Source organism: Urtica dioica, chromosome 6, assembly GCF_054948205.1.
Source record: "Urtica dioica subsp. dioica isolate 48M chromosome 6, U.dioica_male_clone48M_v1_H2, whole genome shotgun sequence".
In the NCBI taxonomy this organism is placed as follows: Eukaryota; Viridiplantae; Streptophyta; class Magnoliopsida; order Rosales; family Urticaceae; genus Urtica; species Urtica dioica.
The window spans coordinates 7620219-7692307 of record NC_142761.1 but is presented as its reverse complement, the minus strand read 5'-3'; the positions used below and the strand labels follow the sequence as shown (position 1 = coordinate 7692307).

The 72089-nt window shown below is 38.3% G+C and overlaps 3 protein-coding genes and 2 long non-coding RNA genes across 5 annotated transcripts; 2 read left to right on the top strand and 3 right to left on the bottom strand.

Annotated features, from left to right (window-relative positions):
- Window positions 1-572: 572 nt before the first annotated feature.
- LOC149393228 (jacalin-related lectin 19-like) lies at window positions 573-1547 on the bottom strand. The gene is made up of 3 exons (XM_089617675.1): window positions 1417-1547; window positions 1081-1311; window positions 573-979 (listed from the first exon to the last, which is right to left on the bottom strand). The coding sequence occupies exons 1-3, from the start codon at window positions 1429-1431 to the stop codon at window positions 737-739; spliced, it is 489 nt and encodes a 162-aa protein (XP_089473801.1). The 5' UTR covers window positions 1432-1547; the 3' UTR covers window positions 573-736.
- A 21002-nt stretch (window positions 1548-22549) lies between these two features.
- On the top strand, window positions 22550-24862 carry LOC149393227 (uncharacterized). The gene has a single exon (XM_089617950.1). It carries the CDS (start codon window positions 22550-22552, stop codon window positions 24860-24862), a length of 2313 nt encoding a protein of 770 aa, XP_089474076.1.
- Window positions 24863-27572: 2710 nt separating this feature from the next.
- LOC149393226 (uncharacterized) lies at window positions 27573-28166 on the top strand. The gene has a single exon (XM_089617949.1). It carries the CDS (start codon window positions 27573-27575, stop codon window positions 28164-28166), a length of 594 nt encoding a protein of 197 aa, XP_089474075.1.
- An 18896-nt stretch (window positions 28167-47062) lies between these two features.
- Window positions 47063-48961, bottom strand: LOC149393225 (uncharacterized). Its single transcript, XR_016299873.1, has 3 exons — window positions 48654-48961; window positions 47815-47946; window positions 47063-47262 (listed from the first exon to the last, which is right to left on the bottom strand). It is a non-coding gene; the product is annotated as an uncharacterized LOC149393225 (long non-coding RNA).
- Window positions 48962-54390: 5429 nt separating this feature from the next.
- LOC149393224 (uncharacterized) lies at window positions 54391-56022 on the bottom strand. Its single transcript, XR_016299935.1, has 3 exons — window positions 55849-56022; window positions 55010-55141; window positions 54391-54474 (listed from the first exon to the last, which is right to left on the bottom strand). It is a non-coding gene; the product is annotated as an uncharacterized LOC149393224 (long non-coding RNA).
- Between the last annotated feature and the right edge of the window lie 16067 nt (window positions 56023-72089).

Below are 72089 nucleotides of genomic sequence, written 5' to 3'. Positions count from 1 at the left end.
TTTAAGTTATGTTTTAAAAAAAAAATTTACCTCAAATTTTCTTAAGTTTCAAAAAGTACGATTAGTAAGACGGTCCGAAAACTCGGGTCGTCACATATCTTATTTTTTAAAAAAATACGTATCTCCAATAAAGGCAATCAGATTGAATATCGTTTTTTTTTTTTTTATAGTTTTAAATGCAATATCACAGCTACGTGTTTTTGTAGAAAATTTAAAACAAATAAAAAAGCAATTTATTTATTTAAAAAAAAAAACAAACAATCTCTTTATTTAACAAACACAAAATTGATTTTCACAAATCACCAACATTTCAAAGTTGTGTTTATTAATTGTCCAATTGTCACATGTTGTATGGATAGTCCAAATTCGGGATGGTGTGAAATAGCAATGCTCTATCAATATTTAATAGTCCCAATGGCTATTCATTTAAAAATTAGAAAATTATGGCTAGTTTACAATAGCGGATAATGCTCAAGTGCCCATGTGGGAAGGATATTGTTTTATGTAGATGTGGGCCATAGTTTCTGAGACACCAAAACAGAAAACTTTTATTATTGCTCAAGCCTCGCGGCCACCACAGTGGGGGTGCCTCCCATATCGACGTCGAAAGTATGAGCATTCGAAGCCAAAGGATTATTAAAACGTATGAAACATAATGAAACACGGAGTGATCTCACGGAGAGATCTTATTTGTTCAATTATATATAATTCAAAGGCGTGGATGGATGGAGGACAATCAGAGGGGCGGGGAGATGTGAGCCCCAATGGTAGTTATATAGGTTTCGCCGGTTCCATAGAAGCCAGCAATGCGGCCATGTTTGATGGGAAGAGTAAAAGGCGTGCCTTGTTCTCTGCCGAACCCTTTGACTTGTCCTCTGTTGGTCGTGAATTTGAGTGACGTCACCACCTTCACACCCGCAAATGTGCCTAGGTACCCACTGATTTCAGTTATCTGTTCATCTGGGAAGTCCAGTACCATCTGAAACAATACATGTATAAGTTATAAGCAATTTTTTTTTTTTTAGGTAATAATATGTCTCCCCTAGTTCTAAGTGTGGATAGTAATTATATGGTATCAACCTCTTTTTTGTCACCCCCATCGCCTCCATGCTCTCCTCCGGTGGCCGGCTTGTAGTCTTTTATGTAGGTCACAGTAATGGCGTCGATACAACTACTAGACCTTATTGTAATTTTTGTTACACCATCGAAGCTATCTCCGTCGTCCCACTGCGTCCCACTTCTTGTTCCCCATGGTCCCACCGCAACGCTTGTCCCACTTCTTGTTCCCCATCGTCCCACCGCAACGCTTTTCTAGGACATGGAAAATATACAACTAAGAATATGTGACAGATAACCAGTAACAAAGTAGCGAAAAGAAAACGCACCACTTTATTCAATTAAATTATAATTGGGTACCTTAGTCACCTCCATTTCCGTAGCCCTCGTAGAGAATATTACGGGTAATGTAATCCCAACTCTCAACCTAGCTTTGAAATTGGTTGAACACCATGTTGGATAAGCAGACCTGTATTTATAGAGAACCGAACACAAAACACATTTTTTTTTTATTATATGAATACATAATTTTTTTTCACACGTGCTAAATCTAGTATTTCCAAGTAAAGTAGAAAAATATTACTATTATTATTATGAACACACATAATTTTTTTTTTCACGTCAGACAGAAATCAAAATAATGAACTATATATATGTTCAAAACTTCACGAAAGTTATTCCAACCATGCCTTTATATAAGCTATCAGGATAGGTATGTACAATTATAGGGTGATTACCTATTAAATTATTGTGTCATGTGGTGAAGATCTATCTATTAATATTGTATAACATATTGCTAAACAATTATATTGAAAAATGAACTTTAAATTTTGTCTCAGATCAAACTATGTCGTCCCTGTTTACATATGGGATTATACCAAAAATATAACCTGTGTTTATTACTTGATCTGTCCCCATTATATTTTTTGGACTACTAAAATAATAGCTGTTCTACCATTCGATCTTTCATTCCACAACACACCTACTTCACATACCCTATCTTAAATTTAGTTACAGCTGGGTTCCACAAACACAAGCATACAAATTGTAGTTCGGTACGTTCTTAATCTGTTTAACGTTCACGTATCACATGCATAAAACATGTGCAATACAACTCGCTCCATTTACAACCCTACAGCTAAAACTTCCAAAAAATGTAGATATAGATTCCAACATTACATTAATTTATAATGAATAAGCCTATTTTTTTCGCATTGAAATAAAGGTAATTAAGCTAAATAGCCTCTTGAAAATAAGCAATTTATTTTTAGCCCACATTTTGTTAATTAATGGTAAATAGCCATGTGGATTTATTTACATAAAAAATAGGACGAGACTACCCTTAGTTATTCCCGCCCAATTTGTATCAGTGTTATTAGGATAATCAGCTCAAAAATTTGGTCATTAATGATAGCGAAAATCGAAGAGGTAATTATAACCGTACGTATCATGCGTTCACACTTCACATGCAACCAATCTCATTTATTGTTTTTAAGAAAAAAAAAGGGCTTCTTCTTCCTCTTCCCGTCACTCTCTTTCTCTTTCTCTCTCTCTCAAAAATTTCATTTCATTTTTTTTCCTCAAAACTTCAATTGACCATATCTCTATCGTTTGAGCTCCGATTTGGGTGATTCCAAGTGTTATGAACTCGATCGTGTCGAAGAGAGGTTCAAGAAAACATCCATCATGCTTGCTAAAAATTTCGGTTCATTGTCGTGGGAGTTCGCCGGAAAAGACCTCCGCCCCAATGTTGAGTTTTCCGATCACCGGAGGGAGGTGGTGTTCACCGCCGGTATAAAATGAAGTTCATGACATGGGTAACAAAAGCCCTCATGAAATTCCTCCGATCGGTGGTCGGAGATGCTCCGTTTTGCTCGAGGTACGTTATGGAAATAAAAAGGGCTAGATCTATGTTGATGTGTTGTAATTTTGATGAAATTGACTTCGTCATGGTATTTAGAAGGTGAAAATGTGTAGGGTGGGACTAATGGCTGATTGTATGTTCTTGCTTGGTTAAGCTTTATCGTTGATTTTTTTTTCTCTCGTGCTCCCTGTTTGGTCTGACGGGTTTGGATGAATTGAAGCTGTTGAATTGATTTTTGTTGGTTAAAATTGAAGGCTGAATTTCAATCGCAGGCTCTGGTTATTCGGCAAAGTCTAGGGCGTTGTGTGTCGGTGCTGAGGAAGGCGGATTTAGTTCGATTTGTTTGAGAAGCGGTTAATATTAATATTTTTTCTCTCGTGCTCCCTGTTTGAATTTTCCGAGACGAGAAGAATCTGCGTCCAAAGGTCCCGATCGATATTATGGACTCCGCGAAGAACAGTTTTTTTTTTTTATTTTTTTTTTATTTTTTTTTTTTACAGTATGTTCGTGTAAATATGAAGCTTATTTACAGTATATTCATTATAAATACAAAGCATATTTACAGTGTATTCACTGTAAATACAAAGCATATTTACAATATAATCGTGTAAATAAACTAAAAAAAATTCTGAAAATATTTTGGACACGAAAATTCTGGAAATTATGAATATGGAAGACAAAATAATATCAATGAATGAAGAATATATTTACAGATTTTATCCATAATGAATTGCAACGAAAATAGAAACTAATTATCTAAAGTCAACGCTGAAAATTTCCAAATACATAACAATTAATGAGCTGAAAACTTTCAAAATTTGCTCAAAATTCAAATTTCAAATTTGAAAACTTCCCTATTCGGTTTCAATATTTAATTCGAAATTTAAAAAAAAAAACTGCCTAATTAAAATAGCGTAAGGGCAAAAATGTAAAACTAATTCAATTAATAAGCTGCCACGTAAGCAAGATGACTATTTACGGGAAATTAACGAATGGTTGGCTAAAACGAAATTGCTAGTGTTTTAGATGGCTACGCAGCCAATTATTTGTTGAAATAATGAATTCAAGATGGATTAGAGAAAATAATATATAAATGCTTTTCTTCAAGATTACTCAATTAATGTTGCTGAAAGGTACGTAATGGTATTTTTGTATAACTAACAGCCATAAAATTCAAAATAAATCTTAATTATTTTAAATATTTACCCAAAAATACGTTTTTTTAAGGAGGACATTATTACTCGATGATAAAAAAAAAACACATAAATACAAATATATATAAGAAGCTAAACATATATAAGAATCTATTATGCTATCACACAAATATATTCTAGAAAGTGTAATATAATTATACTTTCTATTCACTGATTGACAAAAATTATATTTGACTAACATATATGTTCCATTTCCATGATAATTTTTTTATTACAAACACAAGCATATATACAAATTAGTTCGGTACGTTCTTAATCGGTTTAAGATTCACGTATCACATGCATAAAACATGTGCAATACAACTCGCTCCATTTACAACCCTACAGCTAATACTTCCAAAAAATGTAGATATAGATTCCAACATTACATTAATTTATAATGAATAAGCCTAATTTTTTTTTTTTTGCATGAAATTATGAATTCAAGATGGATTAGAGAAAATAAAATATAAATGCTTTTCTTCAAGATTACTCAATTAATGTTGCTGAAAGGTACGTAGTGATATTTTTGTATAACTAACAGCCTTAAAATTCAAAAGAAATCTTAATTATTTTAAATATTTACCACAAAAATACGTTTTTGTAAGGAGGATATTATTACTCAATGATTAAAAAAAACATATATACAAATATACATAAGAAGCTAAACATATATAAGAATCTATTATGCTATCACACAAATACATTCTAAAAAGTGTAATATAATTATACTTTCTATTCACTGATTGACAAAAATTATATTTCACTAACATATATGTTCCATTTCCATTTAATGATAAATTTTTTTATTACAACGGTAGTTACACTTTGACTATGTTTATTTCTTGATAATTAATTGATTCCGAACACTCATAATGTCGTCCATATCATTTTAACCGATAATTTGGCATCATTTCATTAAGTTTATTATCAACTTCTAATTTGTACATTTCAAATTTTTTTTATTGCCTTGTCTAATTTGAAGCAATAAAAATAAAAATATTTTATACTATTGTCAGTGAAACTCATAAAGTATTTGTTACCATATATCATTTGCATGACTTTTAAATCAAATAAATTGTTATGGAGTAATTCAAAATCGTGCAGGTCCCTCGCTTAAGGAATTTGACCAATGAGGTCATCCAAGAGGGTGGTGGAACGTCCTCAATTACTTCTACGACGGCTTTAGAGACACAAGGTCTAGTCAATATTTCGATGGGGACATTCTCAAATCCTTCCTCGTCGATTTCGGATGCGAGGGGTTCCAAGGCGTCAGCCTCGGTGTTTGCCTCACGAGGGCCCTGCGCGCTTTTGAACTACGAGAGTGCCTAGAGGTTCATTTGCGTTTTTTCCAAGTACGCAATCATGTAGGGCTCTTTGCGGCGTTGTGGCATCTCACTTGGTTTAGAATTAGTTGCTAATCGTAGAGAATGCGCAAGTTTTCCACCCTTAACTTGCATGATAACTCCAGTCCCACGATCAGAGCTTTGTATTATGCATCATTTTTCGAGGCCTTGAATTCGAAGCGTAGTGCATACCTCAATTTTTCCCTATCGAGATTCGTGAGCACAACGTCGGCGCCAACCCCTTGAGCATTTGATGTACCATCCACGTGTAGTTCCTGGACTAGCCCCGTCGACCATTACCTCTCTTCTTCGACAACTCGTGGTTGTCGTCTTTCATCGGGTTCTCTCCCGTTTTATTCCATTCTTTAACTTTGTCCTCATTTTTTTGTGATGATCCGACTTTTCGGATCGTCTTACTCTACTTACTTTTTAAACTTTAGAAAACTTCACTACTACAAATGTTGGATTATACAACCCACTTTCTACAACGCTTAACATAATCGTTGTAGAAACTAGGGATTCTACAACGATTAACATAAGCGTTGTAGAAACTTAGTGTTTCTACAACGCTTATGACTAAGCGTTGTAGAATTCAGGTGTTTCTACAACGCTTTTGGATAAGAGTTGTAGAATCTAGGTTATTCTACAACGCTTATGTAAAGCGTTGTAGAAGAACTTAAATTTCAGATTTCCCACAACGTTAACACTATCCGTTGTAGAATCGTCGCTGCGGCACCATGTGATTTTCGCGGCGGCGAAACCTTTCTACAACGCAAGATAAAAGCATTGTAGAAGGATGGACCTCGCCGCGGCACGATTTAAACCTCGCCGCGGTGAAGCTTTCTACAATGCTTTTTTAAAGCGTTGTAGAATCCATTCGCCGTGGCGATAGTCATCTCTCGCCGCGGCGAAATATACTCCGCCGCGGCGAGAAGGATACCGTGGCCAAGCAGTTTTTTATGAAACTGCCTCGCCGCGGTGATGAAGGAATCCCGCCGCGGTGAGGTGATCCTACAACGGTTATAAAATCCGTTGTAGGATCCTCTCACCGCGGCGAAGACATATTCTCGCCGCGGCGAGGTTTTTAGGTTTTCACTATATAAACCCATTTTCAGTTTTTTTTCTCATTCTCCTCAAAATACAAACGCGAGACAACCATTTCGGCCGAGTCTGTCTTAATTTTCTCTTCCAAATTCCCTCGCCACGTCCTCGCCGCCCCGATTTCTCGCCGTCGCCTTGTCCTCGCCTCCATTCTCGCTCGCCACGTCCTCGCCGCCATTCTCGCTCGCCACGTCCTCGCCGCCCAACTCTCTCGCGCCTCTCTCTCTCTCGCCGCCTCTCACTCTCTCTTTAACATAGCAAGGTATGATTTTCTAAGTTTTTAAGGTGGTTATTGATTTAATTTCGTGTTGTTGATATGGATTTCGTGTTTTTGAATATGGATTTCATGTTATTTCCCCGAGTTGCATGTTGTGGCTATTGATTTAACAAAATTTGTGTTATTGATTTAAGGTGGTTATTGATTTAACAAAATTAGGGTTTTTATTTTATTTTATTATGAATGAATTTGATTTAGAATTTGTGTTAGTATGAATTTGAGTTACAATTTGTATTAGAATGAATTTGAGTTAGAATGGAATTGTTTATGAATTTGATATTGTTATGTTTAAATGAAGTTGGAATTGATATAGAATTTGTGATTGTTGTGACATTGTTAGTATTTAAAATGGTTATGTTGATTATAGATGTCGAGATTGAATTTTTTATGATTATGCTTTGTGAAGGTGAAAAATGGTTCGAACAAAAAATCCGGCGGGCGCCACGGCTCCGAGCACTTCCAAAGGTCCTAGTAAAAGTAAAGGTAAGCGAGCTCGTCAACCGTCCCCTGAAGCAGATTATAACACAAGTATCTTCACTAGCAAGGCCGCGGAGGATCGTTACGACAAAATCTCGTCGCGCAGTGTGATCCCTGAGCGGGGATTCAATGTGAGCTCTAACACCGATATAGGAGTGTCAATCAGCAACAGTATTCAAGGTCATGACTGGGTGAAGTATTGTGCCGTTCCCGAGTTCGAGGCGAACTTAAACTTCGTGTACGAATTCTACGCAAACTTACCAGATCACAATGGAGATGTTGTGACGGTCCGAGGTAGACCGGTCGATGTGAGCGTCGAAGCGATCAACGATTTGCTTGGGACCCCAGATGTGCCTTTCGAGAATGAAGGCTATCGGGAATGGTTGAGAACTTGCAGCCACGAGGAGATGGCGAGGTTGCTGTGCATTCCAGGAGAGGATTGGGTCCTTGAAAAAGGGAAAAGGGTACTCAAGCGTGACCAACTCACCAGGATTGCTAAAGCTTGGATTTACTTTGTTTGCGCTCACCTCTTTCCGATCAAGCACTTCACCACTCTTGACGAGGGTCGTATCCATGTGTTGTTCTGCATCATAAAAGGTTATTCTATCAACGTCGGTCGATTCATCTACAATTGGATGAAGAGTCTAGACTATACTAATGAACGACACGGTTGTGCTCTTTTTGTAACCATTTTTCATTTCTGCCTTTCTTTGGATTATTCACTCTCAACTCATTCAAATGAATATCCACAAATGGCGTGACCTCAGAAACGTTGTGTAGCACATGGAGACCGGCTTGCTCCCATTCTTTTCGGTTGACACTCGAATAGGTACCTATAAATAAAAACATACTTAAACAAGAACGCTCATAATTTAAAGTAACAAATAAAGTGTCAAAAACATACCTGTAGATAGAGCTTTTGAATCAAAATTGGTGTTTTTGGGTACCCGAATTTCATCTGCTTTAGCTAAATACTCAGAAAAAAACTCAACCCACTCTTCTGCTATGTAATTTTCAACTATGCTTCCTTCGGGCCTATTGTAGTTCTTCACGTAGCTTTTCAACACTTTCATGTAACGTTCGATTGGATACATCCACCGTAAAAATACGGGCCCGCATAATTTCACTTCACGTACCAAGTGGACGGTTAAATGAACCATGATGTCGAAAAACGAAGGTGGAAAAAACTTTTCGAGCAAGCAGAGAGTTTTCACCAATTCTGACTGCATTAAATCTAGGCGAGTAGGATCGATGACCTTCGAGCAAATTGAGTTAAAGAATACACATATCTTTGATATTGCGAATCTCACATCTTTTGGCACGATTCCTCGCAAAGCAAGAGGCAACATTTGTTGTAGTATTACATGACAGTCGTGAGTCTTCATTCCAATAAGTCTCAAATCTTTCAAAGACACGAACCTCTTATAGTTTGATGAATGACCATCGGGGACTTTAATAGAAGCAAACCAGGTACACAACTTCTTCTTCTCCTTTCGATCTAGAGTGTTTTGCCGGTGGCAATTTTGTTATTTTTTCCACCCCCTCTTGGGGATGCAAAATGCTTCTTATATTCATCTCTTTGAGATCCATTCGAGATTTTAATCCGTCTTTCGATTTATTTGGATCATCAAGAAGCGTACCGATAAACGATTCACACACATTTTTCTCGATGTGCATAACATCCAGGCAATGCCGAACGTAGTGTGACTTCCAATAAGGAAGGTCGTAGAAAATCGATTTCTTCTTCCAAGGATTCTCTTTGAAGGATTCTTTAGTACTAGCACTCCGCTTTCTTTTCCCAAACACTTCATTGACGTTTTTTAACCATCTCATAGACATCTTCACCAGACAAAATTCTAGGAGGCGGTCGTTCTTCTGTATTTCCATCAAATGCCTGTTTCAACCTTCTATATGAGTGATCTCTTGGTAAAAATCTTCTATGACCAAGAAAAACGGTCTTCTTACCATGCTTCAACCTGATGGAAGATGTGTCTTTCATGCAAATCGGACAACCAATCGAGCATTTCACAGAGTATCCTGACAAGTTTCCATAGGCAGGAAAGTCGTTAATAGTCCACATTAACATTGCCCTTAAGTTGAACGAATCTCCACAGTAAGCGTCTTTGACTTCTATCCCTTTCTCCCATAACATCTTCAAATCATCGACCAACGGTGCCAAATAAACATCGATATCATTTCCTGGTTGATTCGATCCTGAAATCAGAAGCGTTAACATCAAGAACTTTCTCTTCATACATAGCTTTGGAGGGAGACTGTAGTTCACGAGTATAACCGGCCAAACACTGTATTTACAGCTCATCATGCTGAACGGGTTCATACCATCAGACGCTAGACCAAGGCGCAAATTTCGAGTATTAACACTGAAATCCTTATATTCTAAATCAAAGGATTTCCATTGTGAAGCATTAGCAGGATGTCTCAACATACCATCATCGATACGCTTTTCGGAGTGTCAAACCATGTTCTTCGCGTGTTTGACACTATTAAACAATCGACGGAAGCGCGGCATTTGAGGAATGTACCATAATGACTGAAATATATTTAAAGAAAATCAATAATTAATAATGAATATGAGCTACATGTATTTCTTAATCATATAATGAAAATGTACGTACCTTGACTGGAACTCCTTTAACCCCATTACATGGAATTTTACCCTTCTTCCACCTTGACTCTTTGCATGTCGGACATTCATTCAGATCTTCATACTCATGTCTATATAAAACACAATCATTTGGGCACGCATGAAATTTCTCGTACTTCATGCCTAATGTGCCCAAAGTCTTCTTCGCTTCATACATACTTAAAGGAACTTTATTATCTTCCGGAAAGGCTTCTTTTAGTGTTTCCAACAATAGAGTAAAACTAGTGTTTATCCAACCGCCCGACGCCTTTAAATGAAATAATGTAACTAGAAACGACAACTTCGAAAAGCTTGTACACCCTTCATATAATGGTGTCTCCGCATCATTCATCATGGACTCAAACAATTCCGGTCGCTCAACAAAATCATCCTCCAAATCGTTCATCATTCCGCACATATCATCAATATCATCTTCAACATCATTGTTATCCTCGTTTACCGTAGAACGAAAAACCTCACCATGGTAGTACCATCTTTGATACGAGGTCATTATTCCATATACAAACAAATGGGTCCGAACGACATCAATCGAAAAATGTCTATGATTTCCACATTGAATACAAGGACAACGCATAGATTTCACATCTACCATGTTCTCTCTAGCAAAATCACAAAACTCATCTACACCTTTACGATATATCTCGTTTAATCTATTCTCCCACATCCACTTTCTCATCTTCATAGAAAACCCTAATTATATAAAAAAAATAACTCATTCTAATTAGTAAACTATCAAGAGAACAATATTTGGAGCAAATTAAAGAAGAACTTACTAGATTTGGATGTGTAGATGAAACTTGTAAATGAGAACGCATTAGAATGAGTCGAAAAGGTGCTGGAAATCTTTTTTGAGAGGTTATGAGAGTTCTAAGTGAAAAAAAGAGAAATGAGAATATATATCATCAGCTTCGTGTTTTTCGCCGCGGCGAGGACTTTCTACAATGGTTATCATAGCATTGTAGAAACAACTCGCCGCGGCGGAAAATACACGTCGCCGCGGCGACTTCCAACCAGTAAATTCCCGCTGCGGCGATGTACAAACGTCGCCGCGGCTATGTATATTCTCCGCGGCAGGAAATACATTTCGCCGCGGCAGATAACTCACCGAGAGGATGCTTATTTGAGATTATGTTCTCGCCGCGGCACTGTACACACGTCGCCGCGGCGGGGTATATTCGCCGCGGCGGGAAATACATTTTGCCGCGGAGCCAAACTTACCGAGAGGATGCATATTTGAAATTCTGTTCTCCCCGCGGCTAGGAATATTTCTCGCCGCGGCATATCTTTTCTGGGTTTGACTCGCCGCGGCGTGGTATACACGTCGCCGCGGCGAGACTTCTACAACGGTTATTAGAAGCGTTGTAGAAACAACTCGCCGCGGCGAGAATTACACGTCGCCACGGCGATGACGTTTAGGTTTTAGGATTCTGTACTCGCCGCGGCTAGGAATGTTTCTCGCCGCGGCGTAACTTTTCTGGGTTTGTCTCTCCGCGGCGTGGTATACACGTCGCCGTGGCGAGACTTCTACAACGGTTATTATAAGCGTTGTAGAAACAACTCGCCGCGGCGGAAAGTACACTTCGCCGCGGTGAGGGTTCTACAACGCTTATAACAAGCGTTGTAGAAGCCTTTTAAAACCAAAAATTTTCATTTTTTTTAAACCTCCCGCCTATTTTTCAGACTTAAGCGTTTTTTTTCCATCTTTTTCATTCATTCATTCTTCTTCTACTTCTCCATTCTTCTTCTTCGCTCCCCGCCCCTCTCTCTCACCTTCTCTTTATCGCCGTCCTTCTCTCTCCGCCCCTCTCTCTCTCTTCTCACCGTCCCTCTCTCTCCGGCCCTTACCCTCTCTTCTCGCCGTTCCTCTCTCTCCGGCCCTCACCCTCTCTTTTCCCCGCCCATCTCTCTCCGGTCCTCACCCTCACTCCTCATAGCCTCCGCCTTGACCCCGCCTCGCCTCCACCTCGCCCCTGCCCCGCCTCCACATTGCCCAGCCCCGCCTTCACCTCGCCCCTGCCCCGCCTCCACCTCGCCCCCGCCCCGCTCCACCTCGCCTCTCGCTCGCCACGTCCTCGCCTCCACCGGGTATGTTATTTCCCAACTTGTTTTGGATTTAATTTGATTTATGTTATTATTTAGTTAGAATTTGGTATTTATTTGAAGTTAGGAAGAATTTGTATTGGATTTTAGTATATTGGATTTGAATTCGTTGTATTTGAGTTTGATATTGATTTGAAGTTGTATTTGAGTTGGAATCGGATTGGATTTGAGTTAGAAATTGAGATTATGTTTTGAATTTTATATATTAGATTCCATGTCGTCCACTACTACTACTTCTAGCGGTAGTGGTAAAAGAAAAATTAGAAGACAACTAGCGCTTAACTCCGATGAACAAGGAAAACGAAGAAACACTCTTATGGGTCGGGTTAATAAGGCTAAAACACTTGGTAAAAAAATCCCGGTACAATTTGATGATAAAGGGCAACCAATGGGTAAAGAGGGTTATGAATTGTCGAGTTACTTTGGCGTGTTAGCAAGAGAACACATTCCACTTTCGATGCGTGATTGGAGATGTAAAGACAACGCCCAAATTAAAGAACGGATTTGGAACGAAATGCAAGAAGGATTTACGATTCTTATCGAACAAAAACACGATTGCCTTATGAGAGTCGGAGAAGCGGCAATGTTATTTCGTCATGAGATATACAAGGATATACTCAAAGACATAATCAACGAACCAATCGCCTTAAAGAGACCGGCTTGTATTTTGAAATTCTATACAAGTATCACCGAAGAAGATTGGATAGCATTTGTTGAGTATAGACGAACCGAAATGTTCAAACAAACATCGGAACATGGGAAATCAAATATCGGAAAAAGTGTGTACAAATCTCGAACGGGCCGAAATGGATATCGAAAGCTTGATCAAGAAAAGGTTAGATTCATTTTTTTCTTTTAGTTATTCCAAATGTTGCAATTATTTTTTAATTTATTATACAATTACTTCTTACTAGCATGACGAAAATGGGGGAATGGCCTACGAAAGAGGAACTTTGGATTGACTCGCGAATGAAAGACGTAGATAACTACAAGGATGAGAAAGACAAATTGATGGGAGAAAAAATCATAAGTTCTTTACCTTTGTTATAACAATTAACCTTGTAATTTTATTTTCAAATAATTTTATGTGTAGAAAACGTTATCACAATAAGCATCGCAAGGGACATGGTTGCCGGAATCGGGAAAGAGCGTTTTGCAAGAAGCTTTGGGAACGTCGCGAGTTTGCGGTCAATCCAAACACACGTCGCGTTTTAAGTACTTTGTTCCTCCAACGCCCAACGAAGAAGTAATGAAGATGCGTCATCGGGAAATGAGCGAGTTAAAGTCTTTGGTGATGAAGGCCTTCGGTTGAAATGGTAGCATTAATGTCGGAGATGCTAATGTCGAGTTGCCTAGTGTCGAGCGTGTGGAAGAGAATCTCAACGCGAAGGTTGTTGATGATAAAGAGATGGCAAATGTTGAAGAAACACGTCAATGAAGCGGTCTCTTAGGTATGTTTAATTTTTTTTTATCTATTTATTAATAAAGATAAATGTTTTGGTATTAAGTTTTTGATAATATTCTTGATTCGCTTAGAACACGACGATGTTGATGATCGTCCGAAGATCGATCCTATCATTGTTGATGATCGTCCGAAGATCGATCCTATTGTTGTGGAAAAACCGAATAGTGTTCGTGCTAGTTGCTCATTGAATCCAACCACCCCGGTGACACTGACTTCGGATGAAAGCGTCGAGTGTCTTCTTTTCATGGATGATGTTGTGAAAGGAGGCATGATTCATGTTGCAAATGGGCAAGCATACGTAAATGGGAGCGTCGTTCACTCTTTACCTTTGGAGGAAGGAAATGTACGTGTGACCGTTTTGGGGGTTTTGATTAAAAAAGCAAAATTGCCAATTCCCACCGAAGAAGCTCAAACCATTGAAGATGCAATAGGAGAATTTGTCTCGTGGCCGAAGAGATTGATCGAAATGGACACGGGAATAGAGAGTCGCGGTCCTGTTGTCAAACAACTCTCAAAGCTCGGTTTTGAGAGTGAACCTAGCATCGATAATGCTAAGAAGATTCCGTACAAGGTGATTAATCCAAAGTTTCGATTGCTCGCTCAACATGCCAACAAAGTAATGTTACCGGAAGGGGATGTGATTATGGTCAATGTTAGTCCAAGTCTCGCGGCTATCCCGATTCCGGTGTCATTTGAAGATGTTTCCGACTTTTTGCAATACTTGGAAATTGGCGCGGGGAGCATAACGGTCTATATGGAGTAAGTGTTTTATTTATATGCGTTTTTAATATAAATATTCAATATTTAGTGTTTTGATCAATCAAATACTTGTTTGTCATAGCTATCTACGCTCGAGGATAGAAAAGGCGAAGAAGAGTCGAGACTATTGTTTTATAAATCCGGGCTTAAGTTCGTACATCGAAAACAACGACGAGGACGCTTATTTGTCAAAACGAGTCAAGGACGTTGGAAACATGATACGAAAATGCAAATTTGGTGAACTAGCTTTGATGCCGTACAATAAAGGTGCGCATTGGATGCTTGTTGTCCTCGACCCTTGGAGAGATAGTGCTATGTTCTTCGACCCGTTAAGAAATAAAATTCCAATCGATTTAACTCGATTGATAAAAAGGTAATATTTTGAGTTTTTAAACTATTTTTATTATAAATCATTGTAGAGGTTTTTTCTCTTATGATTTCCGTGTTATAGGGTTTTTGTGGATTTCAAGCTCGAACACCAAAACGCCCATAATAACGGACAGTCAACGTACATCAAGGCTTGGAACGCTCCGAGACAAACCGGAAACACAGAATGCGGGTATTTTGTTATTTCTTATATGCGCGATATAGTCGTAGGAGGTGTAGGAAAATTAGAAAGTAAGAAAAACTATACATAAGAGGATTTAGAGAGAGTTAGGGAAGAATGGGTAACTTATGTACAAACATTTATGAATTGTGATGATTAGTTAGTTTTTATATTCAATTTTGGATTGGTTTTAGATGTAAATATTTCTTTTGAATGTTTTGAAGGTGTATATATTATTTTTTGGATTGAAGGTTATTTTCAGGTGCCATATTTTTTAGAACAGGTTTTAGTACGTGTAAAAAATTATTTCCAGGTTCAAAATGAAGCCTTCGCCGCGGCGACTTAGACATTTCGCCGCGGCGTATAACGTTTGCCGCGACGAAAAATAAGAGTCGCCGTGGCAAAAAAGATACCGAGAGCACATTATTCATACATCAAAACCTCGCCGCAGCGATGTTTTGGTTTCGCCGCGGCGATATACACCACGCCGCGGCTAAGCTAAAACGTCGCCGCGGTGGGTTTTTAAAAAAATAATCAGAAAGCTTCTACAACGGATGTGTATCCGTTGTAGAATCCCCTCGCCGCGACGCAGAACCTACATCGCCGCGGCGAGAATCTCGCCGCCGCTAAATATAATGTCCGCTGCGGCCCAATGATTCTATAATGGGTAAACAATCCGTTGTAGAATGGTGTCGCCGCGGCGCATAACGTACTTCGCCACGGCAAACAACTCGCCGCGGCGAAGTATAATGTCCGCCGCGGCGACATGATTCTACAACGGGTTGACTATCCGTTGTAGAATATCTCGCCGCGGAGAGAATTATACGTCGCCGCGGCGACGTGTTTGAAAATATTTAAAAACTTAAAAAGAGGCTATAAACGATATATATATTCCTTGCTACTACTATGAGTGAAATCAAAGAGAGCTATTACAATACACAAATAGATAGACGAGTTTATCAAAGATTCAATATTCATATAAGAAGAAAATCAAATTGCTTGTATACACACAAATAAACACTTACAATAAAAAGGCAAAAAAAAAAAAAAAAACCCGAATAAACAAGGTTGAATCCAAAACTCTTTCTCTCTACAAGTGGGAACAAAACAAGAAACATGTATATGTACGCTCGAAATAAATTTTATTTTTATTTTTTACCGAAGAAGAATCACATGTTGGGGAAAATCCCAGAGAAGTTGGGCAATCTATCGACGTGCTTGAGTGCGCGCTCGGCGATTTGGCGGGTGCGATAATCCCCGTTCTGGAACGCGTCGACTAGGGCGGTGCTGACGTTTTGGTCTCCGGAGACGTCGTACGCAATCTCCTCGGTCCGAAGCAGCCTCTCGACGGCCCACACGGCTCGCCTACACAGATTGTCGGTACAATGGATTCAAACCGTTGTAGAATCTTCTACAACGCTTAAATATCCGTTGTAGAAGCTTAGTTTCTACAACGGATCATTAAGCGTTGTAGAAAGCTGTTGGATTCTACAACGGATTTTTAAGCGTTGTAGAAGCTTCTACAACGCAGGATTCTACAACCCTTGATAAGCGTTGTAGAATCATTCTACAACTGTTTTTAAGCGTTGTAGAATCCTAGTTTTGTAGTAGTGCTTGGATGATTTTTTTTAAAACACATCCTATAAAGACGAACCAAAATTTTAAAGATCTTAAAAAGAAACAAAAACATTTAAGAAAAATACAAAAAGATTGCATTTCAAACTTAACCAAAATTGAAAATACGAATTTAAGACCAAACATAGCAGCAAAAATACTAAACATAATCCATAATCTAAATCTCAACTAAATTAGAAAACTCTTTGAAACTTCATAATTATGAAATAATTGAATATAAAAACTTTAAAACTTATTTCTTAAAGACTTGTAGCGGAAGACTTAGTTTGTAAATGAAAATCATAACTCAACCATCCCGCTATCGACGTTGCTAGTCCACCCTGCTCAGTTCTTCATAGGTTGTTTACCTACAACACAGACGTATTTTTGTTTTTCGAAGAAATGAGCTTACGCTGAGCGAGAATAATATAAAGCTCACAAAATAAAAACAGTAGTGCAATTCATGAACCAGTTATTAATATTCTAAAACTAATCGGTAACTTGATCTTTCTTTTCTTGATTCTATCAACTCTTAGTTCGGGGTGCCCCTAGGGTAGTCGTATCTATTTCAGTGCGCACTTTAGGAATGAAGATATGGGTTGCCAGGTCCTACACTTTGGTCTATCTAATGAACGTATTTGGGCCTCAACCTGAAATTTTTTCCCATTTGAGCCTCGACCCGCAAAACTTCTCCTTAAAATATCTCGAGGCTGTATGACTCTCTTGCTTATCTTTATCTTTTCACTTTGAGAATTAGGTTACATACAAATATGACATGTACATAAAACTTTCATACATATGCTCATACAAAAACTTGACTAAAGGATAAAACACGTATTCTCAAATCTACTTTAATTTAACATCACATAGCTTACAAAGCATAAATAACAAATTACTAGAATCAATCACGCAATCAAATAAAGAAACACACACTCAAACATATAAAGCTATAAACAAACAATATAATGAATTACACAATCATCATATTTAATTTTGAACTAATCTGTGTTGTAGTGAGATTACTCTCACCTTTATAAAACGAGAGTAAACCTCGTTGGTCGAAGACGGAATTGGAAATTCTACTTGACTCGAAACCTAATCGGGATAAAAGACTATCAGGGATCAGCTAAGAAAAGGATTCAAGACATGATTTAGGTTCTGAAAATATTCAGAAACGACATTGAACGTGAAATTACTAAAATACCCTTGGCTATTAGGGTTTTAGTAAAAAAAACTAAAAGTCTGGAAAACCTTTTGTAAAAAAATCCAGTAAATATAAAACATTATTTTGATCTATTTTTGTAAAGAAATCATGGCCAAAAACATTATTTAACTCTTTACTAAAAAATAAAACAAGTATGATAGGATTGGACTTTAAAAATTTGGGCCAAAATTGGTCTGCGCATCATTTTCAAAATAGTTGAAACGTAAAATTTGTTTATTGAAACCAAAAATAAATTGTACGTTACAAAAGAATATTCTTAATACGAAACAGTGGAAAAACTTTTCGAATAAAAATAATTAACAAAAATGTCATAGTAAGCCTTTCAAAATCGGTTTTGAAGTTAGGCCAAAAACTGTGAACCTGGTCCGCGCAGTGATTAATGAATAATCAGAAAATATTTTTTATTTTGTAAAAATATTATTCGATCAAAAATTTAAATAGAAAACCTGTAAATCTGATTTTTCTATAAACAAACGACGAAACAAAATTATTTTTTAAGCCACGGTAAGCGTATTAAAATTTATTTTGATTGAATCCGAACCAAAATCATTCTTTTGATCTATAAATTCTTTTACAAATAAAACCACAAGAAATAAAATAAATTAAATTGAGAAGGAACACGAATTACATACCTAATTTCTCAGACAGTTGTAAGATAATTAGTTTTTAACAATCATAGGGCGCAAAAACAAAGAGAGAGAGAAAATCTATTTATTTGGTGGTTAGGGTTTTATGTTGAAAAAAGAAAAAAAAATATGAAGAAGGAGAGAGGCTGAGAGCATAGACGTTTTTTTTTTTTTTTTCTAACCCTAATCTGCTAGTTATTTATAAGAGTAAAATTTGAACGTAACTTTTTTTTTTCCCTTTTATTTCAACGCTAAACAAAACAAAGAATTAATATAATATATTATTTTGGCTTGCCAAACAATATATATATATATATATATATATATATATATATATATGCACGCTTAATTTGATATATATGTATATAATTAATGTATATATATATATCTTTAAATAAAAAAATTTCATATAATAACTAGCAAATTTAGTACGTATCCTTATATATATATATATATATATATATATATATATATATATATATATATATATATATGGTACTATCAGTAGAATAAAAATCTCTTACGTTATTAAGAATATAATATATATATATATATATATATATATATATATATATATATATATATATAATTATTAAACATGTGCTTTAAACTTTGAGGTTTTAATCGATCCTTTGAAACTTCAAATTTTTTTACAAGCCTAATTCTTGGGATTTCACACGTATTGGAGATTTACTGTCTACCACAAACTTAACATACCCAATCTTTACGAGATACAATTTGGTACCGCATGCATAATGTGAAACCCCAAATTTTTTTAAGCTATTAAAAAATAGTGAAGTCTTGTCATAATTTTTTTTATCCATTTTTTTTAGGGTCCAGTGGCTATTTAGCCATATGAAACGTTAGAAATTTTGAAATAGTTAACGTTTCGTTAATTTTTTGTAAATAGCCACTTAAATCTATTTACTCTATCAAAATAACCAAAAACCCAGAGTGAATTTCTAGTAAATATGACTATTTACGAAATATTTACAAAAGTTTTTGGCTATTTACGAAAAATTTACAAAACGTTGGCTAAAACGCAAACGCTTATGTTTATGTGGCTTATATCGCTAAATTTTTGTTTTTTTTTTTATGATGTTTGGTATTTATGTAGTCCATATATACATGTGTGAGTGAAGTTTACTGAAATAAATGTTTTACTTGAAGTACTTATACTTTTATATATATATATACACACACACACACGTTTACTGTGAAAGTCTTACTTTCAGCCTTTAGTCTTTAGTTATATAGATATTTTTATAAAGTTAATATATAAAATATGTTATTAGGGTATTATAAGTATATACGGAAAGTCAAGTTGTTCTTTTTTTAAAACAGTGTCAATATAGGTATATGTAGATAGTTATAATCTGTTAAAAAAAAAAAGGGGAGAAGTGATCACGAGTGAAAAAGTTGCGTGTTTAGAAGGAAACCAATATATTCGATGTTCACAAATCCTACTTTGTACGCAAGTTTATTTAAAAAAAAAATAATAATAATAATAGGGCTTTGTTTTATTAGGGTTTTTTTTTAGGTATAAATAGCTTTCATCCTCCGTTTTTTTTTTTTTGAATACTCTGCTCTCTCTCTCTTTTTTCCTCTCTATCCTTCTCTTCTCTCACAAATATAAACCCTAGCCACCAAATACTCTTAGATCTATCCTTTGTTAGAAATCATGAAAACGTAAAGTGTTTTATAAGCATAACAGAAAAAACACAAAACATATCCAGAATCCATAAATTCAAAATAAAATAGCAAACCATTAAATGTAAAAGAACTTACAGTTTTGGAGAGACGACATTTTGAGCGGAAGCGTAAATATTGATCTTCAATCGATTTTCCTTAGACAAAATGATGGAGACCTTAGCGTTTTCCTTACACTTTAATTATGGCTTAGTGGGTAGTTATATTTTCGGAATAAATGGAAGTGGTAACTACCCCAACATGAGGAAAGGTTTATTTATAATAATTCTAAGGTAACCGTTGGGACCAATATATTTAAAAAATGGCAGTTATAATTTTTCCATCAAAAATTACTTGTGCCTTCTCATTATTAGTCATATCCTTTCATTAGTGTTATTTAATGAAAATAACATAGGCCACATAATTTATGCTTGCAGGGGGACCTATTTCATGGAAGAGTGCTAAGCAGTCGATAACAGCATCTTCCACTATGCAAGCAGAATTTGTAGCATGTTATCATGCTACTGGTCAAGCGGTTTGGTTGAAGAACTTTATTCCAGGACTTCAAATCATAGACACTATTTCAAGGCCATTAACCTTATTTTGAGATAACGAGGCTGCGGTTTTCTTCTCTAAGAACAACAAATCAAGTGGTGCATCCAAGTGGATCGACATTAAATATCTAGTTGTTAGAGACAAAGTCAAAGATGGTACTGTTGCATTACAACAATAAAATTATAATACATCAACCAAACCCATGCCGGCAACATGCTCTTTGTAAAGAGTGGGTGGTAGCGCCTTAGTCAGAGAATCAGCTAACATTGCTCTTGTATTTATATGTTGTATTGCAACAGTAACATCTTTGACTTTGTCTCTAACAACTAGATATTTAATGTCGATCCACTTGGATGCACCACTTGATTTGTTGTTCTTAGAGAAGAAAACCGCAGCCTCGTTATCACAAAATAAGGTTAATGGCCTTGAAATAGTGTCTATGATTTGAAGTCCTGGAATAAAGTTATTCAACCAAACCGCTTGACCAGTAGCATGATAACATGCTACAAATTCTGCTTGCATAGTGGAAGATGCTGTTATCGACTGCTTAGCACTCTTCCATGAAATAGGTCCCCCTGCAAGCATAAATATGTAACCTGATGTGGATTTCTTACTGTCGATACATCCAGAAAAATCTGAATCAGAATAACCAATAACTTCAAGGTTATTTGACCTTTTGTAAGTAAGCATATAATCTTTTGTCCCTTGCAGATAGCGTAAGACTTTCTTGGCAGCTTTCCAATGTTCCATCCCTGGATTAGTTTGATATCGGCCTAGCATGCCAACTGCAAATGCAATATCAGGTCGTGTACAAACTTGTGCATACATTAGACTCCCTACTACCGAAGCATAAGGAATTTGTTGCATTTGAGCACGTTCTAATTCATTTTTAGGACATTGAAATTTACTAAATTTGTCACCCTTTACAATAGGAGCGACACTAGGGGAGCATTTATGCATGTTATATCTTTTAAGCATTTTTTCAATATATGCTCTTTGGGATAAACCCAAGATCCCACGAGACCGATCACGGAAAATTTCAATGCCTATAACATAAGAGGCTTCACCGAGATCTTTCATTTCAAATTTAGTTGAAAGAAAACGTTTTGTCTCATACAACATGTCCAAATCATTGCATGCTAATAAAATATCATCCACGTACAAAACTAGGAATATAAATTTACTCCCACTAATCTTGAGGTATATGCATTGATCTATAGTGTTTTCTTTAAATCCAAATTCGGTTATGACTGTGGATACCAGAATAAATCCTTGTAATTTGGGCTATTTCTCAAAGGCCCGATTTACATCCTGGGCCCCGATTGGTGAATAAAATCCAACCAAGCCCAGCCCGCTCGGATTAGGATTACACCTATAAACCAGCTCGCAGCATCTGCCTCCTCAGCTCCGAAGAAGCAGTCTCCGAGCTGACCACCCCGCGAGTCCGGAAGAAGCGGTCTCCGAGCTGACCACCCCGCGAGTTCGGAAGAAGCGGTCGCCGAGCTGATCACCCCGCGAAGGAATAGGCCAAACCACTCCGCATACAGCACCCCAGAACGCTTCAGACCGACCACGTGTCCACCAGATCGACGGAAGAGGAGCGACGATCTCATCTATAAATAAAGGAAACAGCGGATCTCGCAGGGGACATTGATTTTCATCTTTCTGTACCTTCAATATTCTGTATTCCCAAAATATATTCTGTAGTTCTATGTACGATCGTGATCAATTATAATAAAAGTTATTTCCTCAATTTGTTTCTATTATTATCTAAGTCGTTCTTCGTTATTACTCCGAAATTCAATTCCATTTACGACGAATTCTTGAGATCCACACCATATAAATAAGTCGATATATTCAATATAATAGACATAATATCGTGATTGTTGAGGAACGGATTTCGACATCAACAATTTGGCGCCGTCTGTGGGAAGACTCGAAATCAAGAATTCTAACCTCGAAGAATTGAGTTAATCTCAAATCACGAAGTATGGCTAACGAAAATGAACAAAATGAGATGAATCGAGAGGTTACCTCCGAGATCAAATCTCTTTTGGAAACTCTGGTCGCTGGATCGACCGAGAATAGAGAATTCCAGCAATCTACCCGGACTGCCTTGGAATCGCTGGCTGCCGAACAGGCCGCGCTCAGAGCCGCGTACGCAGCCGATAAGGCTGCAGCTGAAATCGCGAACTCATCAGTTCGACCTGTCGGCCTGGAGACAGGGGATCGAGCTCTCCCGACGGTGACTAGTTTGGATTTCTCTAGGATCCCGGTCACCCCGTCAAGGATAGGATCATCCTACCCAGTGTTTCAGCCAGGGATGTATTCACATCCCGGAGTGATCACCCCGGGTTCCTTGCCGAGCTCCAGCAGGATTCCTCCTCCCCCGGGGGGATCGCCACCTCAGCCCGCACTTCGTCCACTTAGCGCTGAAGAAAGGGAAATCCCATTAGCCCGATTCCCCGCTTCATCTGATTCCCCCGCGAGCTCAGACAAAGCTCCAGCGCAAAACCAGCCAGTCACTAGTACTGCTGCTGCCGTCGCTTTCGTGACCCCAGGAGGATCCGAGCTCGTGACCAACAGGCCCGAGCTGACCGAAATGGAGTTGTTTCGCAAAATGGTAGACGACAAATTTCGCGCTGTTCACTCAAAGATGCATTCTGCCACTAGCTCGGCCCCTGAAATCGACCGTCTAGTAGCCGAAACAGGACGAACCCCCTTTTCAAAAGAGATTAGTAGGGTCAAGATTGGAGATGCGGGAAAGGTCCGACTCCCTAAGTATTCCGGTACGACCAATCCTAAGTCTCACATGACAGCCTTCCGAATTGCCATGGGTCGAGCTCATCTTTATGAACACGAACTCGAGGCAGGATATTGTCAACCGTTTGCCGAAAACCTAACCGGGGCCGCCCTAGATTGGTTCTCCAGGCTCGAGGAAGGCTCGATCAGCAGCTTTCAAAAACTCTCTACCGAATTCCTTAAGCATTACTCTATGCTGGTTGAAGACGAGGCCACCATGGCAGACCTGTGGAATACCCAGCAAACTAATTCCGAGTCCCTCAAAGGCTACATGACTCGCTTCAAAAGCATCATGGCAAAAATCCCGAACATCGATAACGATTCGGCTTTGACCGCTCTAAAAAATGGACTGTGGCATGATTCTCGTTTCCGAGAAGAGATGATAGTCAACAGGCCACCTACCATTGAAGATGCGATTCACCGCGCATCGAACTTCGCAAGAGCCGAAGAAGAAAGGAGTTTCCTGGCTAAGAAACATGGTATCAAGAAAAGTACACCGGGAAGTCTAATCCCCGGGAACTCGCAAGGGGTAGGACCCAACAGGAAAGGGAATACAATCCCAAAAAAAGCGGAGGCCCCACCAGGCTTCGCGTTCAATGTGAACGATGGGAATCGCAGCGAAGCCACTAATAAAAAATGGACTAGAGACCCTAATGCTTACTGCGAATTCCACAAAAGCAATGGCCACAGTACACTCAATTGCGAAACAATGAGAAAAGTCTTAGCAGAAAAATTCGCTAAAGGGGAGCTGAAAGGAATTGACTTGGGACCCCCTCCCAAGAAGAAGACTTTCAACTCACAACCCCGAGGAAACCCTTCTCCCGGAAAAAGGGGAAGAAATGATGAGCAGGATACTCAACCCGAGCCACAAACAAAACCTAGAATCGATTGCATTATTGGAGGTTCGAAGTTCTGTAGGGAATCGATAAACTCCATAAAGGCTCATCAGCGTCAGCTAAAGAACACCTCTACTAGTCTTCCCACGGAAGGTGAAGACGAAGTGTTAATCTCCTTCAAAGGAAGTGAGGTAAAGGGGTTGGTCGCGCCACATGACGATGCCCTGGTTGTCGAACTAGATGTATCAAACTGCATTGTGTCTCGGATCCTGATCGATGGAGGAAGCTCAGTGGACGCGATCTTCAGAAATACTCTGAACAGGATGAACATCGACGAAATCGACATTGAGAGAGAACCAACAGATCTGACCGGTTTTAACGGACTGGTAACGCCCTCTATAGGAGTAATCAAACTCCTTGTCCAAGCAGCCGGAATTAATAAGCTCGTCGAGTTTGTGGTTCTCGACTGTCCATCACCCTTCAATATGATACTTGGGAGGCCGTGGATTCACGGTATGAAAGCCGTCCCGTCCACATACCACCAATGTGTTCGCTTTCCCACTCCAAATGGGATCGCGGAAATCCGTGGAAGCCAAGAAGCATCTCGAATGTGTTACATGAGCAACCACAAAATAAAGAAAGAATTGTTGAACGGTGCCCCATAGCAATTAACGACTGTCGGAACCACTGTTTCCACCCTGCAAGACACAAAGGGAGGGGAGGAACATGTGGAAGAACAAGATTCCCCTCGTCCCGAGTTAACAACACAAGTACAGCTCGATGGATCTAACCCAGATCACCATGTTGGGATCGGATCCGAGCTCAAAGGAAAAATAAGAAGGGATATAATAGCCTTCCTAAAAAGAAATAAAAATACATTCGCATGGTCCACCGAGGACATGCCAGGCATAAGCATCGACGTGGTGTCTCACCAACTCAACGTTGACCCTAGCTTCAAACCCATCAAACAAAAACGGCGAAAACTTGGCCCCGACAGGTCCAAAGTGATCAATGACGAAGTGGAGCGACTACTGAAAGCCGGATCAATCCGAGAAGTAAAATACCCGGATTGGTTAGCAAACACCGTAGTAGTAAAAAAGAAAAATGGTAAGTGGAGAGTGTGCATCGATTTCACTGACCTCAATAAAGCTTGTCCCAAGGACAGCTTCCCTTTACCACACATTGATCAGTTGGTCGAGGCCACAGCTGGGCACAAAATGCTCTCCTTCATGGACGCGTTCTCAGGATACAACCAAATCCTTATGCATCCGGACGATCAGGAAAAAACGGCATTCATCACAGACAGAGGGACTTATTGCTACAAAGTAATGCCCTTTGGCCTAAAAAATGCCGGGGCCACGTATCAACGACTCGTAAACGAAATGTTCTCCGAGAAAATCGGCAAGAATATGGAAGTATACATCGATGATATGTTAGTTAAATCACTCCGAGAGGATGATCACGTCGAACATTTGGAGGAATGTTTCAAGGTATTAAATAAATATCAAATGAAACTGAACCCCGAGAAATGCTCATTTGGAGTATCTTCCGGAAAATTCCTATGATATTTGGTCACGCAACGAGGAATCGAGGCGAATCCTGATCAAATCCGCGCATTGCGCGAAATGCCGTCCCCCCGAAATAAGAGAGAGGTACAAAAACTCACAGGCCGTATAGCTGCCCTTAATCGCTTCATCTCTCGGTCGACGGATAAATGTTTACCCTTTTACCAGCTCCTGAAATCAAACAAGGAGTCAAAATGGAACGACGAATGCGAGAAAGCATTCCGTGAGCTGAAAGAATACTTGGCCAAACCCCCAATCCTCACGAAGCCCGCAATCGGAGAACCACTCTATCTCTACGTGGCTGTGTCGCACGCTGCCATAAGTGGCGTTCTGGTTCGAGAGGATCGAGGAGACCAGAAACCAGTATTTTACATTAGCAAATCCCTCGTCGACGCCGAGACAAGGTACCCTGCTATGGAAAAGCTCGCACTAGCTATCGTCACTTCAGCCCGGAAATTAAGACCGTATTTTCAATCACACACGATCGTTGTAATGACAACCCAGCCGCTGCGAACCTTCCTCCACAGTCCAAATCAATCCGGAAGGTTGACTAAATGGGCAGTAGAGTTAAGCGAATACGACATCGAATTCCGAGCAAGGACGTGTGCAAAATCACAAGTTCTTGCTGATTTCCTTGTGGAGTTTCCGAGAAATGTAACCGAGACCAACCTCGACGAGGATGTTTGGACCTTGAACGTAGATGGCGCCTCATCGAAACAAGGATCTGGCGTGGGGATACGTCTGGTGTCACCCCATGGCGAGGTAATCGAACAATCATTCCGACTCGACTTTGTCGCGTCAAACAACGAAGCTGAGTACGAGGCTCTAATCGCAGGGTATGCAACTAGCTAAAGCCTGCGGGACAAAAAAAGTAAGCGCATATTGCGACTCCCAACTCGTTGCTAACCAATTTAGTGGAGAGTTCGAAACAAGAGACGAACGTATGGAAGCTTACGTGAAGGTAGTACGGGACCTCGCAAAGAACTTCGAAGCCTTCGAACTCACAAGGATCCCGAGAGGAGATAATACATCCCCCGACGCCTTAGCAGCTCTTGCCTCAACATCAGACCCCGGACTCACTAGAGTCATTCCGGTTGAATCAATCAAACAACCTTCTATAGCCATTAGCATTAACACAATAATGGCAATAGAAGTGGGGGATTGGAGGGACGACATCCTGAAATACATCAAAGAGGGAAACGCGCCCGACGACAAGTCAAAAGGGCGAAAATTAAAACAAATTTGCGCTAGATTTTGCATCATCAACGATGTTCTTTTTAAAAGGAGCTTCGCTGGACCATATCTAAGGTGTATCTCCAAGGGCGAATCAGCCCGCATTATCTCCGAAATCCACGAAGGGGATTGTGGGAACCACGCCGGCGGAAGAGCCTTGGCCATAAAAATCAAAAGGCAAGGATACTATTGGCCAACGATGGTGGAGGACTGCGAAGAACACTCCCGACTTTGTGATAAGTGCCAAAGGCACGCCCCAAACATAAAACAACCCGCCGAGGCGCTGTCTTCAATCTCGTCCCCATACCCATTCATGAAATGGTCAATGGACATCGTCGGACCAATGCTTGCCGCCCCCGGTGGATTAAAGTTTTTATTAGTCCTCACCGACTATTTCTCCAAGTGGATGGAGGCCAAAGCCCTATCCCTAATCAAGGATATCGACGTCCAGACCTTCGTATAGAAGGACATCATATGCCGACACGGGGTCCCACAAGAGATCGTCACCGACAATGGCGCCCAATTCATATAAAAAAGGTTTAGACAATTCTGCTCATACCACGGAATAGAACTGAGAATGTCTACACCTAGATATCCACAAGGCAATGGCCATGCCGAGGCCGCCAATAAAACTATCGTAAACTCTCTAAAGAAAAGACTCGACGCTAAGAAAGGTCGATGGGCTGACGAGCTTCCGGGAGCCCTTTGGGCCTATCGATCCAGCCCTCGGCGCCCTACCGGAGAAACCCCATTCTCTCTAGTGCACGGTGTCGAATCAGTCATTCCTGTAGAACACGAAATCCAAACCATAAGGACGATGTGTGCACGCGAGAATGAAGACGCCAACAACTTGGCACTCTCCGATTCCCTCGACTTCATCGAGGAAAAAAGAGATCGAGCTATGGTCAGAATGTTGCAATACCAACAGAGCATCGCCAGGCACTACAATAAAAACCTACGCTTCCGCCACTTCATAGTAGGAGATCTCGTTCTCAGGAAAACATTCCAGAACACAGCAGAGCCTAACGCCGGAAAATTGGGAGCAAATTGGGAAGGACCCTACCGCATTACGAAAATAGTCCACCCAGGAGTTTACGAATTAGAGACTCTGAATGGAACACCCATTCTAAGGTCTTGGAACATCATAAACCTAAAAAAATACTACGTCTAAACCACGTAGAACCCCGAATCGAACTACGTCACGGCTTGATCCCATTCATTGGGTACGTAGGCAACCTTGACTCCAAGGCTCAGCCCCATCCAAAGTTTTAAACACGAGGTCTGTAACGCGACAGACAACGAGTAACGGACTCTTGACTCCGCTTGGTACCCCATCACCACCAACCGAGTCATCAACCTTCACAGGATCAAGGACGGACCCTTGATATCCTCACAGCATCGAGGCTCTCAGTATGATTGGGTAACACTAAGATGGGATCCCTTTGAAATACTGAAAATTAAGATGGGATAAAATAAAACGCAAACACATCCCATAGGCATCGAGGCCATCAAAGCGTCTGAATACCTCACTAAAGGACCATTCACACGCTCTTGAAAACCAATACATAAAACAATACTTCACAAATCGAGAGTATGATCAGAACACGTCTAAGTCCGATGAACATCGAGCAGCGGGCCGAGATAAAGGCATCACTCCTCGGAGATTCAGACACACATTAAGCACAATCGGGACGCGAGTTTTTACAACGTGTCACCAGAAAAAGAAAAGGAAACAACTACGGACCAAAACAGTTTCTTTGAAAAGCAAACCCGAACCATTCTCGGCATAGGATTGATTATCCAGTGTGTAATCTGCTCTATAACAAAACCATAAGGACCAAGCTAAAAACGCTTAGCAGTTCCCACGCAACCTATAATCAACAAAATAGTTCACCAAGAAATGCGAATAAGGACTGATCAAGTTGATACAATAAATCATCCGCCAAATGTTGTTAGAAGGCTTAGCAAAATCCTGTAAACGACTAGGCAGCAAACTGATCAATCAGCTCGGCATTATATTGAGCGAACTGAAAGCTCGCCTGTGACGAACTCAATTAATACATACGTACGGAGAAGAATTCCTCATGTGTAACGAATGGATCCAAACTATCCTACATAAGAGCAGTCGAAATAAAAAGACTTAGCAAAAATCGAGGAATCACAAATGCACGGAAGCCAAATAAAAACTCCGACCCCGGAGTCAAACAAGAGTACGAGCTCGATGAAAGCGACCCCATGGCCAAAATCATCAGAGCAAATAATTATTACAAAGAAAAAGGCATAATAGTCTTGCCCAAAAACAGACGGGCTCATAATTATTCAAAAGAAAATAAAACAACTGGAATGAACTGTGAAAATCATTAGGCTCCGGACTCGGGAACATCTTGGACGACCTCGGTCCCCTCAGGTATTCCCGCCATAGCCAAACCAGCGTTCGAGCCATACTGATCGATGTCCATCGCCACCGAAACATCTTCAGAGCCGCCATCGGGGGATATCCGCTCCGAGTATGGAGTGAAAATCACATCCTCCGCGCCTGCGAGGTCGGGGAGAGGATCAGCGGACAGATCCGCGGTGAACTTGGCAATATCGTCCTTCGCCTCCTGAAGAACTTCGGTGGCATCATCGAGCTCGCCAGCCACCACGTCCTCCAGCACCCCGGCCGCAGCACGGCACTGATCAAGCCTCCGCACGATCACAGCGTTCTTTTCACGAGCTGCGAGGTGAGCCTGGTATTTAGAGATAATGCTCCGATACTTCGCAGATGCGGCCTTCCTACCAGACCGAGTAGCCTGAGTCTTGATCATCTTGGCACTCTTCTGCATCTGAGCGATAAGAGCGTTAGCCCGCTTGAAGTCAGCAGCAGCTCGATTGGCAAAGGTACTCAAATCCTTGTTGCTCGACTCCAGCGCGGTGACCCGATCCCGGTGCTCCTCGATCTCCGATTGAGCAACGCTGAGCTGCCGCTCCTTTTCTGACAACTCTGAACGAGCTGCCTGGGCCTCGATGCCAAGGTCACGGAGCATCTTTTGGTCAAGTCGAGCATGCTTCAGCTCGTCCTCCTTCTTCGCCAGCTCGCCTTTGAGCCCGGTCACCTCTCCCTCCAAGGCTTTCACCTCGGCGTTACGCTCCCTCGAAGCCTCCAAAGACCGTTCCAGTTCGCGAATCCTTCTCTCCGCCACTCGGATCTTGTGCTCATAAGCATAAACCCCCTTGTTGATCTCTGCTTGATACTTTATTAAGACAAACACCAGACGAGATCAGCAACGATAAAAAGAAAAATATATATATATATATATATATATATATATATATATATATATATATTGGATAATATACAAACAACTCAATAAGAGTTAGTACCTTCGTGGCCACCATAGACATCCCCCTATAGATGTTGGCACCCCTCAGAGCCCTTACTTTGTGTTGTCAATGGTGCCCACAAGAAGAGTAATAGTGTCTATTTATGTACATTTGATGTCATATAGTCTTACGAAGACTCTTGCTTGTAATTGCTTATTCATTAATAAAGTTGAAACGTTCATTCATTCTTTCTTTGTTTGAAGCTTTATGATAAAACCTTAGTCTTTTAGTCCATAAACAAACTTAACAACTTACGAAGAGACAAATGTAGATTTGCATGAACAAACTCTTCGTAGTTTGCTTAAAACGATATATTCGCAATCTTAGGGTCAAAGGACTATTGACCTCAGTATGATTGTTAGAAGAATCTATGATGTCTGGTTATGAGGCATTGAGAGTTGGGGACTCTATAGTTCTTCTAGGTATCAATAGAATGTACTGAATTGACCAGTGCACTTCTAGAGACAATATAAGAACAAACCATTTAACCTCTTATGTCTCGAAGTCACTATGTATGAATTGCATCATGCTTACCTTAATCCTGAAATGAGACATGCCATTTCACACCTTAGTATTCTCATTTGAGAAAGTCAGAGTTCGGACTCACTATGTCATTCCGAACAGGGCCTATTGGTGAAATACTAAGTTGTGAGTATGTCATGAGTAACTTTGTGAAGTTCTCATAGATATGGAATTCATGTACAAGATTGCTGAAATGCAATGTATGTCACCTCATGCTTTGTTCCTTGGAGTGTGAATAAATGAACTGGCCAGTGTCCAAATTGAGTCCTGACTCTTTTGGATGAAACAATGTGACTTGTTAGCTCCTCGTCAATACATTGTTTCTAACTTATTCACAAGCGACAAAGGAGTTGAGGAAATAACAGCTAGAAGGGTAAAATGGTAATTTAGTAAATCCCGACTAGCTGATGACATTCATGAAGGGTAAACATAGATAATATTCAGTGGATCCGCTCATTATAATTAGGTGAATTCTTGAGTAGAAAATAAATTCATTTGAACCGAGAGATTTTCAGTGTCAGCTCTTTAGTGGAGTCAGTTGGCATTAAGCTAAACTTGGAAAAGGTTTGTGAACTTTTGAGTCCAAGTGTTTAGCTCAAGCTTTGTTCATTTGGGTCCATGAGGTCACTGTCACGAATCACATCGATAGGAATAGTTAAACTGGAAGCTAAGTCAAAACAAGAACGAAAATAGTTAAAAGGGTATTTTTGTCTTTTGAGACAAAGGATGAAATGAATGTCAATAAATTTTTTGACAAGTTCATTTGATGACTTAATATCACTCGGCCAAGACTTGATCATTGGGCCTTGTGAATTAATTTCATTTCATAAGAATTTTATTGAAAATTCTAAATGGGCTTTTTCTTATGTTGTCATGAACAAGTGAAGAAAATTCTAGAAGCCTTTTCTAGAAGCCATAGGCGCCCAACACTACCCAAAGAGAAAGGGAAATTATTTTGTGCATAAATGTATTTAGATACTTGCCAAAAGAAAAAGAGGAAACAAATTTGCATATTAGATGCACTAGGGAATCGGCCAAGAGAGTAATAGGCAAGCCAAGGAACAAAAAAGGAAACAAATCCTAGCCTTCTAGAAGGCTGCCTTGGGCGCCCAAAGGAATGAGAAATAAGGGTTATTTTGCTCATGAATATGTGATATTCTATAGAAGAGGAAACTACCTTATTGAAGGTAAGACATCTCCTATAAATAGGAGCCTCATTCTTCTCATTTCATTCATTCAACATAAGTTAGAGATTGAGAGACTCTCTCTCTAGACATTGTTGGCCGAACTCCTCTCTCTCTCTCTTTCTAGTTTATTTTCGATTTTTCTTGTTTTTGCACCTAGGTCATCACTCGACCTAGTGTTTAGCTCTGCGACTTCGAGACTCGTTCTTAAGTCGTAGTGTTTAAAAGTGCCCACTCACTGATTCCTTCTTTTCGAGTGATTTAGTGATAGAAACTTTCGTGGTTGCTCGAGGTGCCGAGGAAAGAAAGAGAGACGTGCTGCGAGGGGAGACGAGCGTTGCAAACTTTCCACAAGCTTCTTCAAAGTTCAAGCTTCAAGAAAGGTTAGTAAACTTCTAGCTCATATTGGTTTTTAATTACATGTACTTGCACTTGTCTAGGTTAGTAAAAACTGTTTTACTTGTAAAAGAAAATTTTTAAAATTTCGCCGCTTACCGAAGCGTTAATTATTTTCTAAAACCCTAGATCGATTCCAACAAATGGTATCAGAGCTATGGTCAAACATTAGCATGTACATGTTTTTAAAATTATGAGCTTGAAAATCGTTTTCGAAAGTTTACTAATTTTGTGACAAGTTAGAATTGTAATCTTAGATATTTTTTAATTTAATGCTCTTGTCTTTAAATTAAAAAGCATGTTGATTTTCTATGAGTTTGGGATGTTTTTAAAACACATTAGAATCAGTTCTAAAAGTTTTTAATTTTTTATATTGAAAAACGTGTTTTAAAGGTTTGAGAAATTTCGGTAAATTTTGTGACTAGTTACTTTGTCTTTCTAGTTTCTTTTATTTACCGTATTCGTTTTATGCTTGTTGTTATTTCTTTTATTCTATGTTATTACCCTGCTAATAAAACACAAATTAAAGCTTTAAACAACATTTTAAAACGTTCCGTTACACTTGATTCTTTTTCGCACCTAAAAAGGACCAAAGTTTTAATTTATTTCTTTTTCTTCGAGCTGGAGTAAACCCGCATTAAAAGTGGCATAACTCTCTTCTCAGAAATCTAAATTTAATGATTCTTGAATCAAATTAAAGCTATGTCTGTCCTCTGTCCAATGCCACCGGTTTCGGCTCAAAAGGACATCGGAGCCGCCAGATATGGTGATTTTACTCCGAGGTGTGCGGCTGTCTGAAACTCCAGTTTTTTAGAAATCCGGATTTTCAAACCCCACTACCATGAGTTATAGAACTCTAATGAGAAAATTTTCTTGAGCAAAAATGTTTTTCATATGATTATAAACATGATGTGTAAGATTAAAATGTTTTGATTTTTGAAAGTTTAATTGAAATTGAATTTTTACAAAACTAGTTTGAATTTTGAAAAACCGTTTTCACTTTCAAACTTGAAAATATTTTGTCATCCAAATCAAATAAATTTTCAAAATGTTTTCAAAACTATATCTATATCACATATGTTCAAAATCTATATGCTCTTGAAAATTTGAGTGGGAGGTCTCCTTGTAGACAAGCCGAAAAATAAAAAGATGTGTAATCTCAAACTTTCAAGTGTTCGAGTGAGTTGAAGTTCACACTTCCCTCACGCACTTTCCCGAAATAGAAAATAGGAAAAGATCGAGTATGTACCTTGTGCTTTTATGCACTAATACTGCTCTGAACATGTCGATCTAGGATTCTCTTCTACTTGTCCGCTCTGTCGCTCTCTAACTAGGAAATTTGTTTCCGAACTTATAAGAGTCGATGAACCAACTCCAAAAACTAAGTGGGAGGGTTATATTCGTTGTTTGTAACCCGCGATCCCCAACACTAGTGAAAGATGCAATAACGTGGGACTAAGAGCCGCTCTTGCGACCCTCACTTAAATGTGAGTACTCCAAGGCGTTATTGCTTCGATCATTGCTCAATGAGCTACGTCCGAGAGTGATGCAATGATGACAAGGCCTCCCCTTGGGGGATTGTTTTTCAAAGCTGATCTTTTGGACTAAGTGGTTGGTTGCACACTTAGGCTCAATCCCTAGTATCCTCCCTTGAGGCTCTGCGAAAGGATGTGAGTGATCAAACCAATTTAAAAGGTGGCTAGTCAAAATAGATGTATTGACATCTTGGCTTAGCATTAATGATGTGTCATTTACTTATAAATGGAGATTTTTTGCGGCCTTCTCTTGAGGGAGTAAATTATCGTTTAGTTTATAACACCTTTGGATTTTATAAAAGTCTTAATAAAACTTAAATCCTAAACCAAAGACTAATCATAAACTTGTTTCAACTTACATAGGCAATATGTCTCTCAACCATCTCTCAATCTTTCTTTCCTCGAATAAACTCGAAAACGAAAACTACGTAGATTCGAAACGTAACCTCGACATAATACCTACCGTTACCAAGCACAAATGGGTACTCACCACCCCGTGTCCTCCTCTGACGAATGATGATTCGACTCAAGAGGACAATGACGCCTTAGCGGCCTGGCTTCGATCCGATGAGATTGTGAGGTGCTATATCTTGGCATCTATGAACAATATGCTGAAAGAGCAACATCGTGACATCGAGACTGCCGCCGAAATGCTCTACAATCTCCTTGAGATGTTTGGAGGGCAAGGACGTCAAACAAGGCTACAAGCAGTCCGACAGTTTATGAACTGTCGCATGAAGGCTAGGACTCCTGTTAGGGACCATATGATGCTGATCATTAGTTACCTAAATGAAATGGAAATCCTAGGATCTGAGATTGATGGGAAGAATATCATAGATATGATCTTAGAAACTCTCCCCGCATCTCTTGATACCTCCAAGCTGAACTACTCCATTAAAAAGCTAAAGTACACTGTTACCGAGCTTATGGAGGAACTTCACACTGCTGTAGGTTTCACTAAGAAAAAGAGGAATCAAGGAGAGGCACATGCTACTGAGCAAAAAGCCTCCGCCTCTGGAACTGTGAAGAGACCTTACAAGGCCGATAAAAAGAACTGTCCCGCCTATCTCAAAGCAAAGGAACATAGTATTGTACTAGTTACCGAAGCATGCTTAGTAGCTGATAATGTATCAACGTGGATTCTTGACTCCGCTGCTACTAACCATATTTGCTGTTCCTTGAATGGTTTCAAGAAAACCAAAAGCTTAGAGGAAGGCGAGTTCTGTTTCAAATGGGGTGATGGGAGCCTGGTGTCTGCAAAGGCTGTGGGATCCGTGACGCTGTCTTTTGAAGACCGCACTTTAAACTTGAATAATGTTTATTTTGTTCCTACCTTTGGGAAGAACTTAATATCCGTTGCTCGTCTTCGTGAGCAAGATTATTGTTTAAAGTTCATTAAGAATGGAATTCGTATTTCGTTTCCTGATAATTCTTTTGTCACTGATGCATGTATGAAGAATGCTCGTTTCTACATCTATCCCACTCAACCTTCTCTTTTAGACACCGAAATAGATAACGATCTAATTAGGGAGCCAAAGAGGATCAAACTTTCTGAATCCTCCGATCTAACAAAATCAACATACCTCTGGCACTTAAGACTTGGTCATATCAGTCTAGAAAGGATTAAGAGACTTGTGAGGGATGGTCCACTCCAAGCCTCTGCAATAGGTTCACTACCTACTTGTGAATCCTGCATAGAAGGAAAAATGACTAAGCGACCTTTCTCTGATAAAGGTCGAAGAGCCACTGAGTTGCTGGAACTAATACATTCTGATGTATGTGGTCCGCACAACCAACAGGCACGTGGAGGATACGAATACTTCGTTACCTTCACTGATGATTACTCAAGATATGGGTTTGTCTATTTGCTTAAACACAAATCCGAGACCTTTAACGTATTTAAGGTCTTTAGGGCTTTAGTGGAAAAGCAAACTGGCAAAGTGATCAAAACCCTTCGATCCGATCGAGGTGGTGAGTATATGTCTGGAGAGTTCGATGACTTTCTTAAAGAAGAAGGTATCGCTTCTCAGCTTACCGCACCTGGCACACCTCAACAAAACGGAGTGTCAGAGAGAAGAAACCGAACTCTTATGGAGATGGTTAGATCGATGATGAGTTACTCATCACTCCCGCTTTCTTTTTGGGGATATGCCCTCGAAACAGCCGCTTATATTCTGAACCAAGTTCCGTCCAAAACGGTTCCTGGTACTCCTTATGAAAGATGGACTGGCCGTAAAGTGAATCTTGGCCGCATCGAAATTTGGGGTTGCCCTGCACACGTGCTGAGGCAAAAGACTAGCAAGTTGGCTAGTAGGTCAGAATTGTGCCTGTTTGTAGGATATCCGAAGGAAACCAAAGGTTTTACTTTCTATAGTCCCGAGGACGATAAGACTTTCGTTAGCACGAATGCTCGTTTCCTTGAGGAGGACTTTATGAAGGATGCAAAACCTAGAAGCAAAATTGTGCTTGAAGAAAAGTTGGGTGAGGAAGCTTCTACCTCATCTGTAAGAACTGTTCTTACCCCAACTGAAACACAACCTAACTCATCAGAATCTCGTCAAGTAGTACTTAGACGTAGTGGGAGGGCTACTCAAAAGCCTGACAAGTACATGTCTTATGGAGACTCTCTTGTAGCCGTCTCCGACATGGATGACCCTGTTTCCTATAGCCAAGCGATGGCTTGTTCTGAATCAAACCTTTGGCTTGACGCCATGAAAGTTGAAATGCACTCGATGTATGTCAACAAAGTCTGGAAACTTGTAGACCTTCCTGAAGGGATTAAACCCGTAGGGTGTAAGTGGATATACAAGAAGAAAAGGGGTCCTGATGGGAACGTCGAGACGTTCAAAGCACGACTTGTGGCGAAGGGTTATACCCAACAAGAAGGGATTGACTATGAAGAAACCTTCTCGCCAGTCGCAATGCTTAAATCCATCCGCATACTCCTATCCATAGCTGCAGCTCTCGACTATGAGATCTGGCAAATGGATGTCAAGACAGCCTTTCTGAATGGCAATCTTGACGAGCGCATTTACATGGCTCAACCAGACGGTTTCGTGGATAAAGGTCAAGAGACCAAGGTTTGTGAGTTGCTTAAATCCATTTATGGACTAAAGCAAGCATCTAGGTCATGGAATATTAGATTCGATGAACCTGTAAAAAGCGTTGGCTTTGAACAGTCGATAGATGAGCCTTGTGTTTACAAATTAATACACGAAAGTAAAGTTGTGTTTCTGGTACTATATGTCGATGATATACTACTCATTGGTAATGACGTGGGTAAGTTATCTGAGGTTAAGGTCTGGCTGGCAAAGCAATTCGATATGAAGGATCTAGGAGAAGCCGCATACATTCTGGGAATCCAAATCTTTCGAGATAGGAAAAACCGGACCATGTCGCTCTCTCAAGCATCTTATATTGATAAGGTGATGGATCGCTTCTCGATGCAAGACTGCAAGAGGGGTCAAACACCCTTTAGGCATGGAGTTTCACTCTCTAAGGACCAGTCTCCCAAGACTGCACAAGAGATTGAAGACATGAGGAAGATTCCTTACGCCTCTGCCGTAGGAAGCCTCATGTATGCCATGCTTTGCACTAGACCTGACATCTGTTTCGCCGTTGGCGTAGTTAGTCGTTTCCAATCCAACCCTAGACCCGAGCACTGGATTGATGTTAAGCATGTTCTTAAGTATCTTCGAAGAACTAGGAACTTGATGCTTACATACTCAGGTACTGACCTGACTATGACGGGATATACCGACTCCGAGTTTCAAGCGGATAAGGATTCCAGGAAATCCACTTCGGGATCTGTGTTCATCCTTAATGGTGGAGCTGTTGTGTGGAGAAGTATTAAGCAATCTTGCATTGCTGACTCCACAATGGAAGCAGAATATGTGGCTGCAAAGAGTCTGTATGGCTTAGAAAATTCCTTAAGTATTTGGAATTTGTTCCAAACGTCGACGAGCCCATGACCCTTTATTGTGATAATAGTGGGGCTGTCGCTAACTCAAAGGAACCTAGAAGCCATAAGCGCTCTAAACATATTGAGAGGAAATACCATTTGATTCGAGAGATCGCGCAACGCGGAGACGTGGAGGTGAAGTAGATCTCTGGAAGATCCATTCACCAAGGCCCTAGCGAACATGGTCTTCGACCAACTTCGAGAGTGATTAGGCATGTAGGACTACTAATTGTTAGAAGAATCTATGATGTCTGGTTATGAGGCATTGAGAGTTGGGGACTCTATAGTTCTTCTAGGTATCTTCCGAAGGTACTGAATTGACCAGTGCACTTCTAGAGACAATATAAGAACAAACCATTTAACCTCTTATGTCTCGAAGTCACTATGTATGAATTGCATCATGCTTACCTTAATCCTGAAATGAGACATGCCATTTCACACCTTAGTATTCTCATTTGAGAAAGTCAGAGTTCGGACTCACTATGTCATTCCGAACAGGGCCTATTGGTGAAATACTAAGTTGTGAGTATGTCATGAGTAACTTTGTGAAGTTCTCATAGATATGGAATTCATGTACAAGATTGCTGAAATGCAATGTATGTCACCTCATGCTTTGTTCCTTGGAGTGTGAATAAATGAACTGGCCAGTGTCCAAATTGAGTCCTGACTCTTTTGGATGAAACAATGTGACTTGTTAGCTCCTCGTCAATACATTGTTTCTAACTTATTCACAAGCGACAAAGGAGTTGAGGAAATAACAGCTAGAAGGGTAAAATGGTAATTTAGTAAATCCCGACTAGCTGATGACATTCATGAAGGGTAAACATAGATAATATTCAGTGGATCCGCTCATTATAATTAGGTGAATTCTTGAGTAGAAAATAAATTCATTTGAACCGAGAGATTTTCAGTGTCAGCTCTTTAGTGGAGTCAGTTGGCATTAAGCTAAACTTGGAAAAGGTTTGTGAACTTTTGAGTCCAAGTGTTTAGCTCAAGCTTTGTTCATTTGGGTCCATGAGGTCACTGTCACGAATCACATCGATAGGAATAGTTAAACTGGAAGCTAAGTCAAAACAAGAACGAAAATAGTTAAAAGGGTATTTTTGTCTTTTGAGACAAAGGATGAAATGAATGTCAATAAATTTTTTGACAAGTTCATTTGATGACTTAATATCACTCGGCCAAGACTTGATCATTGGGCCTTGTGAATTAATTTCATTTCATAAGAATTTTATTGAAAATTCTAAATGGGCTTTTTCTTATGTTGTCATGAACAAGTGAAGAAAATTCTAGAAGCCTTTTCTAGAAGCCATAGGCGCCCAACACTACCCAAAGAGAAAGGGAAATTATTTTGTGCATAAATGTATTTAGATACTTGCCAAAAGAAAAAGAGGAAACAAATTTGCATATTAGATGCACTAGGGAATCGGCCAAGAGAGTAATAGGCAAGCCAAGGAACAAAAAAGGAAACAAATCCTAGCCTTCTAGAAGGCTGCCTTGGGCGCCCAAAGGAATGAGAAATAAGGGTTATTTTGCTCATGAATATGTGATAATCTATAGAAGAGGAAACTACCTTATTGAAGGTAAGACATCTCCTATAAATAGGAGCCTCATTCTTCTCATTTCATTCATTCAACATAAGTTAGAGATTGAGAGACTCTCTCTCTAGACATTGTTGGCCGAACTCCTCTCTCTCTCTCTTTCTAGTTTATTTTCGATTTTTCTTGTTTTGGCACCTAGGTCATCACTCGACCTAGTGTTTAGCTCTGCGACTTCGAGACTCGTTCTTAAGTCGTAGTGTTTAAAAGTGCCCACTCACTGATTCCTTCTTTTCGAGTGATTTAGTGATAGAAACTTTCGTGGTTGCTCGAGGTGCCGAGGAAAGAAAGAGAGACGTGCTGCGAGGGGAGACGAGCGTTGCAAACTTTCCACAAGCTTCTTCAAAGTTCAAGCTTCAAGAAAGGTTAGTAAACTTCTAGCTCATATTGGTTTTTAATTACATGTACTTGCACTTGTCTAGGTTAGTAAAAACTGTTTTACTTGTAAAAGAAAATTTTTAAAATTCCGCCGCTTACCGAAGCGTTAATTATTTTCTAAAACCCTAGATCGATTCCAACACTTTGCCCAAAGGCGCAGTAGGGTACCTGATCTGCCTCATCAGGAAGGCTGACGAACTGCCGTCTTCGTAGATGGGGTGGTTACGCTCAAAGTGAATCACCACGTTGTTCGGCTTCGAGTCCGATTTAGGCACCTCGTCAGGGGACGTGGGACCCGAAGAAGTCAGCTCGCCGGGACCAATCACCGCGCCCCTCTCCTTTGGAGCAGCACTCTTTGGGAGCGAGCTACCTTCAGTATCCACCATCCCGTCACTTTTGGCGGACCCAATCGGAGCAACTGATCCTGGCAGTTCGACAGTTGCCTCACCACCACTTCCCACGTAGCCGACCTTCTCCTTCTTTTTCTTTTTGGCAGCCCGTTTCTACTCCTTCTCCACCTCGGCGGCCGAAATGAAAACGCCCTCCTTCGAAGACTTCTTTCCTTTGCCCTTCTTGGCCACGACCTCGACCTCGGGAGTCGGCTTAACCACCCCGGCTTTTCTCTTCACAGCACTCACAGGCGATCGCAACGCCACCTCGGGATCAGCCTGGACGGGTTGAGGACTCTTCTCAGCGCGTCCCTCAACTCCAACACCATCAGGCGGGCCAGGCGAGCTCGCCCCACAAGTATCTTCCTTCTCCGCTGTTCGCTCTGGAGCGGTCGAACCGTCGAGGATTTGGGGTACCTCGCCTTTCTGTGCATCCTTCTTGGCTTGACGAAGTCTCTTCTTCTCAGCCACATAGTCAACTTCGGCATCCATGTCACCCCGCTTACAATCCTCGCCTATGGTTAAAAATTTTTAAATAAAAAAAAAAAAAAAACATTCCAATACAACACCTTCTGCAAGTCCAATAAAATAATAGGTTATACTCACCAGGAACACCTCGATCAATCTCAGGACGAGCCCAATAACCCGACTCGACGAAACGATCTGAGTTGAAGTGTTTCCAGTCCAAACTTCCAGTTCGCAACACCTCGAGCTTTCCCAGGAACTCCGCGTCAACCTTGGGCGCCGTGATTTTCGCTATAAAAAATATATATATATAAAAAATCACAAAAATCAATTCTTGACATATCATAAAAAGACCAAGTAGCGAATGACAAATCCTAATTCTATACCCGGAGAAGAAGCCCACTCGAGGCATAACCTTTGATGAAACGAGCCGACCGAGTGCTCATTTATCTCAAAGAAAAATCTTCTCCGACCCCAATGAGTGTCTTTCTCAGGTAACCCCTCTAAAACACCTCGACCCGCAGCATTAGCAAGATAAAATGTAACCGGGGTAAGTTTGGAGTTACGTTTGATATGACCTAAACGAACCAGGTCGGCCACCGTGAGCTCGACCTCGTTCTCCTTGGCTAAGGTAATCAACCCAGATATTTTCCTAAGGAAATTGGGGCACATTTGGGGAATGGATATCTTTAGGGCTTCTAGATATTCTAAAAGCAAAGGGTCCACAGGAAATCTCAGCCCGCAATCCCTGAAAAAGATTTCATATACGCAACAATAGCCCGCAGAGGTATCTGATGCTGTAAACTCGGGACTAGGAAGGGCTAAGGCCACGTTCTGAGGAATATCAAATTCATCGAAAAAGTCGACAAGTTCGTCCTCAGAAACCGTGGTGGGACCTCTGAGGTCCTTAGAAATCTCATCAAGCTTTTCTGGAGTGTTTTGGGTAGACATTTAAGAAAACCTTTTTTGTAACCCGGTCAGAAGTAAGAAAAAAAAAAACCAGTGAGATGAACGCCTAGAGAGATAAGCTCTGACGAGAAAAATAAAGAGAGTAAAAAAAAAAAAAAAGACGAAAGATACCTGATTTTGAATCTTCGAGGGATTAAAAACGAGTAAATCGATTAGAATGCGAAAAGCCCTATTTATTAATAGCGATGGGATGGCAGCGTCGTTTCAAATTCCACTCAAGTAGGAATCATAACTGATTCGGCCTAGAAAGGAGAAATTCAGTTTGACACCTGTCATTATGGACATCATGACTACTACACGTGGACATGCAAGTTCGGGATTCAGTTCGAAAATTCGGGCTCAAAAATTTAAAGCACACTTAATATTCGCATAAATTAACTATGCTTTGGGGGACTTATTGTGGATACCAGAATAAATCCTTGTAATTTGGGCTATTTCTCAAAGGCCCGATTTACATCCTGGGCCCCGATTGGTGAATAAAATCCAACCAAGCCCAGCCCGCTCGGATTAGGATTACACCTACAAACCAGCTCGCAGCATCTGCCTCCTCAGCTCCGAAGAAGCAGTCTCCGAGCTGACCACCCCGCGAGTCCGGAAGAAGCGGTCTCCGAGCTGACCACCCCGCGAGTCCGGAAGAAGCGGTCGCCGAGCTGATCACCCCACGAAGGAATAGGCCAAACCACTCCGCATACAGCACCGCAGAACGCTTCAGACCGACCACGTGTCCACCAGATCGACGGAAGAGGAGCGACGATCTCATCTATAAATAAAGGAAACAGCGGATCTCGCAGGGGACATTGATTTTCATCTTTCTGTACCTTCAATATTCTGTATTCCCAAAATATATTCTGTAGTTCTATGTACGATCGTGATCAATTATAATAAAAGTTATTTCCTCAATTTGTTTCTATTATTATCTAAGTCGTTCTTCGTTATTACTCCGAAATTCAATTCCATTTACGACGAATTCTTGAGATCCACACCATATAAATAAGTCGATATATTCAATATAATAGATATAATATCGTGATTGTTGAGGAACGGATTTCGACATCAACAATGACCTCATCAAATTTGAGATACCATTGTCATGAAGCTTGCTTCAACCCATATATTGAACGTTTTAACCGATAAGCAATATGTTCCTTGCCTTTTACCACAAACCCTTCGGGTTGTTTCATAAAAATTTCTTCATGCAAGTTACCATTAAAAAATGCTGTTTTCACGTCCATTTGGTGTAGCTCCAAATCATAATGAGCCACAAGAGCTAAAATAATTCTTAATGAATCTTTCTTTGAGACCGGAGAGAATGTATTATCAAAATGTACACCTTCTTGTTGTGTAAACCCTTTAGCGACTAATCTTGCTTTAAATCTGTCTATGTTACCTTTAGAATCAGTTTTTGTTTTATAAACCCATTTACATCCTACGGGTTTAACACCGATAGGTAACTCAGTAAGATCCCAAACTTCATTATCATGCATAGATTTTATTTCGTCATTCATGGCTTCTAACCATTGAGATGATTTATCGCTCATAATCGCTTGTTTAAATGAGTTAGGATCTTCTCCATGACCTATATCGCATCTCTCCTCGGTGAGATAAACGATATAATCGTTAGGTATGGCTGATCTTCTCTCTCTTTGCGATCTACGTAAGGGTTCTTCTTGCAGAATAGGAGCTTCATCAACATTCGGGATATCCGGAATATTGGCTTCATCATTATTTTCTGGTTCATGAGGTACGTAATTTGTCAATTCTCGAATTATCGGAATTGGAACATAAATCCGATTTTCTTCGAGGTCCACAACTCTTTTTACATTACTCCCACTGACATTGCCATTTCCAAAAAATACAGCATGTCTTGTCTCGACAATTCTTGTGGTATGAGATGGGCAATAAAATCTAAAACCTTTGGATCTCTCTGGATAACCAATGAAATAACAACTAACAGTTCTGGAATCAAGTTTCTTTAGTTGAGGATTATAGACTTTTGCTTCTGCTTGACAACCCCACACACGCAAATATCCTAATTGCGCTTTTCTTCCAGTCCATAGTTCGTAAGGTGTTTTTGGAACAGATTTACTAGGGACCCGATTTAGAATATGTGTGGCTGTTCTTAAAGCTTCAGTCCATAAAAAATCCGGTAATGTGGTATTGCATATCATACTCCGTACCATGTCCATTAGTGTACGGTTACGTCTTTCAGCGACTCCATTTTGCCGAGGATCCCCGGGCATAGAGTACTGATGAACAATACCATGTTCTTGTAGAAATAAAGCAAACGGGCCTGGACTCTGACCGAGGTCGGTGTGTCTACCATAATACTCGCCGCCTCTATCTGATCGCACTACTTTAATTTTTAAGTAATGCTGATTTTCAACTTCAACTTTAAAAATTTGAATTTATCGAGTGCTTCAGATTTTTCATTTATAAGATATACATAACCATAACGAGAATAATCGTCAATGAAAGTGATAAACGATTTATGCCCATTAATACCCGTAGTAGGAAACGGTCCACATATATCAGTATGAATAATTTCTAATAGTCCCCCACTTCGAGTGGCTCCTTTCTTGTTTCCCTTAGTAAATTTTCCTTTGACACATTCTACACAGTTATTAAAATCAGAAAAATCTAATGTCGGGACCATTTCATTATTTATGACACGTTGCATTCTATCTCTAGAAATATGACCCAATCGGCGATGCCATAGAATAGAAGAATTTCCAGCATCACGATTTCTCTTTACCCCTCGTTTAGGATTAACACCATTAACATTCATTGAAAATAGAGAATCACAACTGGAAGAATTCAAACACAATTTATATAGATTGTTACATAATAATCCAGAACCAATAAACTTAGAGTTTTGATATAGTTTCAACTCATTGTTTCGAAACTGAAATACAAAACCACACGCATCAAGTCTAGAAACAGAAATTAGATTCCTTATTACACTAGGAATATAAACTACATCACACAAATCAAGAATAAAGCCACTCTTCAAAACTATGCGAAGAGATCCAACAGCCTCGACTTCAGCCTCTAATCCATTAGCAACTTTAAGTTTCCTTTCTCCCTTTTGAAGCATCCTCACGGAATGGAATCCCTGCAATGAGTTCGTAATATGCACAGAAGCACCAGTGTCAACCCACCATGTGTTTAAAGGAACATCAACCAAAAAGGTTTCACAAATCATAAAACTTGAATCATTACCCTTTTTAGCGAGCCAATCTTTAAATTTCACGCAATCCTTCCTCATGCGTCCACGCTTCTTACAATGGTGACACTTTGGAGCATGTACGGGCTTTGTACCAGATATGCCAGCCTTGTTGATATCAACAGTCGTGTCCGCTTTATTTTTACCTTTACCTTTATCCTTATTAATTTTTCCTCCATTTTGGACTTTGAATGGCAATATGTGCAAAGTCAGGATTCTCAGTTTTAATCCTTTCTTCTTCTTCAACACACATGGCAATTAACTCACTCATTTTCCACTTTTCTTTCTGCGTATTATAGTTGATCTTAAAAGGACCAAACTGTGCAGGAAGAGAAGTCATAATAAAATGCACTAAAAAACCTTCAGAAATTGCCATGTCCATGCCATTTAACTTTGCAACCATATCATTCATCATCATGATATGTTCACGTACACCGCCTGTCCCGTTATACTTGGAAGTGAGCATCTTCATTATGAGAGCACTTGCATTAGCCTTGGAAGTACTTTTAAACTGTTCTTCAACTGATGATAAATATTGCTTAGCCGTGAAGGCATTATTTTCATCATCCTTCTCCGGAATGCCTCCTCTTATAGCAATTGTAATAGTACTTTTCATAATCATGAGAGACATACGGTTTGATCGTTCCCATTTATCAAAAACATTTTTTTCTTCAGCAGTACTTGTAGCTATAATAGTAGGTTTGTCCATTCGTAATGCCTGGTCCATTTCCAGAACACCAAGACAAATCTCAATTTGCTCTTTCCAGGTGGAAAAGTTAGTTCCATTTAATGGTACTATTCCAGAGATTTGAGAGTGAATATTATTCAATGCTGCATTAGAATCAGAATAAAAGAAATGCTTACTATTATCAACTATAAATCCACATAAAATATATAACATTAAATCAACTGTATATATCTAGGGACTGCAAAAAAAATGAACTGAGATAAATAAAAAAAACGCCAAACAATGTCGTTGTTTGGGCATCAAAACAATTCATATCACCGTTGGGCAGAAAACAATTGAATCAATGAAAGCATCAAAACATTTAATAAATTGTACTGACAATTAAAGTTGGTAAAATTGACAATAAATAATTTATTAAACGAAAAGTTAAAACCTTTTAAGTGCCGATTACATTTAAAACTACATGACAGTTACAAATTTAAAGTTGATAAAAATAGTAACCGTTAACATAACCGTCACCTTCAAAAAAAATTTCCAGGGTTTACTTAATTAACATAAGTATATATTCAATAACTTCCGTTGGGTTAGTTATTATATATACACTTTAAAAAAAAACTTATAAACATATATAGTCCAAAAAGAACTAAATAGCAATATATCGAAAATTGTTTTACAGGCTATGCACTTCAACTAAATTTTTTTTTCAGAAAATGAGCAACCAGTTTTGACAACAGACCATCGACAATGGCATCGTTTGGTATAGCTTTGTTTTACAAAAAAACGCTTTTAGATTTAGTTTTTGGAAAAAACTGTTTTTTTTTTTAAAACTGACAGGTGTTTGGTAAGCTGTTTATAAAACAGTTGTTGCTGGTAACAAAAACTGATTTTACGTTTGGTAAAATAAATATATTATAGTAAAAAGACTAAAATAGACATAAAATAAATATTTAACAGTGCTATGGATAATCACGTGAGGATATTAAAGTAATTTTATATCAAATACAAAAATGCTTTTTCTAAAAGCTAAGATTCGTAGCTTTTGTGACTCATGTACAATTTTTAAAATCGCTTTTGAATTTTTTTTAAAAATTGTTTTACCAAACAGTAATATTGCAGTTTGGTTTTTGCTAACAGCAAAAACAGGCTTAAAAAAGCTGTGCCAAACACGCCCAATAACAGGTTCACAAGATCGGTCAAAAGGTTACAGATTTTTCAAAAAAAAAAAAGAATCCATATATATCAGTGAGAAAAGAAAAAAAAAATTAAGTAAAGCATCTTATTTGAATTTACGATGGCTCTGATACCATAATTTTAGAAATCATGTGTCACGCCCCGAGAACCGAGACGTGAACTAAGCGAAGATAAGCGATATTAAACATACTTTATTAAACACTAAACGAGTAACTAAACATCCCACAGTGCATACTCAGTCATTCGCTTTACAGATCCAAAGATAAACAAAACAGAATGCAGAAAATATAACAAACTTTGATAAACCAAAAGCTTATATACAGACCTGCTAGATAACGAAACTAAAAACTTCAAAAACTTGACGACGTAAAACTCCGAGGTTGTCCTAACCCTTCTTCTCGTTCCCTGATTATAAAAAAAAAATTGAAGAAATAGGGATGAGCCTGAGGCCCAATAGGTGCTATAATAATGGTTTGATTTTAAAAAGATTTTCGAAAGTAATACTTAACTTTATAATATTACTATTCTTGTCACGTGTAAATCACCATACACGTACAAGTATACCTTGCAGAAATGTAAATTGCAGAAATGTAAATGACAGAAATTTAAATGTGTCCCTAGATACTTCTAAAACGTGTACTATCTCCTGAGCCGCCTGCCAACTTAACCCGTGGCAGTCCTCTGATCAGAACAAGGTGCACTCTCCGCACCGTAAACATGTGTGTGAAACCGGCTTGTCCAGGATATACGAAACATTTCATTTCGTAAATACGGGATATATGTATAATATCGAAAATATTATCAACTTCATTATCGGATATCCCGAGTTTAAGTTCCGCCACATTTCTAAAAACGGTTCTGGGTTTTGTGGCACGTTCACAAACATTTTCATTTCGAAAATAATATATACTTGAGGCCAAACCATAAAATCAGGAGAGAAGGGTTATAATAACCTACCTCAAGAGTAAGCGTCTATATCGCTCTTCCACGAGACGTCCGCTCGTCCTGTGAACTTGAACGTTCACTAATATCGAGAATCCAGACGTTCACTTACTTCGTGAACCTCTAAACGACTTTCAGTCTTGAGTCCTATCACGGTAAATCAAACCGATCCTGAATCAGAATCCTATGAATAATTCACGATACTCAAACTCAAACGTACGATTTAATAATCGTATAACCCAAAGACATTTCTAACTATAAAGTCCAAAATTCGCATTTCTTGAACGAGTCTAATTTCATTTCCATAATGAAATCTGAAAATAATTCTAGCGAAACAAGTATCATTCTTTTCTTTTCCAAATTCAGAACTGTCAATAACTTATCTCAAGTATATCGAATCATTAATCACCAAAAACCAGAATCTCAAATCAACATCACACGGTCAAACAAACTCACGGCCAAACAAACTCATGGCCAAGCAAGAAAACTAAAACCAAATGTTCAAAATCAAAAATCCATAACAATTCGTCCAATTATCCAAACACAATCCATCTTAAACTCAGTTTTGTAACACAAATTCAGTCCAAAATCATCAAATCACATCCAGAATATCGAAACCCCCAATTCAGATTTATACAAACCCTAAACTTCTAATTTTTCGTCCAAAATCCAAAATTTCATCAAGAAACATGCTCAAACTCTCCAATCCGAGTAACAATCATCACTAATCCATCATAAACAGGAGCAATGACAAGTTGATTTCACAAAAAAACTCGTTGAAATTGAAAACCCCCAATTCAATGAGCAGATCCTAAACTTTTCCAAAATCAATTCGGGAAAGAACGATTCCTTACCTTTCCTCGAGAAATTCGACTTCCTTGATGCTATTCCCTTCTTTTCCCGGTGTTTCTCTTCCGGTCGGCGGCGGTGTGAGCTCGCGGCGTTCTTCTCTCTCGGTCACGGCGGGCGCACGCGGTGATGGCTCGGTGGCTTGACGGCGCGCGAAGACTAAAGAAGAAGAGAGGAAGGTGAAGAAGATGACGGTGGTGGTGAAGATTGTGGCGGTGACGATGATGTCCTTGATGTCGGTTTTGTTGTTTTTTTTTTCTCTGTTTCTCTTTGCAGGTAACGCACGAGAGAAGGAAAGGCAAGAAGAAGAAAAGAATAGAAGAAGAAGAAGAAAGAAAAGAAAAGAAGAGTGTAGAGAATTCTTCGAACTTTGCAATTAAATTCTTCATAATTCCACCGCTATCAAATTGACCCTGACTCAAGCTTTTTATTTCAATTAACTCCAGAAAACGTGACAATTACGTCCTTGTCACAAAACTTTGTGACTTCAACCATAACCGATCGAAACCAAGAAAATTCTCATTCTTTCTCAAATAACTCAAATATACTCAAGGTTTCTCGGAAATAATTCTCGTCCTTAAGAATTTATTTTCTTAAATTAAATTCCGGAATATCTCATCGGAAAATAATTTATCATTCACGACGAACTCGATAAATCCTTTATTTTATTCCGAGATTTCTCATTACCTTAATATATTTCAAATCCAAAATACTGGAAATACTACTTAGAAAATTAATTTACATAATTTTCTCGTCCTTGGATTAACTTAATTTACAAGATTAACCTTAAAACTTCGAGTCGCTACAGTTCTCCCCTCCTTAGAGAAATTTCGTCCCGAAATTTAAGATCTAACTGCCCACATGGAATAAGTACGGATACTTTTCCATCATATCGCTTTCCAGTTCCCAAGTTGCTTCTTCGCTTCCATGATGAGTCCACAAAACCTTCACCAACGGAATCTCACGGTTACGAAGACTCTTCATCTTTCTATCGACAACCTGGGTTTGAACTTCATCGTAAGTGACATTCTCTTGAATCGGTACATCTTCGAGTTGAACGATAGCTGTAGGATCGGGTTCGCTCTTTCGAAGCATTGACACGTGAAAAACATCGTGCACAAACGCTAACCGATAAGCCACAAGACCTACTCGTGCAGTAATCTGGAAAGGTCCTACGTATCGAGGAGACAATTTCCCTTTCCTTCCAAAACGGGAAATACCTTTACGTGGAGATACCTTTAAGAGCACATAGTCTCCTACTTCAAATTCGAGTGGTCTTCGTCTTTTATCAGCATAGCTCTTTTGTCGACTTTGAGCTGTCTTCAGTCGCTGCTGAATGATCGCGATCTTCTCATTAGTTTCTTCAATAATCGTAGCTCCTGTCTGAACACGTTCTTCTGGTTCAATCCAACACACAGGAGATCTACACGGTCTTCCATACAGAGCTTCAAATGGGGCCATGCCTATGTTGGACTGAAAACTGTTGTTGTATGCAAACTCAGCAAACGAGAGATTCTCTCTCCATTTGTTACCAAAATCCAAAGCACACGCTCTCAACATGTCTTCCAGGATTTGAATAACTCTCTCAGATTGTCCATCTGTCTGAGGATGAAAAGCAGTACTGAAGTTCAGTATCGTTCCCATGGCTTCCTGGAAACTTCTCCAGTAATGAGCAGTGAATCGTGTATCACGATCTGAAGTAATGCTCAGAGGAACACCGTGATATTTCACCACGTTTTCTAGATACACTTCAGCTAGTTTCCTCTTGGAGTACGTTACCTTGATGGGAATGAAATGTGCAGACTTTGTGAGTCGATCCACGATTACCCAAATCGTATCAAAGCCTTCCTGCGACTTTGGTAGATTTGTTAGAAAATCCATGGTTATTTCTTCCCATTTCCATTCTGGTATGGGCAACGGTTGCAACATTCCTCCTGGCTTCTGTCGCTCAGCTTTTACTTTGAGACAATTCTGACAACTCCTGACATAGTCGAGAACGTCTCTTTTCATGTTGCGCCACCAGAACTGTTTCTTCATATTCTGGTACATCTTATTGGCTCCAGGATGAATGGCGTAACGAGACTTATGAGTTTCTTCCATAATCGCTTTCTTGATCTCATCTACTTGTGGAACAGCTAAACGATTCTTGAAATACAAGCTTCCATCCCCTCGAACATTCCAATGCTCTAGCGTCTCACCATTCTGCAATCTTGTCAGAACACCTAGAAGATGTTTATCTTGCTGCTGATTCTCTTTAACTTGTTGGACCAAGTACGGTGGATCTACCAGATTATAAATCACCGCTGAATCACGACTCTCGAAGAGCTTAAGATCGTAATCCCCAATTACCATTTCTCTTTTCCAATCCAGCAATGTTAGCGCTGCTAGAACACCTGCACCTTTCCTACTCAGTGCATCGGCTACCACGTTAGCCTTGCCCGGATGATACTCGAGAGTGAAATCGTAATCCTCCATGTACTCAATCCATCGACGTTGTCTCAAGTTCAGATCTCGCTGAGTGAAGAGATATTTCAAACTTTTATGATCAGAAAAGATTTGAAATCTTACACCGTAAAGGTAGCATCTCCATATCTTCAACGCAAAGATGATGGCTGCTAACTCCAGATCATGAGTTGGGTAGTTCTTCTCATGAGGCTTCAGTTGACGAGAACCATAAGCAACTACGCGTCCATTTTGCATCAAAACGCACCCCAGACCTTCTTTAGAAGCATCTGAGTAGACTTCATACGGCTCGCCCATCTTCGGGATAGTGAGAATTGGTGCACTAGTTAAACAAACTTTCAGCCTTTGGAAAGCATTCTCACACTGATGATCCCACTCAAACCGAACATTCTTCTTTGTGAGGCGGGTCATTGGTGCGGCTATCCGTGAGAAATCTTTCACAAACTTTCTGTAGTATCCAGCCAAACCCAGAAAACTTCGAATCTCTCCAACGTTCTTTGGTGGCTCCCATCTTAGGACTGCTTCTATCTTAGAAGGGTCTACAGATATTCCATCTTCAGTTATTACATGCCCAAGAAACTTAACTTCCGTTAACCAAAAATCACACTTCTCCTTCTTAGCATATAACTGATGCTCCTGAAGAGTCTGCAAAACAACTCTAAGATGTTGCTCATGCTCTTGCGCGTCCTTCGAGTAAATCAGAATATCATCAATGAAGACAATGACGAATTGATCCAGGAATGGTCGAAAAACTTGGTTCATCATGTCCATAAAAGCTACAGGAGCGTTCGTTAATCCAAAAGGCATTACCAGGAACTCAAAATGACCATAACGAGTCCTGAAAGCCGTCTTAGGAATATCCTCTTCACGAACCTTCAGCTGATGATACCCAGATCTCAGATCTATCTTGGAAAAGAATCGAGATCCTCCCAGTTGGTCAAACAACTCATCAATCCTGGGTAATGGGTACTTATTCTTTATCGTCACTGCATTCAGCTTCCTGTAGTCAATACATAATCTCAGACTTCCATCGTGTTTCCTAGCGAACAACACAGGTGCTCCCCATGGTGACGTACTATTTCGAATGTACCCTTTACTCGCCAACTCATCAAGTTGCTTTCGTAATTCTTGTAGCTCTGCAGGCGCCATTCTGTATGGAGCAATAGAGATTGGAGTTGTACCAGGAATAAGTTCAATGCAGAACTCTAATTCTCGATCAGGAGGTAAGCTAGACAATTCCTCTGGAAAAACATCTGGAAATTCATCCACAACATGAATAGCTAACTCTTCCTGAGCATCCCTTACATCTTCTTCTAACGAGGCAATGAGTGCATAGCACGATAAATTCTTCCGTCCTCCAACAGATGCCTTCAAAATATGATTCCCTGCTTCCTGACCTTCACCATCTCGATATAGGACAGTCTTCCTAGACCCCGTATGTAGCGTTACTCTTCGCTTATGGCAATCTAGTTGGACTCTATACTTTGACAACCAATCCATGCCAAGTATGACGTCATACAGAGTCATAGGCAACACGATTAAATTCACATCTAGTTGCTCACCATTCCCACTGGTTACCTGACTGTCACAACTAAGGGTCGCTCTGGCCTCACCGATGGGTGTATGCAGAAACAAAGGTCTCTCTAGCGAATTCGTTTCTAATCTCAAGATATTAAGGAAATCTTCCGAAATAAACGAATGCGTGGCACCAGTGTCAAACAACACCTTAGCCCAAGATGTTGAGATGAGAATCATACCGTCCATGGCAGTGTGACTACTTCCCGCCTTTGAAGTTTCTCCGATCACCACATTAGCTTGCCCCTCGGCTCGTCCTTTTCCTCCTCCAGAAGAACCTCTCTGGCCTCCAGGTCTAGCTTGATTCTGCATCGGGGATTGCACACTTCCCGAAGACTGTGGTCGTGGTTGAGGAAAGTATTGAGGCACAGTTCCCTGAGACTGTGGGAAGCTTGGTGGTCGATACTGTGGCTGAGGCACAAACGACCGATAGCTTGGCTGACCATAACTTGTCGGCCCATAACTCGGTGGAACGTAAGGCTGCGGAGGTTGTTGTCCTTGATTCCTCGGACAATTTCGCTTGAGATGACCAGGTTCTCCGCATATGTAACACGTGTAGCCATACGGAACAGAGCTGCTGCCACCAGACAACCTGTTACCAGACGTTCGGGTACCACTTCCTCCAGCTTGGCTTGCGCTTGCAACACCACTGGACTGCCCCCGTCCAACTCATGAACGACGAACATTTCTGGTTGGTCCTCCAGAAGATTCACCTTTCTCAACCCGCTCTTTTTGGTACGCTAGGCTGTCTTGTTCGACACGTAAAGCTGCTGACACGAGTCTAGCATACTCGCGGATCTCCAAAGCAACTATCTGCCTTTGAACGGAAGCCTTCAGACCATCCTCAAACCTTATGCACCTCATGTGCTCGGTTTCCACAATCGAAGGAGCAAAGCGAGCTAAATCACTGAACTTCGCTTCATACTGAAACACCGTCATGCTTCCTTGAGTAAGTCCAATGAATTCTCTAACCTTTTCATCTCGGAAGCTCTGTGGGAAAAACTGCCTGTAAAACAGCTCTTCAAACTCTTCCCACGTCATGGCGTCAACGTCATGTGTCCTCCTCAGTTGCCTCCACCAAACGCCAGCACGATCTTCGAGTTTAGTAGCTTTAAACTCTACGCGATACTCTTGTGGAGTTCTGATCGTATCCAGCTGCATTATGAGGTTCTGAAACCAATGATCTGCCACTTGTGGATCAGCATCACCTTTAAATGCAGAGATATGGAGTCGCTGAAACTCTCTCAGACATTGACTCCTTGAAGGAACAGCTGGCACTTCGTTCCGTGCACGTGCGGCCATCTCCTGAAAGGCGCGATACATCGCAGCAGCCACATCTTCAGGAGGTTCAGGGGGTCGCACGGGTCCTTGTAATGGTGGAACGTTATGTGGTCTCGCACCTGGCGGCCTACCACGTCGTGCCATTCTGAAAGTAAATCAATGGACCATAAGTGTAAAGCAAACCGAGTATGCATTCCCTAGAGATTCTATAACCTAGACGCTCTGATACCAAACCTGTCACGCCCGAGAACCGAGACGTGAACTAAGCGAAGATAAGCGATATTAAACATACTTTATTAAACACTAAACGAGTAACTAAACATCCCACAGTGCATACTCAGTCATTCGCTTTACAGATCCAAAGATAAACAAAACTGAATGCAGAAAATATAACAAACTTTGATAAACCAAAAGCTTATATACAGACCTGCTAGATAACGAAACTAAAAACTTCAAAAACTTGACGACGTAAAACTCCGAGGTTGTCCTAACCCTTCTTCTCGTTCCCTGATTATAAAAAAAATTGAAGAAATAGGGATGAGCCTGAGGCCCAGTAGGTGCTATAATAATGGTTTGATTTTAAAAAGATTTTCGAAAGTAATACTTAGCTTTATAATATTACTATTCTTGTCACGTGTAAATCACCATACACGTACAAGTATACCTTGCAGAAATATAAATTGCAGAAATGTAAATGACAGAAATTTAAATATGTCCCTAGATACTATCTCCTCAGCCGCCTGCCAACTTAACCCGTGGCAGTCCTCTGATCTGAACAAGGTGCACTCTCCGCACCGTAAACATGTGTGTGAAACCGGCTTGTCCAGGATATACGAAACATTTCATTTCGTAAATACGGGATATATGTATAATATCGAAAATATTATCAACTTCATTATCGGATATCCTGAGTTGAAGTTCCGCCACATTTCTAAAAACGGTTCTGGGTTTTGTGGCACGTTCACAAACATTTTCATTTCGAAAATAATATATACTTGAGGCCAAACCATAAAATCAGGAGAGAAAGGTTATAATAACCTACCTCAAGAGTAAGCGTCTATATCGCTCTTCCACGAGACGTCCGCTCGTCCTGTGAACTTGAACGTTCACTAATATCGAGAATCCAGACGTTCACTTACTTCGTGAACCTCTAAACGACTTTCAGTCTTGAGTCCTATCACGGTAAATCAAACCGATCCTGAATCAGAATCCTATGAATAATTCACGATACTCAAACTCAAACGTACGATTTAATAATCGTATAACCCAAAGACATTTCTAACTATAAAGTCCAAAATTCGCATTTCTTGAACGAGTCTAATTTCATTTCCATAATGAAATCTGAAAATAATTCTAGCGAAACAAGTATCATTCTTTTCTTTTCCAAATTCAGAACTATCAATAACTTATCTCAAGTATATCGAATCATTAATCACCAAAAACCAGAATCTCAAATCAACATCACACGGTCAAACAAACTCACGGCCAAACAAACTCATGGCCAAGCAAGAAAACTAAAACCAAATGTTCAAAATCAAAAATCCATAACAATTCGTCCAATTATCCAAACACAATCCATCTTAAACTCAGTTTTGTAACACAAATTCAGTCCAAAATCATCAAATCACATCCAGAATATCGAAACCCCCAATTCAGATTTATACAAACCCTAAACTTCTAATTTTTCGTCCAAAATCCAAAATTTCATCAAGAAACATGCTCAAACTCTCCAATCCGAGTAACAATCATCACTAATCCATCATAAACAGGAGCAATGACAAGTTGATTTCACAAAAAAACTCGTTGAAATTGAAAACCCCCAATTCAATGAGCAGATCCTAAACTTTTCCAAAATCAATTCGGGAAAGAACGATTCCTTACCTTTCCTCGAGAAATTCGACTTCCTTGATGCTATTCCCTTCTTTTCCCGGTGTTTCTCTTCCGGTCGGCGGCGGTGTGAGCTCGCGGCGTTCTTCTCTCTCGGTCACGGCGGGCGCACGCGGTGATGGCTCGGTGGCTTGACGGCGCGCGAAGACTAAAGAAGAAGAGAGGAAGGTGAAGAAGATGACGGCGGTGGTGAAGATTGTGGCGGTGACGATGATGTCCTTGATGTCGGTTTTGTTGTTTTTTTTTCTCTGTTTCTCTTTGCAGGTAACGCACGAGAGAAGGAAAGGCAAGAAGAAGAAAAGAATAGAAGAAGAAGAAGAAAGAAAAGAAAAGAAGAGTGTAGAGAATTCTTCGAACTTTGCAATTAAATTCTTCATAATTCCACCGCTATCAAATTGACCCTGACTCAAGCTTTTTATTTCAATTAACTCCAGAAAACGTGACAATTACGTCCTTGTCACAAAACTTTGTGACTTCAACCATAACCGATCGAAACCAAGAAAATTCTCATTCTTTCTCAAATAACTCAAATATACTCAAGGTTTCTCGGAAATAATTCTCGTCCTTAAGAATTTATTTTCTTAAATTAAATTCCGGAATATCTCATCGGAAAATAATTTATCATTCACGACGAACTCGATAAATCCTTTATTTTATTCCGAGATTTCTCATTACCTTAATATATTTCAAATCCAAAATACTGGAAATACTACTTAGAAAATTAATTTACATAATTTTCCCGTCCTTGGATTAACTTAATTTACAAGATTAACCTTAAAACTTCGAGTCGCTACATCATGAAAACGTAAAGTGTTTTATAAGCATAACAGAAAAAACACAAAACATATCCAGAATCCATAAATTCAAAATAAAATAGCAAATCATTAAATGTAAAAGAACTTACAGTTTTGGAGAGACGACATTTTGAGCGGAAGCGTAAATATTGATCTTCAATCGATTTTCCTTAGACAAAATGATGGAGACCTTGGTGGTAACTACCCCAACATGAGGAAAGGTCTATTTATAATAATTCACAGGTAACCGTTGGGACCAATATATTTAAAAAATGGCAGTTATAATTTTTCCATCAAAAATTACTTGTGCCTTCTCATTATTAGTCATATCCTTTCATTAGTGTTATTTAATGAAAATAACTTAGGCCACATAATAAATAAAAAAAATTAACATCCTTATTCTACAGTCTAAAGCTTTTAATAAGCGTTTCTCTTCATCATAATCAAGGTAAAACCGTGTACCTTCTTTAAATTGTATAGATAGTTATTGTTTTCTCTTTTTCTTATGAACAACAATTTTTTTTATTATATTCTGGTTCGGATTTAATCAAACACTGATTTTCATACGCTTACCTTGGCTTCAAAAATAATTTTTTTTCATCGATTCTTTTTGGAAAAGTTAGGTTTATGTTTCTTCTATCTGAATCTTTAATCGAAATTTTTTTTTTATGAAATACAGAATATTTTCTGATTATATTCCGATCAGTGCGCGCACCAGTTTTACAGTTTTGATCAAATTTTAGAAATCGTTTTCAGACGCTTAGTGTGAATTGCTCGTTAATTATTTTTATTCGAAAGTTTTTAAAATGGTTAGTACTATGTGTCTTTTTTCTAAATATGTAATTTATTTTAAGTTTCAATCAAAAAGTTTTACGGTATAAGAATTTTGGAAACGATGCGCATATTGATTTTTACAAGTTCTTTTTTTAGCCAAATTGTTGCATCTTATTTTATTTTTAATAAATAGTTAAAAATTTATTTTGGCCGTGATGCCTTTACAAAAAGTGCTCAAAATTATATTTTATACGCACTGGATGTTTTACAAAAGTTTTTCTAGAGTTTTAATTTTCCCCGAAAACCCTAATAGCCAAGGGTATTTTAGTAAATTCACGACGGATCTCGTTTCTGAAAATTTCCAGAAACTAAGTCATGCATGAAATCCTTTTCTTACCTGATAAGTAATAGTCAACCTTTTCCGTTTAGGTTTCGAGTCATTAAGAGCATCTTTTTCCTTCGACGGTCTTCGATCGTAATTCTGATATCCAGGTGAGAATAATCTCACTGCAACACGGATTAGTCCAAAATATACTAAGTACTATGTGATATGAAGTATTTATGTATTGTGTGAATTTTTGTATGTGTGTTTGTTCGGAATGTGCTTGGTATGATATGGTATGACGATATGTGAGTTATGTTATCTTATGATGTGTGTATTAGAATATCTATAACACATCTTATCTTGCTAGCTATGTTATCATGTATGTTTTTTTTATCATATGCCGCTCATGCTTTTAACGTAATAAACACGGTTAATAAGTTAAGTAAGCAAGAGAGTCGTACCGCCTTGAACTACGAAGGTAACTAGAGGAATTTCTCGAGCCGAACTACAGGCTCACATAGAGAGTTCCTCATATGTTTATGTATGTGACGGGGCGTTCTATGGGAGGTCGCAGCCCCATGGTTCGTTACCAAAGTGTACACTGAAATCGGTACGGCTACTCTAGGGGACCCCCGAACTAAAATACGATAGACGTTTAAATAGGGTATCTCATGTCACGGTTAATTTTAAAATACTAATAACCGGTTCATGCATTTTATTTTATTGCTTATGTTTTGTGAGCTACAATTATTCTCGCTGAGCGTTAGCTCACTCTATGTATATACGTCCGTGTTGTAGGTAAGCAACATATGAACAAGTGAGGAGGGTGGATCAGCGGCGGCGATAGCGAGAGGGTTGGGTTATGGTTGCCGTTTTCGAAAATAAGAGACTTCCACTTGGTTTCAGTTTTTCAATAATCCAAACCCAAGGTTTTAAGTTTCATGGTTTAAGTTATGTTTTTCAATTCCGTTAAAGGTTACGACTTTATTTATGGTATTTATTTACTATGGTATTTTTGGGTTTTAATTTGCGATTATGCAACTTCGACTTTTTGGTTGTTTTCGTTAATCAAGTTTTAAATGAAAATTTATATTTTTTTTAGGTTATGAGTTTTCAAACTTTATATTTTAAGTTATGTTTAAAAAAAAATTTACCCCAAATTTTCTTAAGTTTTAAAAAGTAAGTTAAGTAAGACGGTCCGAAAAGTCGGGTCGTCACACATAAAAACGTGCAATACTACTCGCTCCATTTACAACCTATAGCAAACTAATACTTCCAAAGAAGGTACATAGATTCCAATATTATATTTATTATTATGAATCCACGTAATTTTTTTTCCACATTGAAATGATGAAAATGGGAAAAACATCAACAGTAACATCCATTGAGGAATTGGAGATGGATTAGAGAAAATATAAATATATATGCTTTTTTTCAAGATTACTCCATTAATGCTGGTAAAGGTACGTAACGATAAAATAAAAATATTAATAAAAAATTAGTTGCGTAGCCATCTTTAAGGTTTGCAATTTCGTTTTAGTCAATCTTTCGTTAATTTCCTGTAAATAGTCATCTTGTTTACGTGTCATCTCATTAATTGAAATAATTTTATACCTTTGCCCTTATTAATTATAATTTAGGCAGTTTTTTTTTTAAATTTTGAATCAAACATAATAGGAAAGTAGTTAACCTGGTTTTTTTTGAATTTTTGGACGTGTGGATAAGGAGAAATTTCAGCGTTGACTTAACTAATTTGTTTCATTTAGGCAACTTTTTTTAAAAAAAATTTGAATCAAACCGATTAGGAAAGTAGTTAACCTGGTTTTGTTTTTTTTTTTTAATTTTTTGACGTGGATTTGGAAAATATTCTTCATTTATTGATATTATTTTCTTTTCCATATATTCATAATTTTAGAACGTCCAAAATATTTCCTGAATATTTTCCAGTTTATTTACACGAATATACTATAAATATGCTTTGTATTTACAATGAATATACTGTAACTATGTTTTGTATTTACGTGAAGATATTGTAAATATGCTTTGTATTTACACGAATATACTGTAAATATGCTTTGTGTTTACACGGATATACACTATCCGAACAAAAACGAATCATCATTTTATGTACAACCAAATAACCATTGAAACTCATCTTGCTCGTGTAGCAAATCACCGACACATCTATCAGGCCTTCTCGCAGGCCTTTTGCAATCCCGGTGAATGTAACAACCTCGAATCATGGTGTTCCACATGTAAGTAGGCTTTGCCGGAATTCATGCCGACCTTGAAAACCATCACCGAGGAGGAATCGGCTGCTTTGACCTTGAGTGTCATTGTCGCGGAGGAATCACGGGCTGTTTCTCGTAGCCAAGATCTCGTTCAGAGACAACCTCTTTTTCTCCACAAGGCTCGCTAATCGTTTGGCCTCGCCAATCGTGACGCGCCGCGGCCTGAAGAGCTGTGACGGCGGTGGTGGTGGGGGAGTCGGTGTTCATGCACAGAGGGATCTGGCAGAGCACGTGGATTACGGCCTGGAGCGCATGAACAGAGAGGTGAGGGAAGAATTCTAATTTCTGAAGATTTGATATTTCTTTACACTGGAGAGATAATGAGAGAGAGGTTAGATATGCATTTATGGAGTTTTAAATGCTCCCTTGATTTATGCGAGGTAGTTATGGTCGAATTTTTTTTTTCCATTTAAATTATTACGCTGAAAATAATGAACGGGAGTCATTTAAGGTCATTCACGTCTTTTAACTTGCTGTAAATAGATTGCTGTGGCTATTAACAGAAAATTAACAGAAGGTTGGATAAAATCAAAACCCATATAACTGTATGGCTATATACTTATATAATACAATATTAATTGTACTATAGAAGAGCGGAACAAGAATATAAAGTCTAGAGCAGTAGAAAAAAAATTGGATAAATATTTTATAAAGATATATATCTAAATTAAATTCGCCACAAAAATGAAAATATCTCAATTTTTTGCTTCATTTTAGTCAAAATACAAAACGATTCATTTCATACAAAATAAATACCAAACAGATCTCCAAATTAGTATTTAAATTATTATTCATAAATACTAAATTAATTTGTAAGCAAATTCTTTCACGCAATTCAAAATAATCAAAAGAGAAAAAAAAAATTATATAAATTAAATATAATCAAGACGTATTCATGTAATGCAATATACCCACATAGATCCACACAATATACAATCAGCTAAAAAAGGGCAATTCAGCTTAAGATTTTTTTTTTTTTTTTATGACTCATGAGAATAGAGTAACCACGCAAAAAATTAATTCCGAAAAATTAAGATGCTGAGCATAAATATCATAAAAGATGTATGGAGATAAATAGGGAACCAAATAAATTCTAAACTACACAAAAAAGGCATGTAGATAAAAAAAAAAAAAAAAAAAAAGTTGGTTGAAAAAGAAAGAAATTAAAAAAAAAAGATTCACATCTTATTGATTAATTTATTAACATGTCAAAAAATTATTACTTATTTAAATGTGTGGAAATTACTCGATCCATCTCAGTATAATTATTTTTAGAAGACCTCGTTTTTTATTTATATTTTATTAATGTCTTATTTTAGTATGAAGATATCTCATTATTTTATAGTTTTATCTTTAAATTATAGTATCATTAAACTTATTTAATAATCTTCACGGTTTTATTTTTATTTTAGTTTTATTAGTAGTTTATAGTTTCCGCAAAATTATGTTAAAATAAAAACAAATTTAAGATAGTTGAGGAATTATATAACAGGCAATATGACCATTTATAAAATTATAGGTATTAATTTGCACAAACTAAGCCACTAAAAGCTATGACAATTAAGAAATAGCCACATAGTTTTAAATAACTAGCCAATTTGAATATAATTAAAAGCAGTTTCTTTAAAATCGAATTACTTTTTTTGTCCTCTCATTTTTTCGTCTTTTATTTTATTTTATTTTATTTTTTTCTGAAAAAATAATTGATTTCCTGTTTTAAAAAAAAAAATAATGCATACTCTTGCCCATTTTATTGAATATATGTGCAGATTTTGGAAGCTGCAAATATATGGTCTTAGAATCAGTTATCAATTACCATATTTTCCTATTGTATAAGCACTTAATATTGTGCAGATCTATCTTGTGAAACCCCAAAATAATACTTTTAGCTTATTTATTAGAATTTATAAATTTATGTCTTTAAAAAAAACAAAAAACAAAAAAAAAAAACAAACATTAGAATATTTGGTATATATATATATATACATATGTGTATAAAGTCCACATGTAATATAGTGTGTTAATATGTTAGTTAATTTCTTTTCTGTTGATGTGTACACGTACACGTACACGTGTGAGATATATATATGAATCAAATGTTTACTTAGTCTTTATAGAATTTCTGGAAAGAAAAGTAATATATATATATATATATATATATATATATATATATATATATATATATTGAGATAATTTAAGTAATCAGATATAAATGTTGAATATATGGATACCACGTGACGTTTGTATAGGAGACAAAGTTTTGACGTAGATTATTGTTGCTTTTACCGATTCTTTAGGAAACAATATTATTTTATTACGTTTTTTTTAAATCAATGTTTTAGAGAGCAGCTAGGTTTTAAACCCCACTTTCGTCTCTTCCTATTCTTCCCTGACGATATCTCACGCCCTTTTCCCTTCTCTCCCTCTTCCTCACATTTCCTTTTCATAAAAATCCTAGCCACCAAGCATTTTTTTTAGATCTATCTTTTTGGAGTCTAAAACTCTTAGGAAGCACTTTTTCATCCTCTCTATTAAGGTATTTCGTGTTCCATCACTAGATTATACTAGAATATTATCATTCTTCTCTCTTTTTATAAGCAAACTATTTTTTTAAGTGGTTTCTGGTTCGGATTCAGAGAAAACTGATTTTAATACGCTTACTACGGTTTTGATATTGATTATTATGCGTTGATTCTATTTGGAAACACTAGTTTAAGATGTCTTCTTTTTAAATCTGCAATCAAAAAATATTTTCAGGCTGTACATAATATTTTATGAATTTATTAGTGCGCGTACCAGTTTTACAGTTTTGATCAAATTTTAGAAATCGTTTTTCATACGCTTAGTGTGAATTGCTCGTTAATTATTTTTATTCAAAAGTTTTTGCAATGGTTAGCAATATGAGTCGTTTTTCTAAATATGTAAATTATTTTAAGTTTCAATAAAAAAGTTTTATGGTATAAGAATTTTGGAAACGATGTGCAGATTGATTTTTTACAAGTTCTTTTTTTTAGTCAAATTGTTGCATCTTATTTTATTTTTAATAAACAGTTAAAAATTTATTTTGGCCGTGATTCCTTTACAAAAAGTGCTCAAAATTATATTTTATACGTACTAGAATTTTTTACAAAAGTTTTTCCAGAGTTTTAGTTTTCCCCGAAACCCTAATAGCCAAGGGTATTTTAGTATTTTCACGTCGGATCTCATTTCTGAAAATTTTCAGAAACTAAGTCATGTATCAAATCCTTTTCTTACCTGATAAGAAACAGTTAATCTTTTCTGTTTAGGTTCCGAGTCGTTAAGGGCATCATTTTCCTTCGACGGTCTTCGATTGTAATTCCGATATCTAGGTGAGAATAATCTCACTGCAACACGGATTAGTAAAAAAAAATACTAAGTATTATGTGATATGAAGTATTTATGTATTGTGTGATTTTTTGTGTGTGTGTTTGTTCGGAATGTGCTTGGTATGATATGATATGACGACATGTGAGGTTATGTTATTATCTTATGCTGTGTATTAGAATAACTATAACACGTCCACTACTACAAACAGGGGATTCCACAACGGTACAGTACCGTTGTGGAATGATTCCACAACGGTACAGTACCGTTGTGGAATGATTCCACAACGGTTCTGTACCGTTGTGGAATCCTCCGTTGTGTAATGATTCCACAACAGTACTCGTACCGTTGTGGAATCTTAGGGATTCCACAACGGTAAAGTACCGTTGTGGAAAAATTTAATAGATTTAAACATCTCGCCGCGGCAACGTGTATAGTTTGCCGCGGCGAATCTTTCCACAACGCTACAATTGTACCGTTGTGTAAAGTTTCGCCGCGGCGAAATTGTACCTGAGAGCTATTTTCGTAGTTTTCTAATTAAAAAACCTGAAATAAAATTATATATCCAAAACAAAATATTCATAACATCCAAAACCAAATATATATAAAAAGAAACATCCAAATAAACAAATATCTATATCATCCAAAATCAAACTAATAATCACATTCTATAAAAGTTTGTACGTAAAATACCCACTCTTCTCGAAATTTTTCTAAGTTATCCGGTGTATATGACTTCTTCAATTGTGCGTAAACTTTGATTGACTGTTACTTCGGGCTCCTTGGTTGTCAAGCTTGAAATCCGAAAAAAATCCTTATACGCACAACAACTGTGAAACCCCACAATTTCAAAATATTTATGAAGTTTTGTTACTGATTTTTTTTATCCAAGTTTTTATGATGCTTGTTGTGTGTGTGTATATATATATATAGATATATATATATATATATATATTTATTTATACATATATGTGTATATATGAAAAGTGATGAAAGATATTTATTAATACTCGTTTTGCTTTTTGAATACGTAAAAACTATATATATATATATATATATATATATATATATATATATGTATATATATGTCAGTGTTTTATATATATGTAATTAAATTATATAAGTATACAAAATGTGTTTGGTTGGGTTACGCAACCTATGACTTTTCTTTAAAAAAAAAAATTAAAAAGAATATGATATATATATATATATATATATATATATATATGCACACATTTTATCTGATTGCGTAAAAAGTAATTGGTATCATACATGAAAAGTAACGAATTTTTCTTAACGATTTCCTTCTAGAAGTATCACATCAGGGTTTGTTTTTTTTTCCTCTCCTTGCGCGTATCTTGTTGACGAAAAGTAGGATTAGTTAGGGTTTGTTTCAAAAACCCTATATATATATATATATATATATATATATATATATATATATAAACAACTTTATTTGTTTTTTTTTTCTCTCTTCTACACGCTGTTTTTTTTTTCTTCTTCTTCTTCAGAATCTCCCCAGCCCTCTCACCCACGTTTTCTCTCCCCTTTCCTCTCTATCCCTCCTTCTTTTCCAAAATAAAAATAAAAACCCTAATCACCAAATAGTCACCTTAATCTCTAAGTTTTGGTTCAAGAAGTGTTAGTGAGTTTTTTCAATCTCTTTTAAGGTATTTTGTATTTATGCTCAGTTCATACTATTCCTTAATTTTTTTTTATGCTTTTATTTCGTTTTTCATAAGAAAAAAAAACTAGGTTTAATATTTCATGTTTAGAAATCAATTTTAAGCAGTGTCGAAATGACACGTTTTAAAATAGCTACAAACGGTTTTTGAATCTAATTGTTTTACAGAATATACTTTCACATGTTATTTAATTGTGGTTTAAATTTCAGAAGTTTTCGAGTTATCAATATTATTTTATGAATTAACTACGATCAGTGCGCAGACTTGTTTTTACCCCGATTCTTTTTACAAAACAACGTCTTGTTTAAACTTCTACAAAATTCTTTTTGATCTAATTTTTATACACGGCCTACTTCTATATGTTAATGGTTTTTACTCCAAATTTTAGAATTTTTGGATGCCCACAGAATTCATTAGGGATAATTTTCAAACGGTGCGCAGAATCGTTCCAAAACAGTTTTTGTTTTTAAAAAGACTAAATATTGCTTTCTTATACTTTTTTATTTTTTTATTAAATAATCTGAGCATATTTTGTATACGCCTCTAAAATATGAAGTGTTCCAAATATTATTTCGCTTTTACAGTAATTTTTATAGATTTATTTTTCAAAAAAATATTTTATCGACCCCAAGGGTATTTTCGTAATTTTACACCTTCAGCCGAAATTTTGATATTTCCAGAACCCGAGTTGTCTCTAGAACTTCTTCTACAGAAGCTTAATAATTTTTTTCCATCGATTAGGTTCCGAGCCGCGTAGCTTTTCCGACCCGTCTAGTTTTCCCGAGCCGTCCTCGACCAACGGTCGTAATTTCCGAAGCGAAGGTGAGAATAATCTCACTGCAACACGGATTAGTTAAAAAATCTACTAAGTATTATGTGATATGAAATATTTATGTATTGTGTGAATTTTTGTGTGTGTGTTTTGTTCAGAATGTGCTTGGTATGTATGATATGACGATATGTACGAGTTTATGTTATTATCTTATGCTGTGCATTAGAATATCTATAACACGTCTTATCTTTCTAGCTATGTTATCATGTATGTTTTTATCTTATGTCGCTCATGCTTTTAACGTAATAAATACGATTAATAAGTTAAGTAAGCAAGAGAGTCGTACCCCCTCGAACTACAGAGGTAACTAGAGGAATTTCTCGAGCCGAACTACGGGCTCACATAGAGAGTTCCTCATATGTTTATGTATGTGACGGGGCGTTCCATGGGAGGTCGCAGCCCCATGGTTCGTGACCAAAGTGTATACTGAAATTGGTACGGCTACTCTAGGGGACCCCCGAACTAAAATACGATAGAATTTTAATAGGGTATCTCATGTCACGATTAAATTTTAAAGTACTAATAACCGGTTCATGCATTTTATTTTATTGCTTATGTTTTGTGAGTTATAGTTATTCTCGCTGAGCGTTAGCTCACTCTATGTATATACGTCCGTGTTGTAGGTAAACAACATATGAACAAGTGAGGAGGGTGGATCAGCGGCGGCGATAGCGAGAGGGTTGGGTTATGGTTGCCGTTTTCGAAAATAAAAGACTTCCGCGTTGGTTTCAGTTTTTTCAATAATCCAAACCCAAGATTTTATTGTTCATGGTTTAAGTTATGTTTTTCAATTTCGTTAAAGGTTACGACTTTATTTATGGTATTTATTTTACGATGGTATTTTGTTGGTTTTATATTTCCGTTATGCAACTTCGACTTTTTGGTTGTTTTCGTTCATCAAGTTTTAAATGAAAATTTATTTTTTTTAGGTTATGAGTTTTCAAACTTGATATTTTAAGTTATGTTTAAAAAAAATTTTACCCCAAATTTTCTTAAGTTTTAAAAAGTAAGATAAGTAAGACTGTCTGAAAAGTCGGGTCGTAACAACAACAAAAAACATTAGAAAACAAATATTCGTGTAAATGAAATACTTCAAATAACATGTAATTAATTTACCTTTTTTATCCACTTCCTTGGTTGTAGTAGACATAATCTATGAAAAAACAAAATTAAACATATTCACAATTCAAACCAATTCGAATACAAACTCAAACTGAAATTCAATTTCAATTCAAACTAATTCCGACATAAACTTAAACCGAAATTCAATTTCAATTCAAAACAATTCCAACACAAACTAAAACCGAAATTCAATCTAATATTCTAACTCAATTCCAACTCAAACTCAAGGTAATCAAATATTCTAACTCAAATCCAACATAAACTCAAAACAAAATTCAATTTCACACTTATTTTCTACATAAATATCAAATTCAATATTCAATATCTATATAATTTAGACACAAATAAACAATTATAGCCTAATTTCAACATAAAAATACAAATTAAATAAAAAAAATACTTACCTGGAGTGAAGACGACGAGCATGGGGCGTGATGGGTCAATGAAGTTGTCGGAGATGTGGGTTGTGGTCGGAGGCAAGGTTTTTGTTATTGTCTACTACAACAACAAAAAACATTAGAAAACAAATATTCGTGTAAATGAAATACTTCAAATAACATGTAATTAATTTACCTTTTTTATCCACTTCCTTGGTTGTAGTAGACATAATCTATGAAAAAACAAAATTAAACATAATCTCAATTCAAACCAATTCCAATACAAACTCAAACCGAAATTCAATTTTAATTCAAACTAATTCCGACATAAACTTAAACCGAAATTCAATTTCAATTCAAAACAATTCCAACACAAACTAAAACCGAAATTCAATCTAATATTCTAACTCAATTCCAACTCAAACTCAAGGTAATCAAATATTCTAACTCAAATCCAACATAAACTCAAAACAAAATTCAATTTCACACTTATTTTATACATAAATATCAAATTCAATATTCAATATCTATATAATTTAGACACAAATAAACAATTATAGCCTAATTTCAACATAAAAATACAAATTAAATAAAAAAAATACTTACCTGGAGTGAAGACGACGAGCATGGGGCGTGATGGGTCAATGAAGTTGTCGGAGATGTGGGTTGTGGTCGGAGGCAAGGTTTTTGTTATTGTCTACTACAACAACAAAAAACATTAGAAAACAAATATTCGTGTAAATGAAATACTTCAAATAACATGTAATTAATTTACCTTTTTTATCCACTTCCTTGGTTGTAGTAGACATAATCTATGAAAAAACAAAATTAAACATAATCTCAATTCAAACCAATTCCAATACAAACTCAAACCGAAATTCAATTTTAATTCAAACTAATTCCGACATAAACTTAAACCGAAATTCAATTTCAATTCAAAACAATTCCAACACAAACTAAAACCGAAATTCAATCTAATATTCTAACTCAATTCCAACTCAAACTCAAGGTAATCAAATATTCTAACTCAAATCCAACATAAACTCAAACCAAAATTCAATTTCACACTCATTTTCTACATAAATATCAAATTCAATATTCAATATCTATATAATTTAGACACAAATAAACAATTCTAACCTAATTTCAACATAAAAATACGAATTAAATAAAAAAAATACTTACCCGGAGTGAAGACGACGAGCATGGGGCGTGGTGAGTCAATGAAGTTGTCGGAGATGTGGGTTGTGGTCGGAGGCAAGGTTTGTGGGTTTGTGTTGGGGTGGGTCGGAATGCTTGGTGGGTTTGTGAAGAGTGGGTTTGGAAGAAGGAGAGGCGGAGAAGAAGAAGGAGGGCGGAGAAGAAGAAGGGGGCGGAGAAGAAAATGAGGACGGGGGAGAAGAAATGGGCGGAGAAGAAAAAGGAGGGCGGGGAAGAAGAAGAAGGGCGGAGAAGAAGGAGAGGGTTACGGGGAAGAAGAAGGGTGGGGAAGAAAAACAGGTGAGAAGAAGAGAAGGGCGGAGGAAGAAGAGAGAATGGCGGAGAAGAAGAAGAGAGAAGAGAGAAAGAGGGCGGCGACGGCGGCGGAGGAAGAAAGAGGGGCGGCGAGTGGGCGTGGGTTGGAGAGAGAGAGAGAGAGAGAGAGAGAGATAGTGGGTTTTGGTCGGGGAGAGAGAGAGAAGAAGAAGTGAATGAAATTTATGAAATTTTTGGAAAAAAATCGAGAGGGAAGTTTTTAAGTTCCAGTCTGCGACATCTCGCCGCAGCCAAATATATACGTGGCCGCGGCGAAATGTTTCCACAACGGATTATTGTACCGTTGTGGAAACATTTCTCCGCGGCCAAGGCTTAAGCACGCCGCGGCGAAATGTTTGGTTTTACAGTTCTCCCACAACGGTACACTGTACCGTTGTGGAAGCATTTGGCCGCGGCGAGTTGATGCCTTGGCCGCGGCGAGATCCAACAACGGGTCACTGTACCGTTGTGGAATGTCCGGGATTCCACAACGGTACAACTGTACCGTTGTGGAAGCACAACGGTACAACTATACCGTTGTTGAAGCATATAGATTCCACAACGGTATTGTGTTCCGTTGTGGAATATCCGTTGTGTAATCCAACATTTGTAGTAGTGGTCTTATCTTTCTAGCTATGTTATCATGTATGTTTTTATCTTATGTCGCTCATGCTTTTAACGTAATAAACACGATTAATAAGTTAAGTAAGCAAGAGAGTCGTACTGCCTCGAACTACGGAGGTAACTAGAGGAATTTCTCGAGCCGAACTACGGGCTCACATAGAGAGTTCCTCATATGTTTATGTATGTGACGGGGCGTTCCATGGGAGGTCGCAGCCCCATGGTTCGTGACCAAAGTGTATACTGAAATTGGTACGGCTACTCTAGGGGACCCCCGAACTAAAATACGATAGAATTTTAATAGGGTATCTCATGTCACAGTTAAAATTTAAAGTAATAATAATCGGTTCATGCATTTTTATTTTACTGCTTATGTTTTGTGAGTTATAGTTATTCTCGCTGAGCATTAGCTCACTCTATGTATATACGTCCGTGTTGTAGGTAATCAACATATGAACAAGTGAGGAGGGTGGATCAGCGGCGGCGATAGCGAGAGGGTTGGGTTATGGTTGCCGTTTTCGAAAATAAAAGACTTCCGCTTTGCTTTCAGTTTTTCAATAATCCAAACCCAAGGTTTTATTGTTCATGGTTTAAGTTATGTTTTTCAATTTCGTTAAAGGTTACGACTTTATTTATGGTATTTATTTTACGATGGTATTTTGTTGGTTTTAAATTCCATTATGCAACTTCAACTTTTTGGTTGTTTTCGTTCATCAAGTTTAAATGAAAATTTATTTTTAGGTTACGAGTTTTCAAACTTTATATTTTAAGTTATGTTTAAAAAAAAAAAAATTTACCTCAAATTTTCTTAAAAGTTTCAAAAAGTACGATAAGTAAGACGGTCCGAAAAGTCGGGTCGTCACAGTTGGTATCAGAGCAACAAACCTACGACCCCTTCGCTATCGATCGCACGGATGCCCCCCTACTCAAGTAAGTTAGTTTTGTTTTTTTTTTGTACCTTTAGTTTATTTTTTTTCTTACCCCTCTTATTAGATGGATGATGAAGTAACAAAGCACGTGATCGCGGAAACTCGATGCCGCAATGACGATAGCAACCTCCTGATCAAATTCCTAGAGACGAAACCTCCAGTTCTTAGTAGCGAGGTGACAGATATCATTGGCACGCGGGAATGGTGTAACAACATGGACATTCGTTTTAAAGTGTTGCAAGTTCGGGAACCTCTACCGTTATCTTTTGCGCAACTACAAGTACAAGGGAGAGTATTGGAGTACTGGAAAAGGAAGGTTGAGGAGCATCCCCAAATCGTTTGGGAATACATGAAGGACGGGGTCATACGAAACTTCACCGCTCAAGGATGAAAGAAAAAATTGGAGAGAAAACGTTACCGTCAAATCTTGAGTTCATGGAAGATGAAGGATGGGGAGACGGCAAGGGAGTACTACAACCGTTCCTCCGACATGTTCCATCGCTGTCCTTTTCATCTCGATGATGATGAGGCTATTAGTGTTTACTGGAATGGGCTCTCCGAGTTTGAAAAGCAACGAGGGAAGTACCGCACCAATGAACCTGCGCCTGGATTAACCTACGAAGATTTCTTGAGGCACATGAAGCACTACATGGAGCTGGCCGACGATGACGACTTGCCACTAGGGAACGATACTAGTATGGACCCTGTCGAATCTGAATCAGAGGAAGATCCTAGTGAAGACGATCCAGAAGAAGACTAAGTCTTCGTATTGATTTAAACCATCACTCTTCTTTCCTCATCTCTTTCCCGAAGTCTAAAGCACTCGTTATTTATTTATTTATTTTTGTGAGGTTTTGGTTTTATTTTTTTTGGCTTTGAGTATCACTTTCAGTTTTGGATTATATGTTTAAGTTACTTAATATGGAAAGCACAATTATCTTATTAGTTTCATAAAGTTCCTTGTATGAGGGTGTTTTGCATGTTAAGTATTTTCTATAATCAATCCTAATAGTTATAGTAGGCAAAAACCCTAATCGCGAAAATGTCTTCGAAAATCTTAAATCGAAAACTTTCAAGCTGCTCGTGGACAAGGCAGAGGTAGGCCACGAGGCCGAGGTAGGGGAAGAGGCAGAGTTGCCGCTGATGTCCCAATGCAAGATGTTCATCATGCCGCTCCGTTTCCCGCACAACAAGGAGCAGCAGTGAATCCCGACGGTCCAGCCCCTGCACCTCAGCCAGCGGCCCATCCAGATCTTGCAGTACTCGTTACTGCATTGGTGCAACGTATCGAAGCCCAAGAAGTGGAGATACAAGAGTTGAGGAACCATCTTCCCCAAGTCAATGGAAATGTGGATGAGGATCAACAAGCACCACCAGCACCTCCCTATAATGTATCTCAGATGGGACAAGTTGTTGTGGCTGATGATCTGTTCGAAAGGTTCAGGAGGATGAGAGCTCCAGATTTTGAAGGATCGACTGATCCTTTAGTGGCTGATGAGTGGATGTCAGAGATGAAGAAGATCTTCAACTTCATGAATATCTCGGAAATTGAGAAAGTCGTATGCGCGTCTTTTGTTCTGAAGAAGGATGCACGATACTGGTGGGAGACAGTGGCTGCTAGAAGA

Coding starts and splice junctions, on each gene's coding strand:
- LOC149393228 (XM_089617675.1), bottom strand. Junction 980..1,080: donor ATGGGGGTGACAAAAAAGAG/GTTGATACCATA, acceptor GTATTGTTTCAG/ATGGTACTGGACTTCCCAGA.
- LOC149393227 (XM_089617950.1), top strand. CDS start 22,550: ATGGCTAACGAAAATGAACAAAATGAGATGAATCGAGAGGTTACCTCC.
- LOC149393226 (XM_089617949.1), top strand. CDS start 27,573: ATGTCTACACCTAGATATCCACAAGGCAATGGCCATGCCGAGGCCGCC.